This window comes from Perissodus microlepis, chromosome 18 (assembly GCF_051167445.1).
Source record: "Perissodus microlepis isolate ML-2025 ecotype Zambia chromosome 18, ASM5116744v1, whole genome shotgun sequence".
NCBI lineage: Eukaryota > Metazoa > Chordata > Actinopteri > Cichliformes > Cichlidae > Perissodus > Perissodus microlepis.
The window spans coordinates 32,138,235-32,194,148 of NC_140478.1; the positions used below are offsets into that span (position 1 = coordinate 32,138,235).

Sequence of the window (55,914 nt, forward strand, 5' to 3'; positions counted from 1 at the left end):
GAGTGTTTGTGCATCATGTGACCCAGATTTTTGGATCTGCTGTCAGATTGAAATGAAGACGATGAAACCACAGCAGCTTCAGCTGAGCTGTCAATCAGCAGCAGCAGTCTTATCTGTGGGCCGCAGGGGCTGATGGGAGCTTTGAGGACCTGTTAGAAACCACGTGGCCCTCGTCTGATCTCACAGCTCGTCCTTGTTTGGCCTCAGCTGCATCAGAGCGCCACTTCTCCCCAGGTTCACCAGAGGAAACACCACTGCACAAAATGCTTTTCCTCCCAGCTGCTGCTCTGTGCTGTCTGTGTTCAGGTGAGTGTTTCCAGCCAATCAGGAGCCAACAAAGTCAACCTGTAACAAACACTGTCACACTAACCTTCATCTATCTGTCTGTGTCTCTACAGCACTGGTTACCATGGCAGCAGAACAGCTGATTCAGCAGGATTTAACATTGACCAGGAGAGTTGGAGAAAGTGTCTCCTTCAGCTGTGGAGGGATGGAACAGTGTAGTAGTAGTTATATACGTTGGTACCAGAAAAAAGAAGGAGAAACATTTTTGATCATTCTTTATATTGACAGGAGTAATGGTCAAGTTTCACATTATAATCATCCTCAAAAAAATGATTTCTCAGCTTTGAGAACCGACAGTGGCTGTGAGTTGAAGATAGAGAAAGTTAAACTCGATCATTCAGCCACCTACTACTGCTCCTGTTGGTCCCCACAGTGAGAAATGATCCCTGCAGCCTGAACAAAAACCAACAGATGAACAGATGTCAAACAGTGTCTGTGACAGGAAGAGAGCAGTAAACCACAGCCCAGCTTCACATGTTTCACCTCCATCTCAGAGTCACAAACATACTGAGCTCAGGGACGATTTTTATTTACTGCTGTCAGAAATTCAATTCTATTTGTTTCTGTTTAAACAGATTTTTCATCCTGTTTTAAGACAGAAACAAGAGGAACAGATGACATCAAACTTCCAAATGTAAACAAATGTATCCTCAGTCCCACAAAAACATTTATTCAAAGTGAAAGAAAAACAGATTGTGTCAAATTGAATGTTACGACCCGGCTCTGCTAGGCGACAGCGGACGTAACATAAACGAGCCTAGAGACCAGGGGCTTAGATAAGAAGAAAAACATAAGGTTTATTAACACAACTGAAAACCGTTAGTGAAACAACTCACTAGGCAATAGAGTGATTTTAAACAAACAACTCAAGTAACACTATGGACACCAGTAGAACACTACTCCTCTAAACATCTCGCAAAAGGCAAAAGGCAAAAGGCAAAAGGCAAAAGGCACTCTACACAGTCTGTTCAAATCAACAAGTCCCTCCGACGAATGAAGACTCCTCAGCGTTTTATACTCTCGGGTAATTGCAGGCAGCTGTGTCATTGGTCTGTCGTACTCAAGGCTCCTGCAGCAGCCAATGGTGTGAGTGGTCTGACAGGCTCTGCTCTGCATGAAGTTGGGGCGGGCATAGGTCCGGGCCAGCCAATCCCCCGTGAGTCCTGGAGCACTTTGATTTCCATGGAGGAAGGCGGGGCCACCTGAGGCCAGAGGCCGTAACACCCCTCCCCTTAAAATACCAACCATGTTGGGCCGAAGCAGACATTACAGAGTGTGAACAACAACAAAGAACAAACACAGTAAAACATGTTTACAAGCGGGACAGACCATCAGCTAAAACATTTTCAGACCCCTTTTTATGATGAATACTTAAGTTGTATTCCTGCAACAACAGAGCCCAGCGCATAAGGCGCTGGTTATGATTAAACATGCGAGCGAGGAACACGAGTGGGTTGTGGTCGGTGTACACAACAAGAGGTAACATACTGGATCCCAGGTATACGCAAAAGTGCTGAAGAGCCAACAACAAAGCCAGGGTCTCCTTTTCAATGGTGGAGTAGTTTAACTGATTTTTATTGAACTTGCGGGAAAAGTAACAAACGGGGTGGTTTAATCCCTGCAAGTCTTCTTGCAACAGCACTGCCCCAGCCCCGACAGCACTGGCATCAACCTCAAGTTTGAATGGTAGCGTCAAATCAGGTGCAGCTAACACAGGAGTGTGGCAGAGGAGGGCTTTCGCACTCTCAAAAGCATCTTGACACTCACTTGACCAGTTAAACTCAACCTTTGGGCTGAGTAGGTCAGTCAATGGCTTGACTACAGAGGAGAAATTCTTACAAAAGTTTCTGTAGTAGCCCACCATCCCTAGAAACCTACGCAACTCACGCCTGGTGGTAGGTGTGGGAAACCCGTTAATCACTGCCACTTTGGCATCAATGGGCCGGACCTGTCCACGTCCCACCTCCCTGCCTAAGTACGTCACTGTAGCTTTGGCAAACTCACACTTAGCTAAGTTGAGAGTTAGAGTAGCTTGAGCCAAACGGTGAAATACTTGGTGTAACGTTTCCAAATGATCTTGCCATGTTTCATGAGCAAGCGCTTCTGGGGGCTGGCTCGATAAGGATGCTGCTCAATAGGTTTAGCTCCCTGGACATCAATATCATGCTCTAGCACCGTAGTGCAAGTTGGCACATCCCCGAATAAACAGGTGTATTCCCTAATCAAGGCAGTTATGTCTTCTTGCTGCTCCGAAGACAGATGCTCAAGCAAACTCGGCAATGCATTCAGCATTTCTGAGTTAGACAGACGGGGTCTAGAACAGGTGGGATAACTTAGTTTTAAACCATCAACCTTGTCCACCCCTCCTTCCTCTAGGTGGCTTGAGGCTACAATAGGAGCACAGAACCCAGCAGGCTCTGGTGTTGACCGAGGATGGTATAATTTCAACATGTTTATGTGACAGACGCGTGTTTTGCGCCTGTGGTCGGGAGTGCAAATTACATAATCCGTCTCCCCTCTCTTTTCACAAACTTTAAAGGGGCCGCTATACCGAGCAGACAAGGCTGAGCCTGGAACAGGCAAGAGCACAAGAACCTGGTCACCCACCTGCAAGGTTCTTTTAACAGAAGCCTTATCATAATGGCGTTTCATCTTTCCCTGTGAAACGGCAAGGTGCTGTTTAGCCAGAGCGTTGGCTTGGTTCAACCGCTCACAGAAGTGCTTTACATAACTGCTTACATTTACTTCGAAAACTCCATGCGGGCTCAAAAACGCCTCTTTCAGAGCTTTGAGGGGTCCCCGTGGCCTATGGCCAAATACCAGTTCAGAAGGACTAAAACCAAGTGACTCCTGCACAGCGTCACGGGCAGCAAATAACACAAATGGAACACCCTCATCCCAGCTCTTTTCAGACTTCAGGCAGTATTTGCGTAGCATCGTCTTTAAGGTCTGGTGCCACCGCTCTAATGCACCTTGCAATTCAGGATGATAAGCAGAGGACACGACATGCTTGACACCTAGAGTGCTAGCCACTTGTTTGAACAACTTAGATTGAAAGTTTGAGCCCTGGTCAGTCTGTATGACCTTTGGCAGGCCAAACACTGAAAAGAATGTTGTCAACGCCTTAACAACAGATTTTGCTGTAACCTTATGTAACGGGACAGCCTCGGGGAAACGGGTAGCTGCACACATGATCGTGAGAAGGTATTGCTTTCCTGATTTTGTTCTAGGTAGTGGACCCACACAGTCTACTATGACATGGTCAAATGGCTGATCCACTACAGGAATGGGACACAACGGAGCCGGGGGTATGACCTGATTAGGTTTACCTGCAATCTGACATACATGGCAACTGTTGCAAAATTTAGAAACATCACGCTTCATACCAGGCCAAAAGAAATGTTTTAACAGTAGCTGGTATGTTTTCGTGATGCCCAAGTGTCCCGACCACTGGCTTTCATGGGCAAGGGCCAGGATTTTCTGTCGGTACACAGAGGGCACGACAATCTGCTTGACCTTACTCCATTCTGCACCTTCTGCACCTGGTGGAGACCACTGACGCATCAGAACATCACGTTCTACAAAATAGGCTTGTTGCCATTTCTCGACTTGCTCAGCACTTACCGTACGTTTGAAACAGCTCTGTAGTGTTTCATCAGCTAATTGAGCTGCTGACAGCTGGTCTCTAGTCAAGGGCCACAAAGAGACCTTAGGAAATGGATCAGGCTCCTCAGATTTCACTGAGTCTGGGGGTGACAGAACATTGTTTCTTTTAGTGGGTACATCATTCTCCTCGGAAAATGAGGACATCAACACAGAATCAGAGAGGGCAATATCAGCATCTTTACGAGCTTGTGCTCGAGTAATTGCACAGGCTGGATACAGCCCAGGGTGCATAGAAACATCAGAGGTTTTCTGATTCAGGGGGTTGTCTAAAACCTCCAGACGAGGGAGCACTACCCCTCCTGCGATATCATTGCCCAACAACATGGCCACGCCCTCTATAGGCAAGGCCGGGCAAACAGCAACAGGGAAAAATCCTGTAGCAAGGTTTGATTTAATAAAAATTCTGTGAACTGGTCTGGGAGCGTAACCCATCTCTATCCCCCGTAGAACAGAATTAAAACCACATTCACTTTCAGCAGAAAACGGTAAAACGCTTGCGAGGATGACAGTTTGAGAACCTCCAGTGTCCCTCAAAATACGCACAGGTTTTAACTCAGATGGATTGTCTGTTAGCGATACTGAGCCATCAAAAATGAATGGTTTGAAACAGCGGTCTGGCACCCTACCACCACAACCATGGACCTCATGACGGGCCTCAGCTTTTACAAAACCCACCCCTTTGGGATGCTGAGCATTTGATGTTTTGCGTTTTAAGGCTAAACAATCAGCAATCACATGTCCAGTTTTATGACAGTAAAAACATTCACGGGTTTCCCTAGACCCAGACACTTTAGCTGTGTGGGGCTGTTGCACAGGGCTAACCCGTGGCTTCTCACTGCCAGTAAACGAGGCTTTATGAGTGAGCACGAACTCATCAGCAAGAACAGCAGCAGATGCGAGTGACGTCACTTTCTGTTCATTTAAATATAGCACGATACGCTCAGGAATGCATTTCTTAAAATCCTCTAACAAAACTAATTCGCTCAGAGCGTCATAGTCACTCGCTTTTGAAGCAACACACCACTTATCAAAGAGAATCCCCTTTTCTCTAGCAAACTCCACATAAGTTTGGGTTGGCATCTTCTTTTGCTGGCGAAACCTCTGCCTATAGGCCTCGGGGACTAGCTCATATGCCTGCAAAACAGCTGTTTTAACGCACGAGTAATCTAAACTGTCCTTTAAAGAAAGCGCAGCCACTACCTCATGGGCTTTGCCGGACAGTTTGCACTGTAGCAAAAGAGGCCAAATCTCACTAGGCCACTGCAGCGCGCCAGCGATACGTTCAAATGCTGCAAGGTATGTATCAACCTCAGTTTCTCTAAAAGTGGGCACTAGAGAAATGCACTTATTGATTTTAAAAGCAGAAGTGGACGAGGAGGCGGGACCGGAATTGTCAGCAGAGACAGATGAGGCTTGAGACTGAGACTCCAGCTCAAGCTTTCGAAGCCTAACGGCTTTGTCTGCCTCTATCTCCAGCCTTCTTATTTCGAGCTGAACCCGCCTGTTCTGAGCCTTCTCCTCAGCCTCCAATTGGAGACGTGCCAGCCGCACCTTCAGCCGAGCTCCTTCTCTGCCTTCTGAACTCCTAGAAGAGAGTGGATCATAGCGAGGAAGCGTGCGCGGCGTTTTTCCCCGCTCATCCCCCTCACCAGAACCATTTTGGCCCTCTTCAACTACGGCAGCTTGGCTTGGCACACCAGAGACCACAGGCGAAACAGGCGCTTGAAGCACACCAGCTCCCACCAATTTGTCCACCACTAAAGCTTTTATATCACACTTACGGAGGGTTTTTGAAACCTGCAGCTGAAAGTGATCCACAATTTGCAGCAAATCATTTTTGCGACAGCTATTGATAATCTCAAGAGATGGGGCAGCTATAAAGTGCTGTAAACAAAACGCAGCCGACATTTTATTTATTTATTTTTTTTCTTTGTATTTTAACCCCCCTCCCAGGAACAAAGACCCCCCCTATGAGGTATCCCGGACGAGCCGCCACTTATGTTACGACCCGGCTCTGCTAGGCGACAGCGGACGTAACATAAACGAGCCTAGAGACCAGGGGGTTAGATAAGAAGAAAAACATAAGGTTTATTAACACAACTGAAAACCGTTAGTAAAACAACTCACTAGGCAATAGAGTGATTTTAAACAAACAACTCAAGTAACACTATGGACACCAGTAGAACACTACTCCTCTAAACATCTCGCAAAAGGCAAAAGGCAAAAGGCAAAAGGCAAAAGGCAAAAGGCAAAAGGCAAAAGGCAAAAGGCAAAAGGCAAAAGGCAAAAGGCAAAAGGCAAAAGGCAAAAGGCAAAAGGCAAAAGGCAAAAGGCAAAAGGCAAAGTCTGTTCAAATCAACAAGTCCCTCCGACGAATGAAGACTCCTCAGCGTTTTATACTCTCAGGTAATTGCAGGCAGCTGTGTCATTGGTCTGTCGTACTCAAGGCTCCTGCAGCAGCCAATGGTGTGAGTGGTCTGACAGGCTCTGATCTGCATGAAGTTGGGGCGGGCATAGGTCCGGGCCAGCCAATCCCCCGTGAGTCCTGGAGCACTTTGATTTCCATAGAGGAAGGCGGGGCCACCTGAGGCCAGAGGCCGTAACACTGAATCAAAGTCCATCCCTCATTCACAGTGTTAATGTTCTCTTCATGAAAACTCTTCCAGCAGCACTTGTTGTTTAACACCTTTCAGTACATTTAACCAGACACTTGGACTGATGTCAGGTCAGGATTTTGTCCTTCTAGCAGCGGCTCATTAGGACGCTGATTTTGTTGGACAGATTTCCATCAGTTTCCTGTGGATGTTTATAGAGGATGAATCAGTCACGGTGCCTCATCTTTCTGTCACCTTCTTTTCTCTCTGATAGAAAAAAACAGATTTTATATCTGAATGTGTCAAATCTGGAATAAAAAGACAAGATTTCTGCTTTCTGTTTGTGTTTCCTGACCAATCACATTTGAGCAGCTTTGGCTGCTTATTTCATTTCCAGCATCGCTGCTGAAGAAGAATCAGAGTCTGACTGGATCAAACACACAGATTTAACAGCAGAAAAAGTGATTCCATGTAAAACACTCTCGTTCACCAGTTTTAACTCACATAAGTTCACATTTCCTCAAATTGAATCTTAGTCATTTAATCACAGGAAGTTTCTGGGATTTTGTTCCAGTCCTCCTGACAGAAATGCTCAAATATTCAAATATCAAATATTCAGGTTTAAAATCAGTCTGATTTATTCTTAATGAGTCTTGTTCACAAAGGTACATGTGCAGTACTCTGTACATCTTCCATCCTTAGAGATAAATAATATATGTTGACCAATACTCAGCAGACTGAACCAGGACTGGAAACTTGCTCATCATCTCATCTTTGAGGTCTCCATTTAAAAGCACCAATGACTCAAAGGTAAATATTATACTGGATAATGTGTTAGTATATAAGACTTTGTCTTTTTTAACAAACAGCTCATCTATCAGCTGTCAGCAGAACTGTAGAACGTCAGATCCTGAAGTGTGTGAGGACAGAGAAGAGTCAGCTTTATTTCAGGTTTGATGGATAAACTTTCACAGTTTGTGATGATTCTGTTCTCTTTGTGATTTTAGGAGCTGCCCTCAGCACCACCCAGTGACATCACACACATCATCCTACATGTTCACTCTTTGTCAGTGGAAGCTGCAGCTCTTTTATTGATAAAGTTAAAGACAAAAAGTCAAAGGGATTAATCATCCATTTAACTGTGTCACTATATAGGAGCATAAATATTAACTCAGTTTGGTGTTTCAGAAAGTTGCTGATCTCAGACCTGCACAGCTTCTGTTTTAAACACTGAATGTAGTCAGCTGCATAAAGTGAGATTTTCTCTGACACAAATAAGTAAAACCTGATGAAGGTCAAAGGTCACTTGTCACTTGTATGTTGAACTAAAAACTTTAATCTGGAATTCACTCACACTGTGTTTTGCCAATATTGTGTTCTTTACCATCAAGTCATTCAGAGTCCTTCATACCAGAGTAACCAGAAAGGATAATATATATTTTAAATATGTAACTTTCTACAGGACTGAATATAACATCATTAAGTAAAAGTCCAGAGTCTCTGTGCTTCATCTGAGGATGATGTGAAAACTTCTAACATCACACAAAGTAAAGGTCTCTATCACACTGCTCATGAAATGCAGATTTGTCCATCTTCTATTTTGGGCGTCTAGTGGAGGTCTGAAGATTTCCCTCTGAGGAAGCTGCTGGTGAAGATTGCGAGTTCTGCTTGATCCCTGCGGTGACCTTCAGTTCCTGATGTTTCTGAAATGACACATCAGGAGTCTTCTGGGTCAAGGCACCAAGTGTTAATTCCGGTTCTTTTGATTCTTAGGGCCAAGAAAACACGGCTCAAAAGTGGTCTTTTACTTTAAAAAATTATCTTTATTTAACATATCTGGATATGGAGACCTGAGCACACAGCACACAGCCCCAGGTCTGAAGCACAAACAGAAGCCTAGTTATTTATATACTTGCTGTCACGTCACACCACACTTTAAGTTTCGATGAAACAGCCTAGTTGGTTTCACTTTCACTTCATTCTAGCTGCAAAAGCATGCAGTTTCCTGACAGCACTTTTTGGCACAGAGTGTACTCAGAGTTAGGCCTTTCTCATATGAAACAATATAATCAGCATATAAACATTTGAGATGATAAAATTAAACCTCAACAGCTAACAGAAGCTGTGATAAATGAAAGGGAGGACATTTCTCAAACCTCTGGACCCAGGAAACCCAGCTTGGTCCTCATGGTCACCTTCACTTGTTGTTCCCCAGGGTGAATGTAGCTGTTGATAATAATGTGGACTTTGGACCCTGTTATTAAATGAAAAGAACAAATTACACTTCTATGAAACCTTTTGTCAGTGTGCTTTATTTCATTTAACTTTCCATGTTACCAGGCTGTAGAGCGCTCTGTGTGAACTGAATCTAAAACTGTTTAAATCCATATAATTCAGATACTAACAGTAACTCTGGGTCTCTGTGGAGTCTGCTGCTGACGTCATCTCTGTCTAAAATAGGATAAGAAAAAATGAGACCTGTGGAATCATTGAAGCATAAAGACTACGGGAGTAACAGGTGTGCAGCATCGCTAACTAGCAACAACCCTCTAATACAGTGTGGCTAATCTAGCTAATGATCGCTTACAGTTAGAATGACAGAGATGACATTTTGTATAAAAACTGGTAAAACTGTTTCACAGGTTGTTGATCCTGTCGTGTTCTTTGTGTGTTTGGCAGCCATCATGAAGCTGTACGTGTCCATCACTGCTGTCAGTGTGAGAGCAGGACTTCTGTGTATTCTGGCTATCAAACAGCTTCACTGTTTGTTCTTTAAAACATTTATTTAATCACAGCTCAGTGGCCGTGATATCACCACTCCTCTCTGTAGTTCCACTTTTACATCACAGAATTTTACCTTGGATGTCAGGTTGTGTTTTTGTGCCAGCAAGTGGGTGTGGATCTTATTCTCTGAACTTTCTCTAAACCTTTCTTATATTTTATGTGACAGTAACTTTGTATTTTCTGTTAACAACACCAGGGGTCACGTTGATGATGTTGTGTTGAGCTTCTTTCGCAGATCAAGTGTCCACATTATTCAGCTCATCAACACAGAGATTTTTAAGGAGAACATCCCACAGATGACCCAAAGGTTATGTTCCCACATGCTGTGATTGGCGTGTGTTACCCTGGTTGGACATCCACAGAGAAAGGTGAGTGTTATTATCTTTATTATCATACCACCACCAACATCTGGTTTTTGTGATCATTAAAATCTTCTAAAGTGTTTCAGGTACAGTGAGAACATTTGTACTAATACTGAACCATTCCTCAAAATCTTTTTTTTTTTTTTTTTTTGTGTCCCGTTTGGATCTTTAGCCGTCAGAATTGTTGTCTTAAGGCCAAGAAAGATGCCAAGCGGATTTATTTTACCAAGTGGATCATCATGGCCTTGCCATATTGGTCCATTTGATTGACCTTTATTATAATTATGTATTTATTTTATTTTCGGTTGCTACAAACGGGACAGACGTGACTGGGGGATAGGACAGGGAGAAAGAATGAAAGAAAGAGAGGGAGAGAAAGAAAACCAAAGGGGAGAAGAGATGGTGAGAAGGGGGGGAAGAAAGGAAAAAACAAACAAACAAACAAACAAAACGCCTGGATCACCTGTATGGAGAAAAAAAACAGAAGAGAAAGCAAACAACAAAGAGCAACATAATAAAAACAGCACTATCACAATAAACTAGCTAGCAGTAGATAACAGTAGATACTAAATAATAAACGATATTGTGCAGCACGCAAGATAGACAGCGCACAATGTGCTTTGAGGCAGCAGCCAAGAAAGGTGTAGTCCGCGTCTGTGAACACCCGTGTGTACACCTGTGTGTACACCTGTGTGTACACCTGTGTACCTCAAAATCTTTTACATACAAAACATTTTTACGGAGCAGGTCGCTATGATCGACCACCAAGACGCTAAGCTGACTGTGGAGACGAAGGTTGTCGTGACGTGACCAAGGGTCCATCCCCAGAGCCGATCGGCCGCCCCGCACTTTCCACAGACAGAGGAGGGGGGCTGGAGGCGTAGCCAGCTGGAAGATGGGGGCCAAGCTGGGAACACGACCCAATATCCAGAGCTGTGAATACCCTGTCCATCACCTCAGAAAACATGAGCTTGCTGGGGCTGCCTGCAGGACAGGAATAGAGGATGGACTCAGCCTCAAAGTCCTCCTGATAGCTGTCCTCCAGTAGCCCCTGGCTGGCGAGAGAGGGAGCTGACTACACAGCGTATTGAGGACACTCTGCCATTGTGTGTGAGGCATCCACCTTCCCTACATTAGCCTTAGGCATGTCGGGAAGTGGTTGGCTGGTAAAAAGTAAAAGAGTAAAAAAAGCGAGCACGAGCCTCTCTGGTATGGACTGTGGAGCTTCCCTGGTCTGCATGGCATGTTCCCAGAGGGAACACGGCTTACAACAGCGAGCATGGAGAGGGCACCGAGGACGAACTCATGAGACTGTGAGAACAGCTCGATGTCCACCAGAGAACTCCCACATGATGCGCAGGGGATCCACAGCAGGACCTACTGGATACGTGAACCTGCGAGGCCACGAGCAATATTCGTGGGGAATGCTGGCTGCAGGACTCTAGGCAAGCACCGAGTGTGCGACCTGCAGCTAGTCACCGCAGGAGAGCTTTTGCATTTTGGATCAGGGCAACAGAAACCTGGGAGGCTGCCAAGAAAGGCTCCCCACCACAAAGGTAACAAACACACACCAGCCACACATGGTACCACACACAAGCAAGTCCAGGTGTTGTCCCTCTGTCCACTGACAAGAAACAAAGAGCTGAGTAGCCTTGCTGGTCAAATCCTACCAGTCCCCTCAGTATGACAGCTCCCCCCTCCATCGTGGAACTTGTTAGTAACAGGGTTGATGTCAGAGGCCTGGACAGTCAGGCCCAAGGGGGAGTTATATTTAAAGGCCCAGAGTAACCTCTAAGAGCTGTTATAAATATAATAATTATATATTGTTATATTTACCTTTACTATTTCACAAAGGTTTAAAAAGAGTATGTCTCTTTTTATGAGGTTGGAGGAGAGAATGAGCAGATCTTGTGCTGAATTTGGTTTCATCTCAGTGTTTTGTGCTAATGGAAACAATCCAACAGGAAAGCAGGAATCCTTGAATATTCAATACTTCAGGAATACAGCGAGACCCCAGATCTTCTCAGTGTTGGGAGAAGCTGCAATCCACCAGGAAAATGATGGGAGTCCAAACCTTTAGAATTATAATCCAACACAGCAAAGATGATGATGATGAGAAGAGATGGAGCCAAATCCATGTTAAATTTGTAAGTCCATTGTTTGGGCAGCTGCTTGATCCCTCTGGTGTCTCTGCCAGAATGTCTAATGGTGAATTTCTGGTATCCGATCATCTGAACTGCTCACAGGACTGCTGGAAACAGAACCTGAACATCTCTGAGGCTCCAATTTATGCTCTGAAAAGTGCTCACTCACCCCACCTCTCCTCCCTCTGGTAGGTCGTCACCAATCTCTGTGTTTACAGAAGATCAGCAGTTATTTTATTTTATGAAACTAAATTCGTCATTTAACATATTCATCAGGATCATACTTTGATTAGAAATAAAGTTGATTTATTACGAGGACATAGGGAAAATAACTTTTTTACACTGATGCCAAAAATCTGGGTCTAACACATAAGTCTGGATGTTAATTTTACCCCCTCAAAGATGTGATGACAGGGGAAAGTGAAGGAGACTTCAGCCTCTCTCTGTCACATTTCTTCCATCAGAAACTTTTTGTTTTTTTAATGAACTGAGATCAGATTTGTGATGCTCACTCTGATAACTTGATGTTGTTTCCCTTAAACTATTTTGCCAAAGTTTCTGTACAACTGTGTGTTTATGTTAGGATGCCTGGGTCATTGACCCAGTGTTTTTGAGTTTATTATATTATTTATAATTTCTAGTCTTTGGGTTTTTGTTAGTCATGTCTTATGGTTTGTCTCTGTGTAATCCTTAGTTGCTGTCTCCCCTGTCCGCTATATCCCCGTGTCCAGTCAGTGTCTGTGTCTGCCCTGGTCCCACGTCTCTGTTCCCTCTGTTGTAGTGCCTGCATGTGAGTCTGTGTCTTTTGTTCAGTCTGTGTTATGTGTTTCCTCTTTTACTTTGAAGGTCTCTGTCTTATCTCAGTGTGTTCAGTTTACGCTTCCTTGTCTCGTCAGTTCTGATTTGCCCCAGCTGTGTTTCCCTCCTGTTGTCCATTCCCTGATTGCTCCCTCTGTGTATTTAAGCCCTGTGTTTCAGTTTGTCATTGTCGTGATCTACTCTTATCTGCCCTCACTTATGCTGTGTGTTTTGGGTTTTCCCTGCCTGTGTTAATGTTTGTACTTTGGAGGTTTGTTACTTTGAGTTCAGCATTAAAGCTGTTTTTTGAGTTCATGTCTGTCTCTGGAGTCTGCACTTTGGGTCCTTTTCCTGCCTGCACACAGCAGTTTCATAACAGTTTAACCCAAGTGTGTTTATAAACTCAAGTTGTGATGTGTGTCGGTGGGGTTTGGCAGTTCTGCTGGTTCCTGCTCCTCCTCGGCTGGAGCACCTGCAGTAACTGATAATCAGTCCAGCACATCAGTTTGGAAGAATTTGACTCCATTTTTGACACAGAGCAGCTTTAATTCTGACATGTTGGATTTTCTCACATGAACTGCTCGCTTCCAGCTCTTTCACACCATTTTTGTTGGACTCTGTTGGACTTGGTTGTTCCAAAGCTCTAATTTTAACAGCAGGCATGGACGCTTTGTGTTCTTACGAGGCTGCTGGAGCTGATTGAGGCCACTCAGTACAACACTGATGATTCCAGCAGACATGCCACAGCACATTTCAGAAGCATCCCTGAAGCATCTCTTTGCTCCGCACCACTAAAAATAACTCTGGCTCTATTTTATACAGAAGCTCCATCAAGCTGCACAAAACAGAGGAAAATGTGCAGGACAGAAGAAACAGCAAAGGAAATCCTGTCAGTGTTGAAAATAGAAGAGCCTGTGCAGACCAACATGTTTCTCTTCTAAAATACACCAGGTGTGGTTTGAAGGACGCAACAAAACCACATCAGAAAGACATCAGAGACTCATCACATCACTCGCTGGATTCACTGGATTATTTTTCTCTCAACATTATTTGGAACAAAGAAAACAAACGTGACTGGTTTGTGTCATTGTGGTGCTGCATGGCCCACTTTCTCCTGAGATTCAGTTCACAGACAGATGTTCTGATAGTTTTCTTTACAATTTGCTGCTATAATTCAAAATTGATTGTGTGATTAATGATGGTGAGCCAGATGGGCCAAACCATGATACTATCAGCAGCATGTTTCATTGTAGTGGTGCATCATTGATGGGATAAATGGACTGGTGCTTATATAGTGATTTTCTATTTTCATGAGGACTAAAGTAGTGGACTGACCAACAGACTGACATTAACATCAGAGCCGTGCTGCTAGTGTGGCTAAAAGAAAAGAGAAGAAGAGACAGTCATGTTGATATGAACATTAGAGAAACACATCATGGAGCTGAAATATGATCCTGCTTCCTCATTTGGACTCATTCACCTCAGCTGACACATTCAACAGCAGACAGGTTTTTGTAGCAGTCTGTCTCACTGTGGAGATTATAACGACTACTTCATCTTTGGCTCTGGAACTAAACTGTCTGTAACAGGTAAGAACAAACATTTATTTTCCTTCAGTTGTTTTATTGTAGAAGCTGAAAATGTGTTTAAAGTCAGTTTCTGCTGCTTCAGGCTTTACATGTTAGTTTTTCATCATTAGTAGAGAATTCATCTGCAGCCATTGTTACATAAGAAAAGCTCAATAATCTCTGAAAACATGTTGAAATCTCACTGAACAACTAAAGTTATTCTTTATTTCTGCAAATATTAGTGATGTTACAAATATTTAGGATTTGATCCTCTCAGTGATTCTGCACCAACTGCTGGTTTTTAACACAAGATCATATTTGATGTTAAAATTAATACAGTAGCAGATTTGTAAATTTGAATTTTGCTAAGAAGAAAATGTAGATATGTTTTTAATAGTGAACGATATAGCATGTTGGTCCAAAGAGTCATTTTTTCCAAAAACATTATTTTATTAATTGTCATAGATACTGATCAGTGAAATATTAAACGTCTAAAATGTGATGAAAAATACTGGATAAAATATGAAATTGTTACTCAGGTTTTATGAGTCAAAATGACAAATAATAATGAAAGTTCAAAAATGTTATCTGTAAATACTACTTTGAAAAATATGTACAAGTAAATACACAATCATTCACAACATGTAATTTTTTAATTAAAAATAATAATAAATTAAATCAAATGGCCGAAAAAAGGATTTAATTATCTCTCAAATTTAGCTAAATTGCATTTAATTTTATGTAATAATTCATTTACATATGGAAGAAAATAACAATCAAACCAAATAATACATTTAAAGCTGATCCAATTATTGCAGTAAAAGTATTTTGAAGTCTGTGAAAGAAGATTCTTATTTATTGTAACAAGTATAAAACGTCTTTAAAAGCGATTTAAAATTTACATCATGATTTGTTGGGAGAAGATCAACTCTGTTGAAATGTGTTTCAGATTGGAAATATATTTTAAAAATTATATGAAGGCAAATATCTATCTATCCATATATATATATATATATATATATATATATATATTTAAATTTGTTATGAATTTAATTTTAAAAGTCAAGAAAATAAAGGAGAAATACATTTTATTTCATGATGTAAAATCATGCTGAGTGTTCCTCATGTGAGCCATGATGACATGAGGTGATGACTGTGTTTGATATGAAGCTGAATCCAGTGTATGTAGTGAACTTTGTGCTGTATTGATGAGTAGTTTAGTGATCAGAGTCCATGTAGTTTCCAGGATCAGACTGAATGCAGTGCAGTGCTGGAAGCTGCTGCTGACTGTGTGAATGTGTGTCTGTGCTGCTTGTTGCTGCTGTCAAACTTCAGATGAGCAGGTAGTGAAGCCCGTGGTGAGCGTGTACCCAGCAGCATCCAGAGCCCACCTGGAGGGGAACAGCTCCCTGCTGTGTGTGGCCTCAGCCATGTTTCCTCCTCTGGTCCAGTTCTCCTGGAAAAGACAGAAGAAGAACGGCGGAGAACCGGAGGAGCTGCCCCCTGCTGAGGGAGAGCAGCTGGAGCTCAGAGAGGCGGGAAAGGTCGTAGCCATCAGGATGGTTGATCGTGATGATCTCTTCACATACATGTACAGATGTTACGTCAAACATGAGGGGGGCACAGTGGAGGCTCCAGCACAACAAGGTAATGAAGGCTTGATGACTGTGCTCAGTAAACAAGAATATCACTGATGTTTCCCGCTGCAGCTCAAAACGTTTAACTCTTTTCTGTTTCAGAAGTTTCTGCCTGGTATCAGAGGTTTCTACAACGTGTGAAGCTGCTCTGCCTGCTGTACACAGTGCTGATAGTGAAGAGTCTGGTGTACTGCTGTGGACTCTCTCTGCTGATGATGCTCACAAACAAGGGACCGTCCACCAACTGCACACATGCTGACTGACTGTTTCCTGCTCGCCTTTTCTCACCATCAGATCTCATCAATTCATCTCATCCATCACTTTGATCAGTGTTCACAAATGTTAGTTATGATGTGTTGTGCTTCTTTTGGCTTTTTCTTCAACAGTTAGAAGATCATCTGAAATAAATACATCTTTACATGTATTGTTGCTCTGAGTTAGAATTCTTTTTGTACTTATTGTGACTTTTATTGTAGTAACAAAAATCATCAGGAATATTTTTATCACAAGTTTTCAGTTTGATTTGTTTTTGTTTGATTTTCAAATGTCAAACAGTGTAGTTGTGTTTGTAAGTGTGAATAATAAAGATTTGAAGATGAAGAGTTTGATTCTACTTTCATTGTGTGATCAACAACAACCCGTGTGAGTGAAGCACAAACTGACTGTATCCAAACTTGCTCTCCTGCAGCAGACGGGCTGTGTGGGTTTCTGCTCTGCAGCCTCCACACCGTTAGCTGTGGCTTTTCACTTTAATAACACAATGACAGTTACAAGCATGAACTCTGCTTCAAGAATGATTCCAGGAAGGATCTGTGTTCTTCACCTGTGAGAGAAACAGCTCAAATCCTCAACTCAGAGCTGACAAATGAACTTTAATGGAATCAAAGGAGAGACCATGAAGCCCCTGCAGTCTGCTCAGCTCCCATTTTATTACCTGAGCTGAGTTTTTCATTCTGGATATCACACACGTAAGAACAGATCAAGTCTGAACAGCAAATGTTGGAGAATCATTTTGAAGTGTTGCTAAATGTCGTTATTATTACAAAAACTACTGAATGATTCAGAAAATCGTTTCCAACAAGCAGAAATATGCAAACAAAGTAGAAACAAGGCAACATGAGTCATTCAGATGCAGATAACATATTCTCCTTCTTTTGAAGAACACAGTCATGAAATCTTTCTGTGTGTCATTCATTGAGTTGAAGTGCCTAATAGAAGAGGAAAAGCAGAAATAATCAATGATAGCTGAGACATTGAGAACATGGCTGTATGCCTGCTATCATAACAGCAAACAAAGCACACAAACAGCAAACAGACAATAATGTGGTCGCAGCTTGTTGTGTGTTGTGTCATTTTTGACATTTAATGAAGTCACAAAAATGTGTGCGACTCATTAAAGGAGTCTGTACGTGTCAGTCAGTGCTCTGTATTCATGTGTTCACCTCATTAAACTCACTGAGACACTTTTCTCCTCCAAACTTACAGCACAGCTTCATATTTCACTGACTGATTCTTTGATTACATCCATTAAGGGTCACACAGTGAAATTAGTGCAAACTTACAAATGTGTTGCAACAATTTTGGCCTCCAAACTGAACTTTGAGACAAACAGTGAAGCTGTGAGCAAAAAGAGGCTCCAGTGTGTGTCATGGTGGAGGAAACTGTTGTATTCCCACATTAAAAACATGCTGATCTTATTGGATTTTTCCCTCAAAGTCTTTTTCCTCCTTTTTCTCTTCATCCAAATGTTCTAGCAGGCTGACTGTGAGTCCCTGTTTAACCTGTACAGCAGAAAGTAACAGCAGTCAGCGGCCTCCACTTGACTTCATGACTTCAACCCCTCGCACAGTCACTTTCACTTTCTTCCTTCTGTCTTTTAGTCCTAAAATGTAGAACAACACCAGATCCAAATATTTGTGTCCTTCACTCACATCTTCAAATGATCCCTTCGATATCAGAGATGATACAAAGGCAACATTTGTCTTATTTCTCTTTCATGAATCAAAAAGTACTTTTGTACTGTTGTGTAAATGTGTGTGTAAAGGTGGATGACTGCCTGCTGCAAATGAAATCTAACCATGGGTACAAATAAATGAAGCTGAAGCTGACGTGAAACACAGCCCTGTTTTTATTACTGTTTATAGATATTAGAATTGATGATCATCATTTTAATGATTCTTAAAAAGGCTTTAATGAATCCTTCAGTCTGAAACCAACTTGGAACAAAACACATTAGAAGATGTGGGAAAGAACCACAGTGTGCACATATTTAAACACACAACAGAACCACATGAGTTTGTGTAAAATATGATTTTCACTCTAAATGTTGTTATATATGATTTTGTTTTTTTAACTACTTTGTGTGCAATTTATGAACTTTTAAAATATTTAACCATATTATTATTTTTTAGATTTTTCTATTTATTTATAGTTTAGTTATATTTAGTGTTTTCATCACAGCTGTTAAACAACAGATAACAGTGTGTGTTACTAAATTCACAGCAACATGAATGTTTCTGAGTGTTTGTGCATCATGTGACCCAGATTTTTGGATCTGCTGTCAGATTGAAATGAAGACGATGAAACCACAGCAGCTTCAGCTGAGCTGTCAATCAGCAGCAGCAGTCTTATCTGTGGGCCGCAGGGGCTGATGGGAGCTTTGAGGACCTGTTAGAAACCACGTGGCCCTCGTCTGATCTCACAGCTCGTCCTTGTTTGGCCTCAGCTGCATCAGAGCGCCACTTCTCCCCAGGTTCACCAGAGGAAACACCACTGCACAAAATGCTTTTCCTCCCAGCTGCTGCTCTGTGCTGTCTGTGTTCAGGTGAGTGTTTCCAGCCAATCAGGAGCCAACAAAGTCAACCTGTAACAAACACTGTCACACTAACCTTCATCTATCTGTCTGTGTCTCTACAGCACTGGTTACCATGGCAGCAGAGCCGAATCAGGGTGGTTCAACACTGACCAAGAAAATTGGAGAAAAAGTCTCTTTCAGTTGTGGGAATCCACGATGTAGTGGCTCTGTATTCTGGTACCAGAAGAAAGAAAGAGAAACATTCAAATATCTGCAGAATACAGGTGTTCTGACACTAAACAACATCAGACGTGATCATTCAGCCACCTACTACTGCTCCTGTTGGTCCCCACAGTGAGAAATGATCCCTGCAGCCTGAACAAAAACCAACAGATGAACAGATGTCAAACAGTGTCTGTGACAGGAAGAGAGCAGTAAACCACAGCCCAGCTTCACATGTTTCACCTCCATCTCAGAGTCACAAACATACTGAGCTCAGGGACGATTTTTATTTACTGCTGTCAGAAATTCTATTTCCCTCAGATTCATCTTCATTAGATCAGCATGTCCAAATGAATAATGGAAAACTTTTCCACCTCAACTTTTGTAATTTAATTCTGAAAAGAAACCACAGCTGAGGGTGACAGTTTTTCACGATGAATGAAGTCCATCTCTTCTTTCTTATTTTGTTTCTTATTCTAAAACTCTAAACTTTTATTTCATCAACTTTCATCATCTTTGTCTTTAACTACATCCACAGATCAGCTCCTCAGTTTTTGAGCCACAAACTTCACTGCTTTCTTCACAGGCCTGAGAAAAGTGTCTGTCTTGCATTAAAGACTGTAGAAAACTAGAGCCAATCAAATGTCAAGAATTGTCTGAATTATTTAACTGGGATGAAGAATCACCAAAAAAAAAAAGGAAAGGAGGGAATGAGGTTCAGTCAAGCCACTGACGAGCAGCTGAAAGGGAGGCTCTGAAAACAGTTGATAACTTCATTATTAACTCCAACTTTCTGCTTCTAAATTCAGATAAAACTGAGGTTATTGTATTTGGCCCTGAAAATCTTAGAAATATGGTAATGTGGTAGATTTTTGTATGATATGTATAACTATGTAACTATATACACTATATATCTATGTGCACTGTGCATATTTTAACTTTCATGTAGAGTCTTAAGCACAAGACATTTTGCTTCACCACGGTTTATTAAGGTGGTACAGCAACAGGGCAGTCAATGTAAGGGGAGAGTTCCCCTGAATAATTTACTCTCCAGTAACCTCCAGTAACCTCCAGTAACCTCCAGTAACCTCCAGTAACTAACCTTCCCTAATACACACTCAACGTCTTTCATACAGCACAACCAAAACAGTAACATTGTAACAGAGATCCTGAACACATCACGATAAAATATCATACGATATAATCACACACACGCACACACACACACACACACACACACACACACACACACACACACACACACACACACACACACACACATACTTTGAACCTACACTGAAGTGCTTTTATATATGAGAAAGCATGTAACCTATGTAGTTATAAGATTATATATTATAAGATTGTGCCACTTGCTGTGTAAGATTTAGTCATTAGGATTAATGTGTGATGTTTGACCCTGTCATGACGAAGCAGCTTGGAAAGAAAAGCGTCTGGACTTCTTTAAGTTGCCTGAAGATGTTTCTAAAGGTCTTCTAAAGAGGGTGCTAAGCTTCTCGGAAGCTAAGCTTCTCGGAAGCTAAGAGAGGTGAAACGTCTTCAAGCAACTTAAAGAAGTCCAGACGCTTTTCTTTCCAAGCTCCTTACACTACGATGACCTGGATGACTGAGAACCTTCACAGACACCGTGTCATGACCTGTTGTGATAAGCCAAAGCCAAAGGGTAGCCGGAGTCCTGACCGGCCTCTGGCCAAGGCCTTGGCCGCTACCTGACCCCTGCAGCTGTGTTTGGCTGGAGGACGGGTGGGAAAGTTACCCAGCAGCAGGGGGCGGGGATACTGCTCCCTATATATTAGGGGACCAGAGGACACCCCAGCACTTTTTTCCCCTCTGCTGTTTCTCTCTGTCCGTCTCTGTGTTGCTCTGCTGTCTGGGCTTAAGGCTGTACACCCCGGGGTTTTGCTTTGCTTGCTTTCTGCTTTGTAATTTTCTTGCTAAATGTCTGTATGTATTTTTCCTGCTGTTCATATGATTCAGTGTATTAAACTCTGTTCCAAGAATTCTGCTCTTTTCCAGAGAATCTTTTTGAGTGTCTTGATTTTAATTGGATCTAAAAGGGTTGGATCTCCACATCGTTGGTGGGAGAAGGTTATCTGGATGTCTTCAAAATTTGCGACCACAGTATCTAACCAGATTCTTTCTCTGGATGGCATTACCTTGGCCTCCAGTAACACTGTGACGAACCTTGGAGTCATTTTTGACCAGGACATGTCCTTCAACGCACATATTAAACAAATATGTAAGACTGCTTTCTTCCATTTGTGCAACATCTCTAAAGTTAGAAATATCCTGTCTCAGAGTGACGCTGAAAAACTAGTTCATGCATTTATTACTTCCAGGCTGGACGACTGTAATTCATTATTATCAGGAAGTCCTAAAAACTCCCTGAAAAGCCTTCAGTTAATCCAAAATGCTGCAGCAAGAGTCCTGACAGGGACTAGAAAGAGAGAGCAGATTTCTCCTGTTTTGGCTTCCTGTTAAATCCAGGATTCAAAATCCTGCTCCTCACATACAAGGTCTTAAATAATCAGGCCCCATCTTATCTTAATGACCTTGTAGCACCATATCACCCTATTAGAGCACTTCGCTCTCACACTGAAGGCCTACTTGTTGTTCCTAGAGTATTTAAAAGTAGAATGGGAGGCAGAGCCTTCAGTTTTCAGGCCCCTCTTCTGTGGAACCAGCTTCCAGTTTGGATTCAGGAGACAGACACTATCTCTACTTTCAAGATTAGGCTTAAAACTTTCCTTTTTGCTAAAGCATATAGTTAGGTGGGGGGGGCATTTGTTTCACCGTGAGGTCCGGTATGTTATGTAAATATACATAATATCATGTGTGGTATCCATATAAACCTCTAAATCTCAGCTCAAAGAAAATATAAAGCTTTCCTACAGCCACCAAACACATCAAAAACAAAAAACTGCTGCAGGGGAGGAGTGGTGCAGTGAGCTCAACGGGGCGATGCTGGAGACGCAGGTGAGAACAGCTGATGGCGTTTGGACTGATGATGGTTTCCTTCCCCTTTTATAGTGAGACGGGAGAGGAGCGGAGGGGGAGCTGGAAATCAGCTGAGACCGGAGCTGTCAGACTGTGGACGGTCATAACAAATGAAAACTAGAAATAAACGTGGCATCTGGCGACAAACAACTGTGCGTGTGTGTACGTGTGTGAAGTGCATTTCACAAGACTCAGAGTGGTCTTGAACAAGAGTTCTACAGGCTTTCTGAAGGTGCTGCTTTTTTGGAGGTTGGACATTTGGACATGTAATTGTAACTTTCTTGTACAAAGACTGAGTGTGAAGATGAGAAACAACTGTAAGCTGTGTTCAATTTCATGACACACTATGTGTGTCTTCATTCAGAATCAGAAAGACTTTATTTATCCTCAAGGGGCAATTAACAATTTCATTATCAGGCTGGTGCCTACATGACTGTAGAAACTGAGCTCCCCACTGCTGAATATAAAAAGACTGTATCCACACGATGAGAGCCTGCAACAGACTCAGTGAGTTTGAGAGCGCTTACCTCCAAGCAAATTATTGAGGAGATGAGTGTTTGAAAACTGAGAGCAGACAGAATAACTGCTGCAATCTCAACTGATAAAGAACCCAGCTGAAGCCAATTTAGTTTAATAAAGACTTGAAAACAGAGTTCATGTTTTTGTTTTCATTTTTCCACATGAATGTTAAAGTCAGGTACTAATTATTTTATCTGAACTGATCACTAAATCGGACAAATCAAATAGCAGCTCAGAGTAAGAGCCAGACTGACAATAAACAACAAATAAAACAGGTTTTTTTTTCGGTTAGGGTGTGCAGGGCTAAGAATAAGACTTTCAAATAAATGATAACTTTGTCTATGTCTGTGGGTTATTAATAAATCAGAAGTAAAGATTCCTGCCACTGCTGCTCCTCAGTGCAGCTCGCTCTGTTCGCTGGAATGAATTTGACTCTGTTCCCCAGATGCTGCAGCTTCATGTTTCTAAGAATAGAGCCAACAATAGCTGTGTTGTAGCTGTGTGAAAAATAGACTTAAAACATGAATGGTTTAGTGGTAAACCTGGGGCTTCTGTTTCACACGACACCTCGTCCTCACAGTGGTACAGTCACCCCTGCTGCTCCGGGTCGGCTGACAGGAGCTGCGTTACTTTGTTCTGCAGTGGTTAAAGGAGCCTGGCTAGCTACAGGATTATTTTCAGAGGTTACATTTATTACAAGTACCATTAACACTAAATGATGCCCAGGAGTAAGTGAACATTTGACACTGAGCAGGAAGAACTGCTGGAGAACCACAAACCATGCTGAGCTAGGGAAGTTGGACCAGGAAACCCAGGTAACCACGAAAATCCAAAATCCAAACTGTCTGATTAAAAAGTCAGAATCGACAAAGTCATTTAATGAAGTCGATCCTCTAGAGACTAAGAATATCTGTACAAAGTTTAATGTCTTTAGTCCAGATCCAGTCCATGAGGACTAAAGTAGTGGACTGACCAACAGACTGACATTAACATCAGAGCCGTGCTGCTAGTGTGGCTAAAAGAAAAGAGAAGAAGAGACAGTCATGTTGATATGAACATTAGAGAAACACATCATGGAGCTGAAATATGATCCTGCTTCCTCATTTGGACTCATTCACCTCAGCTGACACATTCAACAGCAGACAGGTTTTTGTAGCAGTCTGTCTCACTGTGGGAGGATATAGCTACTTCATCTTTGGCTCTGGAACTAAACTGTCTGTAACAGGTAAGAACAAACATTTATTTTCCTTCAGTTGTTTTATTGTAGAAGCTGAAAATGTGTTTAAAGTCAGTTTCTGCTGCTTCAGGCTTTACATGTTAGTTTTTCATCATTAGTAGAGAATTCATCTGCAGCCATTGTTACATAAGAAAAGCTCAATAATCTCTGAAAACATGTTGAAATCTCACTGAACAACTAAAGTTATTCTTTATTTCTGCAAATATTAGTGATGTTACAAATATTTAGGATTTTTCATCTCAGTGATTCTGCACCATCTGCTGGTTTTTAACACAAGATCATATTTGATGTTAAAAATAATATGTTTGGTATTAAAATGTACAAAGAAATGTCAGCTTTGGTTAAATGTAAATAAAAACATTGAGAAATGTGTTTGTTCAGAAAGTCTTTTTTCTAAAGAATATATGAATATGTGAGTTAAAACTGATACTGTTAAAAAATAACAATAAAAAGAATCATGTTTATTTAGCAAGTAATGATTTAATAAACATATTTATGTGTGTTCAAGAGCAAAATAATAAATACTTTTAATGGTTAAATTAATGTATTATTTAAGAATATTTTTAAAATAAAATAAAAAATAAATAAAATTACAATTTTATAGAAAATAAAAAACATTCTAACTTTACATATAATGGTGCGAACTTAAGTGTTTCAATCCTGATGGACTGTTTTAATTTATTTAAATCATATTTGACAAAATTAAATACATTTAGTAAAAATATCATGAGGTAAATGTTAGTTCTCAAGAACAGCATCAGACGGCGAACATTTCAGTATAATTTAATCAATATTTTCAAGTCTGTTACATCAAGTCATATTTGCTTCACACTTTACACATTTGAAAAAAAAACATAATTATAAAAATATTTCATTTCATACATAAAAACTATGAAAATACTTGTGAAAAGAAAACACTGACATTCTATTTCGGTGTTAATTTTATTAAATTAAAGTGTGTAATATTAAATATTTAAGATGTTATCTCAACGCTGTGAGCTCTGAAATTTTTTATTAAAGTTTTAAATAATAAAAAAATATATGTTAAATGTCTTTGTTATTATTATGAAATTAACCATAAAAGTCCTAAAAGGAGAGAGCTTGTTCAAGCTGGCAGTGGATAACAGAGGGAACATCACTGACACACTGTGAGTCCAAACACAAACAGAACCAGTGGTTCACACAATTCAGAATCACCAGTTAACTGAAAAAACTTGTATTTGGATTGTAGATGGAAATCAGAGCACCCAGAAAAGAACGACACAGGCACCGAGAGTTCCTGCAAACACACAGCAGAGCCCCACCCGACCAGCAGGTCTGACCCCACAACCTTCTCCCTTTGAGGCTACAGCGCAAACCACCACATCACCATGTAACCATTTATGTTTTCAAATATTTCTTATGAAGCTAAAAAGAGGAAACAACAGAACATAATCTCTGTGTTTTTCAAACAGCAGGACCCAGAGTTCACGTGGAGGGGAACAGCTCCGTGCTGTGTGTGCCCCCAGCCATGTTTCCCCACCTGGTCCAGCTGTCGTGTAAAAGACAGAAGAAGAACGGCCGGCTGGAGGAGCTGCCCCCTGCTGATGGAGAGCAGCTGGAGCTCAGAGAGTCGGGACGCAACACCTCCATCTTACTGATCCATCAGCAGGAGAAAAGCACATATAAATGTACCTGCTACGTGAAGCACGAGGGGGGCACAGTGGAGGCCCAAACACAACAAGGTAATGAAGGCTTGGTGACTGTGTTCAGCAGTGATTCAGCTTCATGTGGAGATGCTGTCAAAGAGAGCAGAGCAGCAGAGGACTGACATTTCTCACTGCAGCTCCAAACATTTGACTCCTTTTCTGTTTCAGAGCTTCCAGCTCCAGCAGCCTCCTGTCCTCCAGAGAGAGAGCCAGCAGACCTGCCAGCTCTGCAGCCAGCTGACTGTAAGATCACTTGCTGCCTCTCTGCATGGACAGCTCCAATGTCCAATGAGGGAGCTGGAACAAGTTTAGGGACTCAGTCTTAAAGTTGCACTAATTGATCAAATCTTCATCCAACAAGCTCTGATAAAGCCACTGTACACTAGCTGCTCAGCACCAAACAGCAGACAGACCATAATATGTCAGAGATCAGTTTGTTAGCTGCTTGTGGAGTTCTTCTGCCCCCAAGTGGACACAAACACTACATCAATTCATCCACTTGAAGAAGAAGCTGTGACTGTTTCTATTTGGACTTTTTCTCCTTGATCTGAGAGGAATAACCCGACTGTCTGTCTGTCTCTTTGTGTCTGTCTGTCCTTCAGTGTCCTTCCAGTCTCAGTGCAGGGTGAAGCTGCTCTGCCTGCTGTACACAGTGCTGATAGTGAAGAGTCTGGTGTACTGCTGTGGACTCTCTCTGCTGATGATGCTCACAAACAAGGGACCGTCCACCAACTGCACACATGCTGACTGACTGTTTCCTGCTCGCCTTTTCTCACCATCAGATTTCCTCCAGTCAGCAGTCAGAAATGTAAATTAACTTCTGGTTGGTTCAATGTTTCATTACTGAGCATTTGACCTTTTCTCATTTAATCATCTTAAACTGTGTAATATAAATGTACAAATAAACATGTTTGATGTGTTTGTAAAAGTGTAGATTCTTTATGTGAAGATTTCTTTTGTACATCTCTGCAGAAAAACTCAACTGATGCATTCAGATCCCACCATAACAAAATAACAGTGTAGTTCTTTGTCTGAAGTAAAAATAAAGATTTGGATTTTAAGAATGTGTTTCTCATTTCTTCTGTGATACATAACCTGTGTGACTGCAGCATTCACAGATCATAAACTTGCTCTCCTGCAGCAGACGGGCTGTGTGGGTTTCTGCTCTGCAGCCTCCACACCGTTAGCTGTGGCTTTTCACTTTAATAACACAATGACAGTTACAAGCATGAACTCTGCTTCAAGTTATTCAGGAAGCATCTGTGTTCATGTGTGTGAGAGAAACAAAGTGTGAACTCAGAGCTGTTACAGAGTTGATGTTTAGTACGATCACAAAAGACAAATACAAGATGAAGTCTAAACATTAAATCCCACAGAACTCAAGTTGAACCGTTATGATTTAAAAACACTGAAAAAGTGAATAAATTAAGACATTTGTAAAAACAATTTCACAAAACACCATCAGTTCAGATGGATATTGAGCATCTTTCTCACTTTTTCTAATAATTATAAATACGTAAAATGTTTAATCAAAATGTGTCATTGATTAATCAGCTTAATTATTCAGACTAGTACAATTTATACAAATAATATAATTGAGTTAAAAATTGAAATAAAAACATAATTATTATAATTAAGACCAGCACAGAGAAACAAACTCAAACAAAGAACATTCATCAATTTGATGATTTAACCAGTGCTGAATATTTATTAAGTTCACCCACGCTGTGCTGTAAATTCTGTTGATATTAATATTAAGATTTAAATCAGTGATTTTTTTTGAATATTTAAAATATATATATAAATTGTAAATTCATTGAACTTTAGTGATGCTTTTAAGGAATTTGTTATTTTAAAATCTTAAATGTAAATATAAAATCTGATGAGATTTATTCCACACAGCTCTGTGTTTTATGTCAGGGTAAATAATCTATAACAAGTTAAGTGATTTCCTATGAAGTGAAAAAGACCAAATATGAAACAGATGTTGTCATGGAGGAGTGGACTCAGGCGCAGACAAAACTCAGACGCTCGATGGCGAAGAATGAAGTGAAGTTTATTACAGGAGGTTCGGTGTGACGACAACGAGTGATGAAAACAAACATGAACTAAAGGCGAGAGCCTAAAAATCGGCTCTGAGGTAAATGACTAATTTACAAGGTGTCACGTATCACACCACGCTGTGAGACGCTGTCAGCAGCACTGAAGGAAAACACTATGAACAGTGTTGAGACGACACCAGCCTCTCCGATCCTTTTGTCTTAGTAGAGATCACAGAGATGTTTCCAAATATTCCTACTTTTGTACTGTTGTGTAAATGTGTGTGTAAAGGTGGATGACTGCCTGCTGCAAATGAAATCTAACCATGGGTACAAATAAATGAAGCTGAAGCTGACGTGAAACACAGCCCTGTTTTTATTACTGTTTATAGATATTAGAATTGATGATCATCATTTTAATGATTCTTAAAACTGTCGTCAACAAAACAGAACAATTAAAAATGAGATGCTGTGAATATTATTTATTCATTTTGATTCACAAAAACAAAGAAAAAGTGAAGATATTCAAAAAGTTAGATAAAGAAGAAAACAACAGATAACAGTGTGTGTTACTAAATTCACAGCAACATGAATGTTTCTGAGTGTTTGTGCATCATGTGACCCAGATTTTTGGATCTGCTGTCAGATTGAAATGAAGACGATGAAACCACAGCAGCTTCAGCTGAGCTGTCAATCAGCAGCAGCAGTCTTATCTGTGGGCCGCAGGGGCTGATGGGAGCTTTGAGGACCTGTTAGAAACCACGTGGCCCTCGTCTGATCTCACAGCTCGTCCTTGTTTGGCCTCAGCTGCATCAGAGCGCCACTTCTCCCCAGGTTCACCAGAGGAAACACCACTGCACAAAATGCTTTTCCTCCCAGCTGCTGCTCTGTGCTGTCTGTGTTCAGGTGAGTGTTTCCAGCCAATCAGGAGCCAACAAAGTCAACCTGTAACAAACACTGTCACACTAACCTTCATCTATCTGTCTGTGTCTCTACAGCACTGGTTACCATGGCAGCAGAACAGCTGATTCAGGACGATTTAACATTGACCAGGAGAGTTGGAGAAAGTGTCTCCTTCAGCTGTGGAGGGACTGAACAGTGTTGGAGCAGTGTATTCTGGTACCAGAAGAAAGAAAGAGAAACATTCCAATATTTGGAGTATACAGACGTGTTGACAATAGAGAATGTTCAGTCTGATCATTCAGCCACCTACTACTGCTCCTGTTTGAAGGATGATCCCCACAGTGAGAAATGATCCCTGCAGCCTGAACAAAAACCAACAGATGAACAGATGTCAAACAGTGTCTGTGACAGGAAGAGAGCAGTAAACCACAGCCCAGCTTCACATGTTTCACCTCCATCTCAGAGTCACAAACATACTGAGCTCAGGGACGATTTTTATTTACTGCTGTCAGAAATTCAATTCTATTTATTTCTGTTTAAACAGATTTTCATCCTGTTTTAAGACAGAAACAAGAGGAACAGATGACATCAAACTTCCAAATGTAAACAAATGTATCCTCAGTCCCACAAAAACATTTATTCAAAGTGAAAGAAAAACAGATTGTGTCAAACTGAATCAAAGTCCATCCCTCATTCACAGTGTTAATGTTCTCTTCATGAAAACTCTTCCAGCAGCACTTGTTGTTTAACACCTTTCAGTACATTTAACCAGACACTTGGACTGATGTCAGGTCAGGATTTTGTCCTTCTAGCAGCGGCTCATTAGGACGCTGATTTTGTTGGACAGATTTCCATCTAGTTGCTTCCGAAATTGTCCAAACCCAGCAGGTCATGGCCGCCCTGACCTGGTTGTGTCAGAGGTTTGTTCCCTGAAAAACAGAGCTGCTCCTTCCCACTGTCTGCAAGTCCTGCTAGTAAGGAAATGTTGTACATTTAGTGTTTCTGTTCATGATGTTGAAAGGTTTTAATTCCCTCTTTGGTTTTAAGTCCTGTTAGTCGGGCTTTATCCTCACATAGAGAATTTAGGAAACATGTCGTCCTGAACAAGCAGCTTGTATTAAGATATGTGGTCTGAGCCTCCTTCAGCTTTCAGAATAAACATGAGTTTTACATGATTTAGTCTCTGACTGAAAGTAAACAGGAAGGAGATGAAAAGCCAACAGAAGTGTCCTGAAAGACAACCTGAGCAAACTGGTGGTTTTCCTGCAGACTAAGGAAAACTGCAGAGTCAGACCTGCTGATTCCACCTACAGAGCCTCTGTCAGTGCCCCAGGTCAGCTGTGGCTACGATGTAGCTGCTATCACCAGTGAGTGAATGTGTGGATGACTGAATGTAGTGTAAAACGCTTTGGGGTCCAAGGGACTAAGTAAAGCCCTAAACAAATACAGGCCATTTACCATTTAAGTTGTACTTGTTGTCCTCGTCCTGGCTGATGTCCTGGGATTTTCTGCACTACAACCACATTAGTGTTCTTCTTCATGCCACCTTGTGAAGTATACCTCAGCCTCATGTAGCAAAACACCACCACAGCATGATGCTGCTGGCAAAGTGTCATGTGACCTGGGGGTAGAAAGAGATTGAAGCCCCCCCGACCCCCCCGCTGCCACCTGTTATTACAGCTGAGAGGGTGTGGTGACAGGAGGCTAAAATACAGCAATTTTCATTTAATATTCTCCAAATATGTTAAAAGCAAATAATCTTGTCTGTAGGAATGCAGGGAGATAAGAAATGTCATCAACTCATCTTTCAAGTGATTCTGAATCAGGGAAACAGCATCAAGTGTTGTAAACTTTAAACACAGAACCATAATTTATATGTGATCTTACTGAAGATTAATTATGCATAATTGCACCATACAGATCAGAATATTAAATATAAATATGTTTAAGTTAACCAGTATTATGATCCTGAAAATAAAGCCTCTGAGAGTTTGTCCTGTGTGTGTGTGTGTTGTGCGACACACAGGCCACCGGTTTCTTCATCTCTGACTTTTATAATAGTGGAACCCCGGCTTATGAAGACCCCATTTAACGAAAAATTCAAGTTACGAAGGCACTTAACGGCAATATTTCTGCCCGTGGTACGGCAAAATGCCCAAAATGTAAGTCGGGGTTCCACTGTATATGATTTATTTAAAAGAAATTCATATTGAGTGAACTGTGATTGATAAACAGTAAAAGAATGTGTTTGTGTATAACTGGATTAAAAAAGGACAATGCCAAAATGAATGTTCTTGTGAAAATGTCCTGATGGAAGTGAGGTTGCATAAACTGCATAAAACAAGATGTGAAGCATATTTTCATGTGTATGTAATAGAATTTTCTGTGTTAAGAATATTACAGAAATGAAGAAAATGTAATGAAGGTGTCACAGGCTCGGTCTCTGACCCAGTGTTTTGAGTTTTATTTTGTAGGTTTGACGTTTTCATGTTAGTTTGGTGAATATAAGTTTGTGTGTTTGTTCTTATTTCGGGTTTAGTGGAGGTTTAGCTTAGTGATTATATATCATCTAACTCCACGGTTTCTGTTTTTGGTTCCTTGTCCAGTCTGTCATGTGTTTTAGGTCTGTTAAGCTTTTGTTGTCGTGTCTAAGTCTTCATGTTCTCTATTTTATTTTGAAAAGGGTCTTATGTTCTGTGTTCGTGTGGTTAGTTTTACTCTCCCCTGTGTCATTATGTTTCATTCCAGCTGTGTCCTCATGTGTCTCCACTTCCCCTGATCACCTCATGTGTGTATTTAAGTCCTCAGTCTTCCTGTGTTCAGTGTCGCGTTGTCTGTGTTTCCTTCTGTATGTACCCCTTGTCACAGTTTCCCAGTCAGGTCACAGTAAGTTATGAAGTCACAGTGAGAGTCCTAGTTTCCCAGTTTATGTTCAGGTTTTCCCTCAGTTTTGCATTTTTGTGAATTTTCAGCCCTAAATAAAGGTTTGCTTTTCGTTAAGTCCAGTTTTGTCTCCTTGCCTCTGTCTGCGCTTGGGTCCTCTACTCTCTCCACACGGTCTGCCCCCTGCAGCTCGTGACATAAGGTCTTTAAGCAAACTTTTTTTAAAAAGTTAGAAATAGATGATAACGGGGGGACCAGTGGCGGAGCGGGGGGTGGCTTACTGGGCTTAAGCCCGGGTTGTTTTTTCTTTTGGAGTGTAATTTTTTCATAGTTAGATGCCTGGCTGACAACTGTATAAAACAAAAACTACACACAATATTCGAAGCACATAGTGCACACTGTGGGAATTTACAACTGTGCGTAAATCCCCCCTAATATTGGTATGATCCGAGCTCAGACACTAAGCGGGGCGGGGCAGCTGCTGCCTGCGAGTGCGCTGTTGGAGAAACGGAGCCAGGCAGACAGGAGAACTGAAGTTTGACCAGGTACCAAAGCAAATCATTCGTACTGTACAAATAATGTAAATATGACGGTGTATCACGAAAAAAAGATATCAAATTGATCACTTGACCCATATTATGTTACTTGCTCTTTGAGTGAATCAACAAATGGCGAAATGAAAAGCCGAACAACAACAAAGCTGTTTCTTTAGAGAGTCTCAGCTTACCTGTGTTTATTTCATATTTTCAGTTGTTTCCCTCCACGGATAAATAAATCGGCTTCAGTAATGCACTGATATACAAGAATGGACATAAGGAGCTTCTTTCAAAGGAAAAACTCAGGTAGATGTTATTTTATATATTATGCTTTGTATGTTGTTCAGTATATTTCTATGCAAAACAAGAGGAACTTCAATACACAGCAGTATATTCACAGCTGAAACCAGATATTTACATACACTTTATGGAAAACACAAGAACATTTTTTACTGTACAACATCAATTTAGAGTAAACTTGTTTTGTTCTGGATAAATAAATATTGAAATATCTTTTGAATTAGTTAAATGTCAGAATAAAGAGAGACAGACCAGTGTATTTTTATCACTTTTAATCAAATGTAGGAGTACATATACACTAAGTTTATTGTTAATTAATAAGAAACTCCAGACGATTCCATTCTGAGCTGAAGAAGCTTCTGATTGGTTCGTAGAGTCCATGTGAGTAAATTGGTGGCACAGCTGTGGATGCATATAAGGCAAAACACAGAGCCTGTTTCTGTGACATGGGAAAATCAAGAGATGTCAACCAAAACACCAGGAAAAGAATTGTGGAGCTCCATAAGTGTGGCTCAATTTGAATACAATTTGGTGCCATTTACAATTAAGAAATACAGATAGTTTCTCTCTTTACTCTTAAAGTTAACAAATATGTTTTTATATTTATCAATCTAAAAAAATAAACATTTAGTCTGATTTGATGTTACAATTAAAAAAGTGTTTTGATCTGAAGAGTTTGTAAATATCTGGTTTCAACTGTATATTTGATGATGTTGGTGTTTGGCTTGATTGTCAGCACAAAGAGGGAGAGAGAGGAACAGAGAGGGAGAGAGAGGAACAGAGAGGGGGGAGCAGAGAGGGGGAGAGAGGAACAGAGAGGAGGGGGAGAGAGGAACAGAGAGGGAGAGAGAGGGAGATGGAGAATGAGGACAGAACAGAGATGAACAAGAGCAGGTGAGACACACATGTTAGTCAAATGGTCGTTTACCAAAAGTATCACCGTATCATAGGTCCTCATGTATCTCGTACCTAGTGTTTCTTTTTAGGTTTGTTATTTTTCAAATTCTACATTTATTAAGTTCTGCAGGCTTGTTTGCACAACAAGACTAAATAATTATATAAACTTTTCTCAATCTAAATAGTGGACTTTGGTAGAATTAAAAAATAAGTGTAGTGCAGGTCTATGATGATTTTTAGTGCTACTATCATCTAGTTCTGATTCTGGTTCTGTCTTGGTTAAGTCCTCAGTAGTCCTGATTTTGAACTGTTGTAGTCCTGTTTTAATTCCGGATCAGTTCTGGGTCTGGTTGAATTGGGGTTTAGTCCCTGTGTCTTGATACAGCCCCGACTTTGCTCTGCCTTGCTGCTTAATTAAAAAAATAATAATAGCCAATTAATCTTTCAGTCATTTCTACACCCCCCCCAAAAAAAAAATAAAAAATCCCACATGCATACTACCCTTTAGGGCTAAGCCCCGGGTGTTTCAAATGTCTGGCTCCGCCTCTGTTTTCAAGTGATCCCAAACATTGATGAAGAACTATAAATGTAGTTTCTCTCTAGATAGATAGATAGATAGATAGATAGATTCTCATCCATTTTCCACTCATGCCTTTTTGTTCTGAGCACAGGGGCCTACACCCTGTTACCCTTACTGCATGCATGTAATTCAATGTGAGGGTTTTTTTTTCTCCCACACGCTGTGAATGCATCATTAATCCCGTCCCTCCCAACCGGAAACATTTTCTATCTGGCGCACTGGCACCATAAGTGTTTTTATTCTACCAGATAGGGGAAAATATGGTGACAGCGGGAGTTGCAGGCAAGTTAGGGATTGAGACTCACTGTCGTTTGGATTTCACAAGGAGGAAGTCGAAAAAGTTTGGTAATTTGCAAATTTGACAACTATTGCTGCTAAAGGTAGCAGTACCACAGATTTATTCCACCAGCGGAAGAGTCATCTACTGCTAATTAAGACAATTGTAAACATTAACGTGTTTAACGTCTCCCCGCACACCAAAGGAAACATTAAATAAACGAGCTGTGATACCTGTAACTGTTCTACGTCAGTCGGTTTTATAGTCACTGTCTAGACTTTTATTTCTGTAATTTGAGGTCAGAAGAGGTTTTTTTCTTTTTTTTTCTTTTTCTTTTTTCTTTTTTTTTACAATTTTTACATGTTATAAGCACAAAAGAGCACCTTTGTAATTTCAGTTGTTTTCGTTTGTCTCGTCTACCTTGATGTCCACTTTTGTTGCTATCATTTTGTGTTTGTTAGTGTCGACCACAGAGAGAGTTTACTGTCAGGTGTTGACATTGGTGAAAAACCTCTGTGAGCAACTGATGGTTAAAATGGTTATAATAAAAATGTTCAATTCATTCAGATATTTCTGTATTCAAAGTAGCAAAAAATGGTTGATGTGAATGAGTGTACCAATTTTAGACACTATATGGTTGAAACTAAAACTTGTTATTGGAGCTTATTTAAACATACCGTGATATATATCATGTATTGTGATATAGCCAAAAAATATTGTGATATTAGATTTTCCTCATATCGCCCGGCCGTACACAGGAGCCCTCAAGCTCCCAGATTAAAGACCGCCCCCGGGGCAAGTGCAGACTGAAGGCCTTATTTTATTCTCTAAACTATATTTACATCTCTGTGGTGAAAACATGACACAAACACACGCTACAAACTTCAGTAACAACTCAAAAAACATATATAACAAAGAGCAAAGCACTGCCCCAGGTTCTGGGGTGTTTTTTACATATCTTTTACTGCAGGCACGCAGTAAAAGATCAAGTGCTCGGGGCCTTCAGGGGCTCTCACTTTTATTCATTTAAATTTCTAAAATGTTCCATCTTGGAAAAACAGAGTTTTCAGTCTTTGTTTATCAGCATCAGTGGGTCAGACTCACTTGTATTAACACATTATCTCGTGCTACTGTCTGAATGTCATAACCTATTAAAAAACCCACACAAAGCCAAAACATGTGGGCATGAAAAAAATCACTTTGTTGTCCCACACAAAATATCACAAACAGCCCACAAACAATGTTCGACTCATAATGTTGATGACTTGAAATATCCACAAGATGTTTTATATAAAGGGCAATAATGTGTCATACAGTGCAGGTCAAAATCATATTCTAGTGTCTATCATTTTTTCCCCTGAGCTCATATTTCTATTTAAATTCAAAACACCTTAATTCCAGCCGTTTTTCAGCTAGAAGTATGTCCACAAAACACCAAACAGTATCTGTACTTTTTGTTTATCCCTAAAGTGCTCTGAGGAAAAAGAGAAAAAAATGAATTAAAATTGAAAATTTTTTTTAAACTTTCATCCAAACAAAATCATTGAATCGCTGAAAATCGTCTCTTTTATTAGTGATTACAGGATATTTATGTTCTTAAATAGAATCTGTATCAAGATAAACACTAAAAATGATTTTGTAAAATCTATTGATTACATTTTCATTTGAATTTTCATTTGCATGATGCAGATAAAAAATGAACTATGACTGTAGTGAACTTTGTGCTGTATTGATGAGTAGTTTAGTGATCAGAGTCCATGTAGTTTCCAGGATCAGACTGAATGCAGTGCAGTGCTGGAAGCTGCTGCTGACTGTGTGAATGTGTGTCTGTGCTGCTTGTTGCTGCTGTCAAACTTCAGATGAGCAGGTAGTGAAGCCCGTGGTGAGCGTGTACCCAGCAGCATCCACAGCCGTGTCACAAACCTGTTTTCAGCCTTTACATGTCTGTGATAGGAATCTGAAGTAAAACTGTTAAGGTACAAAATCCAGAATCAACAGTCAAACATAATCCAAGCAAAGTTGTTTGTATTTAATGAGTTGCCGATATGAATGACTACATAGTCGAGCATTATTTTACACATTTATGTACCTGAATGTATTTGATAATTGTAATTAATTGTAATTGTAAAGCAAACGTAACCCAACAACATCTGGAGTTTTGTAAATCACAGTCAGAGTGCAGAAAATGTATTTTGATGAATCTTAAACTACACAGCGAAACCAGAGTGGCTGTAATTTAAGACTTAAGGTGAAGAATTTGTTTCTTGTTTCCTTCAGTGACACACGCTGACCTGTGTGAATCAAACTTCCTCTCTTACAGCAGACGGGCTGTGCGGGTTTCTGTTCAGCAGCCTCCACTGTCAGCTGTGGCTTTGCATTTCAACACAACAACAGCTGCAACCACCAATTCTAGATAAGAATGATTCCAGTAACGACCTGACATGTGAGAGAAACAGCTCAAATCCTGGACTCAGAGCTGAGAAATGAACTTTAGTGGAATCAGAGGAGAGACGATGCTCAGGCTCAACACTCGACCTTCGTTCTTACCCATAATTTTCCACTGAGAAGAGCATTTACAGAAGATATTATAAAGTGTGAACGTACAGTGTGTTTGTTGTCTTCCCTAAAATAACAAAACAAAAAATGTGAACATTTGTGCATAACAAAGTACAGTAGAGTCAAAATATTTATATTATATTTGTATTTATATTGGTTCTTGAAATAATAACAAACAACTGGTTCTTGAGTTTTTATTGTATATTTATTGTAAAGGTCTGTAAAAAATGTGTCAACTGATATGTCTTCATGCGTGCGCAATCATCCAGGTCAGTATGAGTTGATATTAAAAAGATAAAATGATCAGAGAAAAAAATGTTTTTATTGCTAATTTCATTCAGCTGTGTGAGACACTGAAAACATAACTGTGTTTTGACATGTGGTTACTAAAATGTTTCCAATTATTTATTGTGATGTTAAACTTAAATCAGTCAAATAGACACTTGTTTTCTCCAAATTCATCATGTTACTAAAGACTTAACACATTTATTTTAATGCATTTTAAGCACATAAGCACCACCAGTAAGCAGAGCAGTAAACCACAGCCCAGGTTCACATGTTTCACCTCCATCTCAGAGTCACAAACATACTGAGCTCACGGATTAATTACCACAATCAGAAGTTACTGCAGAAATTAAACTTTTTCAGATTAATATTTCAGCAGCTGTCAGCAAGAAATCACAAACACAACAAAAAAAATCATTTATTAACTTCTTCAATAAGTAACTCTTGTAAAATGATGCAATAATAAAAATGTCTTTTGATGACAAGTTTGGAAACACTTCCTGTGGCTCAATCGCAGGACAATAAAAACTGTTTTGACTGAATATAGTTGAGGTTCGGTTTTAGTAAATGTTAGTATATTAATAAATGAAGGTGTCTCTTTATAATACCAAACATCTGGATTGCAATAAACTTTGAAGCTAATGCAACACTACTGTTACTGGATAGTCAAAGAAATAGAAAGAAGAGTTACTGATCTTGGTTGGATCACATTTCTTATTTGGAGAGGAATCTCTACAGAAGTGTTTTAATATTGGAATAGAACATTGTTTAACCTGTAATGATTGTAAAGTAGAAATAAACAGCTCTGGGATGTGGTGGAACAGCAAATTCACATCATGTGTGTGCAGCTGACATGTGAAACTGTGTGACGCTGTCATTATCAATGTGGACATGAACCTCTGAGGAAAGTTTGCAACGCTGTGTTCAATCTATGCCCCAAAGAATGAAAGTAAAACAAGGTTCAACCTGGTAAAAGCAAAATGAACCTTAGAAAGCAAATGAGTGAAAGTTTGTTTTTTTCTTTTGCCTATAGCAGCACGGCGAACGGGGTTTAGTAACTGCTCAGATTAACTATCATTTAAATGTTGATTCAATATTAAACTCACATGTGCTGATCCAGTGCAGCAGCACATGTGATGTGACAGTAAAAGTGATTTGATTAAACATAACAATGAGCATTTAGACTGATTTCAGCCTCAGACATAAATGTTTGCAAAAGCTTCAATTATTATTGTTGTTATTGTTGTTATATTGTAACTAGTGCTGTGACGAGTTAACTGGGATCGCCCCATGCGTGGGGCTGGACGGTGCTAACGCGTTAATGAGCTAACCGTGCTAACGCGTTGACGCCGTGCAGCCCCACGCACGAGGCGATCCGCGTTAACACGTTACAGCAGATTTGCCGTCTTAATGCAGTTATGGTGGCCTCAGCCATGTTTCCTCCTCTGGTCCAGTTCTCCTGGAAAAGACAGAAGAAGAGCGGTGGAGAACCGGAGGAGCTGCCCCCTGCTGAGGGAGAGCAGCTGGAGCTCAGAGAGGCGGGACGGACAACTTCTATTTTAGTAGATTATACAGACGATCTCTACACGTACAGATACAGCTGCTATGTCAAGCATGAGGGGGAACATGGAGGGTCAACCAGAAAAAGGCCCTTAAGCCTTGGTGACTGTTCCACTGTGAATCCCCTTAAAGACACGGACAACACACGTCTTTTGTTTTTCAGTTCCAGGCTCCACAGGCCTCTCTTCCAGTCTCAGTGCAGGGTGAAGCTGCTCTGCCTGCTGTACACAGTGCTGATAGTGAAGAGTCTGGTGTACTGCTGTGGACTCTCTCTGCTGATGATGCTCACAAACAAGGGACCGTCCACCAACTGCACACATGCTGACTGACTGTTTTCTCACACTCTTAGTAGGTGAAAATAAAAGCGATGTGTTGTGGCTCAATGTGGGGGGTTTATGGGGAGGGGGGCGAGTTTGTTTTTGGTTTTTTGTACTTACCCTGACATTCATGTTCATTTAATTTTTTACTTGGACTCAACAGTTTTCTAGTAGATGGACTCCTTTTCATTTAATATTCTAAAAGTTTTTATAAATAATAAAAATCAGCATCTGCTTCATGTTTTGTCCGTTTTAATTCACTGCAGTTCATCAGAAAATCAATAAGTTTTAATCCAAATTTTATTCTGCATATTTTGTCTTAGAGCTTCGGTCTCTCACATGAACGTACAAGAAGAAACAGAAGTTTCTCAAATGTAGCATTTACATGTCAGCTGACAGAGGAGTTCAAATACATTTGTTTGAAATTTCATCAGTAAATAAACATTTTCATGTTTGGAGGAAACAGGTCTCTCTTGTAAATGAGACATGAGTTTCAATGGGACTAATTGTATAAATAAAGGTTAAATAAACTAAAAATTATGCTCAAAATATTGATATTCTTGTACGTTTCACATGCGCTATAATCTATTATGTCACCAGGGTCAGACTAAATAATTTAATAATTTTTACAATTAGCAGAGTCAGGCGCAGAAATGTTTAAATGTGATAACTGATTATTATATGTTCAGAGTGGCATTTAATACTTATCCCCAACTACAACAGACTTAATTTTTTCAGTTACTGTTTAATTTTTAAATTAATAAAAAGTCTGAATAATTAACCAGATCAAAGACACAATGTACTACTAACTGCTGGCTTCTGTAACTGTTTTTACAAGTGTCATTGTCTTGATTTATCCACTTCTTCAGTTAAAAGTCCAAAAATGATTCTGTGACACAATATTTAGACATTTTGTATTTTTCTTTTGTGATGAAACCAAATTAAAAGTGCATTTCATCACCCTGGATTTACACATGTATAATGATAAAGTTCAAATAAGTTCATTTGTCAGCTCTGAGTTGAGGATTTGAGCTGTTTCTCTCACAGGTGAAGAACACAGATCCTTCCTGGAATCATTCTTGAAGCAGAGTTCATGCTTGTAACTGTCATTGTGTTATTAAAGTGAAAAGCCACAGCTAACGGTGTGGAGGCTGCAGAGCAGAAACCCACACAGCCCGTCTGCTGCAGGAGAGGAAGTCTGATATGTGAATGCTACATTCATATACGTTGTTATGCATCAAAGACTGAAACGAGAAACACGTTCATCAGAATCAAGTCTTTATTTTTACATAAAATAACTACACTGTTACGGTAGGTTTCAAGCATCAACCCACACGAATGGCACAGCTGCATGATCCTGGAGTGAAGCCAAGAGGCACCATTACTTTTTCTGTAACATTTAAAGAGGAAAAGATTTTGAATGTTTGAAACCCGAAACTGAATAACTGGTTCAAACACAGATGTGCTGGACTGCTCTGCTCACTGAAAATGTCATTATTTTCTCCAAGCGCTAGATGATGTTTTTTTAAACCTGTGCTGAATCTGTACAAAACAAGTTTGTGATTGTAATAATAAATCTCACATATTGACTATACAAGGACCCAGAACTGAGAAAGAATACATCTTTGCATTTGGATTGGTGGAAAAGGGAACAAGCCACCTTCTTGTTATATACAAAGTGCAACAAATGTCATGTAAAGAAAAAAAAACTTTCCTCTTGTGTTATCAGTCAAGAAGAAAAATATACATTCCTTAAAAAAAAAAAAAACAAGCAGCTCTTTACTATAATGATCATAGCACATGTATGTTCCCCGTCTTTGTGCAGGGTTTTGATAGTTTGCATACCTGACTGAGAAAAAAAACAAAACCTTATACAACAGAAAGAAGACTCCATATGAAACATTTACACTTTAAAACAATGACTGTTTTAATATTTGCATATCTATTTTATAGTTTCAGGTGGTTATATTTGAGAAGGGTATAAATGATAAACATTTCTCCAAACCACCAGGCATGTCCCGGCGGGAGGTGGTCCCGGGGCAGACCCAGGATACGTTGGAGAGATTATCTCTTTCGGCTGGCCTGGGAACGCCTTGGTGTTCCTCCGGACAAGCTGGAGGAGGTGACTGGAGAGAGGGAGGTCTGGGCTTCTCTGCTTAAGCTGCTGCCCCTGCGACTCGGCCCCGAATAGGAGGAAGAAGATGGAAGGATTTTACCAGCCACAACTTAATTTATATGTCTGCCTGCTCACTTGGGGAAATCTGAGTGTGAAAAATGCCAATCAGAAAACAGTCAGCATGTGTGCAGTTGGTGGACGGTCCCTTGTTTGTGAGCATCATCAGCAGAGAGAGTCCACAGCAGTACACCAGACTCTTCACTATCAGCACTGTGTACAGCAGGCAGAGCAGCTTCACCCTGCACTGAGACTGGAGAACATAAGAGAGGAGCTCTGAAACAGAAAAGCAATAAAATGCTTTAAGAAATATCAGCCCTCAGATTTGAAAATGTCAAATTTACAAAGCTACATCAATGATGTCCTGTCGCCAAATCTTTTTTACCATGTCGTGTTTGGGCCTCCACTGTGCCCCCCTGATGTCTCACATGACAGCTGTACATGTATGTGAAGGGATCATCCCGATTAACCACTAAAATGGAGGCGCTGTGTCCCGCCTCTCTGAGCTCCAGCTGCTCTCCCTCAGCAGGGGGCAGCTCCTCCGGTTCTCCGCCGTTCTTCTTCTGTCTTTTCCAGGAGAACTGGACCAGAGGAGGAAACATGGCTGAGGCCACACACAGCAGGGAGCTGTTCCCCTCCAGGTGGGCTCTGGATGCTGCTGGGTACACGCTCACCACGGGCTTCACTACCTGCTCATCTGAAGTTTGACAGCAGCAACAAGCAGCACAGACACACATTCACACAGTCAGCAGCAGCTTCCAGCACTGCACTGCATTCAGTCTGATCCTGGAAACTACATGGACTCTGATCACTAAACTACTCATCAACACAAAGTTCACTACATACACTGGATTCAGTCTGATCTGGAAACTACATGGAAAAACATCACATGGAAACTGAAAAACACTTTTAAAAACAGAAATACAGTTAAATGGCAACTGTGTTTGCTCGCTTATTTTTTTTTTTTTGAGATTTCTATAAAGTACCAGTTTGGGGGAAAACATAATTAAAATTAAATTGAATGAATTCAATAAGATTGTTACATATTTAAATAACATATTTATCTTCACATAAAATTACAGGATTATGCCCGGCACCGTACTTATCTAAAGATATAAAGAAGAGAATGTCTTGTAATGCTTCAGCCTTCATTCAAGTTTCATTTTGCCTCTTACCTGTATTTAATTTTATTTAATTTTAATAACTGTACAGCACTCTGTTTTTGGTAACTATTGTCCATAATGTAAATATGTAAAAAAAAATGTGCTGTTTGTTTGTATTTGTGTTTTTCTTGCTGCTGTTACAACCAAATTTCCCCTTGTGGGACAATTAAAGGATTATTCTATTCTATTGATGTTATGCTATGTTAGTATATAGCCTTAACTTTATCCCCCGTTTATGTTTTGCTTTCAGAGGAAAAATAAACACAAAGAAAACATTTTCATAAAAGAACACAGCACACGTGCATCTGTATTATCTGCATCACGGGTTATATAAATGTTCTTTACAGCAATGTATCCTACTAGAAAATGTTTATTATAGTATACAACAGACATATTGATCAATATATATTTTAGTCTCATTCCAAGAAAAAAGTGTAAATAACTATTTTAAACATTTTGTTTCAACTTTAAAAGTTAAACACTTTATTCCATGTTTGGGAAATTCTTTGTTATAGCAGCCGACATGAAATAATCCACTATGGTCACATGATTAACAATAAACAATATGAAGAGGAAGTTTTAAATTGTGCACTATGTCACTCTCATTAAATCCTTCTGCATATTCTACAAAAGCTTTTCATTATTAGATTAACTTTTCTCATGTACTTTTCATTTACTATACATCCAACATGCGTGCCAATATGAATTACTTTGTGCCAATCCAATTTTCTATCAAATGTATAAAATTATAATAATTAGCATATGCAAATTACTTTTAACATTCTTTAAAATTTTGAGACTATATATACACAATTATATTTAACCTTTAAAAAATCCTCTTAAGAACAAAGACGCTGTGGAGATTCTGAGTAAATAAGCTGAATTTTATAGATCAGGATATTCACTGTGCAGCTAAGATTGGATTTTTAGGACTCAATTTCCTGCAAAACTGAATTAATTTTATTTTCTTCTCAATTCTCGATTACTTATAGAAAAACAGAAAGTATTTGAGGAAAATAAATGTTTGATCTTACCTGTTACATACAGTTTAGTTCCAGAGCCGAAGATGTCGTAATCATAGCCTCCTTCCACAGTGAGAAACACTCATACAAAAACCTGCCTGCTGTTCAATGATCAGCTGAGATGAAAGAGTTCAGATGATGCCAGAATGCCATTTTTCCATCCATCCACTTTCTTGTTTTTCATGACAGCTAGGATAGGTAAAATTTTTTAATCTAATATTTATATCAACACGTCTGTTCTCCTGTTTTTAGCCATAACCAGGGCATGTACTGGTTGTGAAGATCATTTATCCATTTGCCACTTTGTCTGTGTAGGTTCTCAGCCATGCAGGTCAGGGTAATCCCGTCTCACCTGAGAATGGTAGAGAGCCCCAGGTTTTTAAGCTCTAAGTAAGAGTCCTCCTACTAGGATTAAAAACCTGGCACTATTGAACATGTGCCTTATCACATGAGCCAAGGTTTCATGTGAAACCATTGTGAGACCTTGCCATGAGATCAAGTGATGCAAGATTTGAGTGGATGTTAAGGTGCCTGGGACAGGATCTCAAAACTGTACTGTAGATGGCAGACAGTTGGTGTTGTTGGCCACCGCCTCTGTTCAAGGATGGTCATTCACAATGGACATAGATGGTTTATTTCACTCCTCTTTCTGTCTTCTCTGTCCAAAATGTGAACATTGGTATCCTTGAAATGCGACCTTTGTCCTTTAGATGCAGATGGACCGCCAAGTCTTGTCCTGTAGAGGTGGCTCTTCTATCTTCGTCAAAGTAAACTTTATTGTCTCTCTGCTATATACACAGTACAGTATATAGAGAGACGAGACGATGAGGCTCCAGTTACAGCAGTGCAAAAGAACAACAATAAGTATAGGAATAGTAAGAATAAATATACACTTTACACTGAACACTGGTAGTGAGTTCAGGAGTCTGATGGCTGGCGGGAAAAAGCTGTCTCACAGTCTGGAGGATCTGGCCCCGATGCTGGGGTAGCATCTGCTGGACGGGAGGAGGGAGAAAAGCCCATGTGAGGGGTGTGAGGGGTCAAGCACGATGCTGAAGGCCTTGCTGATGCAGCGCTTGTGGAAGACGTCCTGTAGTCAAGAGAGAGATGTTCTGATGATCATAGCCGCTGCTTTGACGATCTGATGTAGCTGGCTGAGGTCGCCGACTTTGCTGTTCCTAAACCACACGGGGATGCAGGTGGTCAGAAATCTCTATGTTGCCCCTGGAAATAAATTACTATAAAGGCCCCCAAATAATGAATATTTCTGAAAATGTGATTTTTCAGCTTTGGCTAAAACAACATGTTCAGTACTATATTAAGGTTTGCCTTATATTTATTTGGGCGATCGTGGCTCAAGGGTTGGGAGTTCGCCTTGTAATCGGAAGGATGCCGGTTTGAGCCCCGGCTCGGACAGTCTCGGTCGTTGTGTCCTTGGGCAAGACACTTCGCCCGTTGCCTACTGGTGGTGGTAAGAGGGCCCGGTGGCGCCAGTGTCCAGCAGCCTCGCCTGTGTCAGCTGTTAGCCGCTGGGCTGTTTTTGGACAGCTGGCTTTCAGACATTATAACATCATGACTGTTACGGTCCTCCACCAGATCTCCAGACTTCAAACTCTTGCTCTACTTTTAAATCGTGTCTTAAAACCCATCTATTCAGAATTGCATACTCTTCATCATGACTCTGTCTATTTTTACCTTGTTTAGCCTTTATGCTTTTTTTTAAATTTTTTGTTTACCTTATGTTTTTATTTTGTTGCACTGATGTAAGGTGACCTTGAGGACCTTTAAAGATGCCGATAAATAAAATGGAAGCAATGAGCTCAATTCTGTCAGATCCAAAGAACATCTACCATCACTTCAATATGACAAGCAATCATGGGGAAGCAAAAGCTTCATTACCAAGTGCTGCCTGTGATGTGCTTTTAAACTTGTCTTTGATCTCCACTGAGTATCTCTTTTTATCCTACTTCAGACAATCTCGCTTTTAGTACTGCCGGACAGTAGCACAGGTCTATTCTCAGTCTTTTTTCTAGATCCTTCTCCACAGCTCACACATTCTCCATTTCTTGTCTACATCCTTGTTCTTTTCTTGCAGTTTATCCACAGACTGCATTGCAGTCAAGGAACCTAGTAGAAGAAAACAGAAGACCTGAAATTATTCATCGTATCAGCTTTGCTCATTAAAAGCAGAAGTCCATGCATGGGCCACTACTACTATCTCTAAACATTTCTGCCCTATCAGTAATCTCTACATCAGTTTTCAGGCTGAATTCAAACACACATTCATCCATCCGTTCATTTTCCTCTGCTTTATCCGGGGCCTGGTTGTGGGGGCAGCAGCCTAAGCAGAGAAGCCCAGACCTTCCTATCCCCAGCCACCTCCTCCAGCTTATCCAGGGGAACACCCAGGCGTTCCCAGTCCAGCCGAGACATATAATCTTTCCAACGTGTCCTGGGTCTGCCCCAGGACCTCCTCCCGGTGGGACATGCCCAGAACACCTCACCCAAGAGGAGCCCAGGGGGCATCCTTGTCAGATGCCCGAAACACCTCAGCTGGCTCCTTTCGATGTGGAAGAGCAGCGGCTCTACTCTGAGCCCCTCCCGGATGGCTGAACCTCTCGCCCTATCTCTAAGGGAGAGGCCATTCAACCTTCGGAGGAAGCTCATTTCCACCACTTGTATCCGCGATCTCGTTCCTTCAGCCAGTACCCACAGCTCGTAACCATAGGTGAGGTCAGGGATGTAGATCGACCAGTAAATTGAGAGCTTTGCTCTCAATCAATCAGTTTTGCCAACACACATTCCTTTCCCTATTTAGTAACACAACCAACTTGTAGCTCTAATTGAAAAAGATACGTAAGATTGTAATAGCTGCTTGAAACAACAGCAACAACAAAGAAACGGCTTTCCATTTCTGGAGCTGGACAGCCTCAGTATGGTTGTGATTGTGAAGAAATACATACACCTGGGCTGTGGTTTACTGCTCTCTTCCTGTCACAAACTCTGATTGACATCTCTGTATGCTTTGTTTTTGCTCAGGCTGCAGGCATCATTTCTCACTTGGGGTGCGTCCTTCCAACAGGCACAGTAATAAGTGGCCGAATGCTCAAGTTTAACTTTCTCTATCTTCAACTGGTATCTGTTCTGTTTAATCTCAACTGAAAAATCATCTTTCTGGGAATGATTAGAACTTGACTCAACTCTACCATCATCAGTATCCACGACAAGAACTAGCCTAAATGGTTCAGTGTCTTTCTTCTGGTAACAGATCAAACCAGTATAGTCACATTCATCATCTCCACAGCTGAAGGAGACACTTTCTCCAACTCTCCTGGTCAATGTTAAATCATCCTGAATCATCTGTGCTGCCATGGTAACCAGTGCTGTAGAGACACAGACAGATAGATGAAGGTTAGTGTGACAGTGTTTGTTACAGGTTGACTTTGTTGGCTCCTGATTGGCTGGAAACACTCACCTGAACACAGACAGCACAGAGCAGCAGCTGGGAGGAAAAGCATTTTGTGCAGTGGTGTTTCCTCTGGTGAACCTGGGGAGAAGTGGCGCTCTGATGCAGCTGAGGCCAAACAAGGACGAGCTGTGAGATCAGACGGGTCTTCCCCCTCCGCCGATTTGCAGCAGTTCTTCAAAGCTCCCATCAGCCCCTGCAGTCCACAGAGGAACGTACCGCTACTGACTGACAGCTCAGCCAAAGCTGCTGTGGTTTGACCATCTTGTGTTGAATACCACAGCATGTAAACACCATCTGGGTGGCATAATTTACAAACATTTAGGTATTTACTAAAACACAAACTTGATTTTTTTTTAAATTATTACAGACCTAAAATGCTCTACTGCATCATTTTTAATTGCGCTCAAAACTCTGTAACCAAATAAAATTCTGCTCCTCTCCACATTCCTCATTAAGCTCGATTTTTGTCTAACAACTCTCTGTAATTCCCGTGTTACACCACAGGATGATATTTCTTTGTGTTTGCTAATTTATTTAAACCACGGTTCAATTAGTTGTGAAAATACAACTCTACACTCATGACACCCAAAAAAGAAATCAAATCTGAATAAAGACACGATTTATCATCAAGAACTTCACATTTATGTTTATATCCACATTTACATGTTCACACATACATTCCTCACTCCTGCGCTCTGACTTTAAAAAATCTTATTAGAAAAAGACTTTTTTATTGTCCGCTGGTGCATCATCAGCCTTTAAAGGACACACAGCGTATAGTTGGGGATTTTAACATTCACATAGCCGATGACTCTGACCACTTTGGTTTTATCAATATCATAGATTGTTTTCATTTAACCAGCCATGTGTCACATACCAAAGGAGACACTGGCACCTGATTTTACATTGGGTTTAAGTGCAGTTAATGCCACTTGGCAACACAAGTGTTACAGAATTGTGAGTTAATATGATTGTCATTGTGCAAGATGATTAGATCTTTAACAAGACCTAACAACAAGAACCCACAAACATAGAATAAAAAATTTTTAAATAAATAAATAAAAAGCTCACTTACCTTTTGTAGATATAGAGCCCAAAACGGTGGTAGCTGTAGCTGTTGGTAGACCAAGAAATATACCAATTGGAAGGTTCATGGTTCAATCACTGGCTGTTCCAGGATATTTGTCATGCCCAGTATCCTCGGGTAAGATATCTGAGCTCTCAGATGCGTATATCTGAATATAATTATGTGTGATTTTAGACAGAAAGCTCTTAAGTAGAAAAAAAGTGCTTGGGTGAATGAAGCATGTTGTATAAAGAGCTTTGAGGGCTCAGGTCGAGTAGAACAGGGATATAAGGGAACCAGTCAATTTACCAAAATGTGTTTTTGCTCCAGAATTTACAACCGAACGAACCAGCAATCATATTTGAACGAAAGGTGGACAAACAAAAACAAATATGAACAGTAATGCTGAATAAAATAATCAAACTTTACAAGACAGCTACATTTTCAAAGAAACAGCAGTTGGCATGGCAACAAAATGAAGGCAGACTCACAGCTTGGCAGCCATCACAAACCACAACACAAAATTAGAGAAATTACATGGCATTTACCATTAACATAAGTTAGTGCATAATCAACAAAGACAGTTCATCATGCGTTGCACTTGCCTTTGTAAAGTAAAATGAAAAAAAAGAAAAAAAGCACAGACGGGTGTCCAAATTTGATGGACAGGAAACTGGTTTAGATTAAGCACAGTGGCCACACAAAAACATAAATATAATAATATAAAGCACACACCTTTTGTAGGTCTAGATGTTAAAATGCTCCAAATCAAAAAAGTACGCTGAGGGACAGACGAGCAGCTATCTTCAAAGTACAGGTGAACAAATATGCGCTGCAACATCTCACCCTATGTCCCCTGGGGTGACGTCAGAGGCTGGAGACATGGCTCAGAAAGCTCAATATTAAACAAATGAAACAAGCACTTTTTAAAGCTTAAATTACACCAAACAATTGACGGACAACACACATCTGCATTAATCATTTCCGAAACCCTGGAGAACAGCAAGAAGAATTTATATGCTCTCCAGGAATACAGTGACTGGTGTTTCAACACTAGTCATTAAGAAGGCCTGAGTTCCTCTTCCCCAGCCAAGAACAAGATGCTGTCTTCTAGGAGAAGTCACCCAGCATCTCCCCCAGAACAACACCACCACCGACTAAGGAATTTGCCAACATCCAGAGGCTCACTCACTAAGAGACTTTGTCAAGTCTCTAACTGAGAATGTGACCCAGCTCATTGAAGGGAGCCGAAAGAAACAGACTTTAGTGTACACGACCAGTTCCCCAAAGAGGTCCTGGAGCGATGGAACCTCCTGTTCCCAGTCCGACACAGCTTCATTCAAAAGGGCTCCTGTGCTGTTAACCCCATAGACCAGCTCTACAGACAAATTACTGCAGAAAACATGGACGACGCGACAGCTCCCCAAAAATGAAGCCAAAACGTCTCTATCGCCCCCTGGTGTCTGGCTGCAGTATAGGTCATAAACCCCGCCTCCTCCATGATAGCGGATGGGACTGAGGTCAGACTAAAATAGATTAATTCTCCTCAGATAAATTTTTCCAAAGTTTCTTTCTTTTGTTATCAATAGTTCTCATCACGCCGATTTATGTCCGAGGGGTCTCCTTTCCCATGAGTTTGATTCTAATTCCTACCGCGGTGATGTTAAATTGGGGTGAAACGTCATCATAGCAGCTTTGACTGGCAGCTGCAGTCACGGAGAAACTTGCGTATCTCTGTTCGGGAATAGCAGATAGAGCGTAGGCTCTGAGAGGAGGGCCAGCGTTTACGCTACGAAGACACGACCGAGTGTTTTAACCTGACAGCCTGAGGTGTTCTTCAGTAAACTGGACTACCCGACAGACGGACCCGAGGCCCCGCTGCACTTTTTCGGTAGTGATGTGCGATACCACTGATTTTCTTTCCGATCCGATACCAAGTAATATTCAGGGTGGTATCGACGATACTGATCCGATACCGATACTTTGTACAAAAACTTATTTTATTTATTGTATCTCAAATTATAGCATCATTATGATTACAGGACATCAGACTACTTATTCTTATCACTTAATAATGCAGAGTTCATCATATAGAAATAAACAAACTGAAGTTGTGCTATTTGAACACCTTGCCTGCCTGCAGCACTAAAGGACTCTGTGAGAGACGTCTGTCTCGCCCTAGCAGCACCTGTCCCTGTCCTCTTCTTCAGTTCGCCTCAACATACGCTCCTCATATTCTGTGATATGATTTACTCTGAGGTGTTTGACAAGGTTAGTGATGTTGCCACAACCATACATGCCAACCCTCCCGATTTTTCCAGGAGAATCCCGAATTTCTCCCGATTGTCCACCCGGACAACAAAATTGAAAAACCATATCGCAGAATTCATAGCACGGCCCAGACAATTCCAGTTTCCAAATATGGCGGCAGCGACTTAGTTTTAATATTACTCTTATTTCTCTTTCTGGGTCGCAAAAAAACTTTTAACATGTTTTCAGGTGAGAATGTAGCTGTGTAAACTTCAAATATCTGAGCCAACACATCGTCTTCAAACCCCCGCGCTCTTTCACTACTCAGGTTAAACATGATATATAAGTCACTCTTTTTTTTTTTTTTTTTTTTTTTTTTTTTTTTGGGGGGGATCGATTACTTTTTGTTTTCCAGGAGGACTCTCTGAGTTATAGTTACATTTAAATAGAGTTAAAGCACAGTAGACCCCTAACATTTAATTTATTTACATGAGTATATTTGGGATAGCAATAAATTCCTGGCAAAGCAATTATTATTTGTATGTAAAAGCTAACAATGGAGGGAGTGTTTAAGTTTAGGATAAGTCAATATCAATAATGGTGGATCATTCCTCAATAACTGTGGACTGGTCATTAGCATTACCGGAGTGTGTAGTAAGGAGAAGGGGAAACTGGCCCTTAGGTCAGAGGGGTTTTGTTCAATGGTTGATGCAGTTAGAAGCATCTGTGTTGTCTGCATTGTTTTGGTTGTTTAAAGGTACACTTCTATATACTAGCATGAGGAGATCATCTGAAAATTGCAGCTATGTCCAATGTTTTAGAAATTAAGATGACATCGTGGAACTGTAGAGGGCTGCAAAAACTTAAAAAAGTTAAACAAGTGATGAGAAGGTTAAAAGATATGCATTCCAAAATAATTTTTCTCCAAGAGACTCATCTTACTGGAAAAGAGGACTTAAAGATTAAGCGGAGATGGCAGGGAGAGGTATTTTCAGCACCATTTAACTCCCAAGCGAGAGGGGTTTTGACTCTAATACACAAGTCCGTCCCCTTTAATGTTTGTAAGGTAATTGCAGATAGGATGGGAAGGTATTTGATTGTTCAGGGTACTCTCTATACAGAACCTCTGATTTTAGTTAATATTTATGCCCCAAATAAGGATGAACCATCTTTTTTTAATAACCTGTTCTGCACGCTGTCAGCACTTAGTGGTCAATATATTTTAGCGGGAGACTTCAATTGCACTCTGAACCCAAGTATAGATAAATCATCACATTTAGACAAATCTCATAGCCAGAGTAGGGAAACCATTCTTCAGTTTGCTAAGGAATTAAATCTTATGGATATATGGAGAGACAGGAATCCTGGTGTATCGACATATTCATGTTATTCAAGCACACATAAATCATACTCACGAATAGACTACTTTTTAATCTCAGCAAGTCTGTCCTATAAAGTGAACGGTTGTGATTATGGCAGTGTCCTTATCTCAGACCATGCCCCAGCCAGTCTGGTCTATTTGGATCCAGGGCTAGTACGAGATCCCCCAAAATGGAAATTTCAGCAAAAATGGATGAAGGACAAAGACCTAATGGCGTACCTTGACAAACAAATTACTGATTACTTTGAGCTCAATATTTCTGAAACATCTCCGTGTATTAGATGGGAAGCATTCAAAGCCTTCATTAGGGGCCAAATAATTAGCTTCACAAGCTCAAAATCTAAGAAGGCCAGACAAAAGCTGAAATTATTGGAATCAAAAATTAAAGCTACTGAGGATATGTACTTTAAGAACCCCTGTCCCAAGCTGCACCAAAGTTTGCTGTTATTAAGAACCCAATATAATGAAATCTCAGCTTCAAAAGCTACAGCTAACTTATTAAAACTTAAGCAGTCCGTTTTTGATCAAGGGGAGAAATCAGGTAAAATTCTGGCTTGGCGTATAAAACAATTCCAATTAGAAAGATCAATTACTGCACTTAAAAATGATAAAGGGGAAACGATCTCTGACCCTGCTGCAATAAGTGACTCTTTCAAGGTCTATTATGAAAGGTTATACAGTTCTGACTTAAACCCAGGTGAACCAGACCCCAATTTTTTCTCTTTTCTTGACAATATGAATATCCCCAGAATAGAAGAAGAGGAATCCTTGAGACTGGGGGCTAAATTGACTCTGGACGAAATCTCAGAGGCAATAATGAGTATGAATTCTGGAAAGGCTGCAGGGCCAGACGGTCTGCCAATTGATATCTATAAAAAGTTTGTATCCAAATTAAAGGCACCCCTTTTGGAAATGTTTTCTGAATCTGCTCAAAAGGGGATACTCCCACCCACTCTGAGAGGGGCCTTAATTACACTTCTTCCCAAACCTGGAAAATCGAATGATAAATGTGAAAACCTGCGGCCAATTAGCCTCTTAAACTCAGATTTAAAGATACTCTGTAAAATTCTAGCAAAGAGACTGGAGGGCCTTTTGCCAGACATCATCAAGGAAGATCAAAATGGGTTCATGGTTGGGCGTCAGGGATTCCACAATGTTCGACGAGTGTTAAATATTTTACACGAGCAAGGGGGGTCTTCAGATACAGCTTTCTTGGCACTAGATGCCGAGAAGGCTTTCGATAGGGTGGAATGGCCCTATTTGCTTGAGATTCTTGGTCGCTTTGGTTTGGGAGTGGGATTCTGTAACTGGGTCAGGCTTCTATATAATAACCCATATGCAGAAATAATTACCAATAATGTTATCTCAAAACCAGTTGAGATTGGAAGAGGTTGTAGACAAGGTTGCCCCCTATCCCCCCTTTTATTTGTAATTGCAATTGAACCACTTGCTATTGCTGTAAGAGAACACAGTATGATCACGGGTATAGAGATCGGAGGGCTCGACCATCGAATAGCTCTTTATGCTGACGATGTGATCCTCTTTCTTAAAAATCTGGGAAAATCTATTCCAGCCATTTTAGACCTAATTGGAAAATTTGGACATATTTCTGGTTATAAAATCAATAAATCAAAATCTTCTATAATGCTTTTGAACTCAGAAGAAAGGATGAATCCACCTAAATACACCTGCCATTTTAGAAATGTGAATCAGTTTACTTATCTAGGTATTCAGATTGTCCCGAAATTGGGAGAGGTGGTGAACCATAATTATAGTCCAATTATGACTGACATATCCAAATCAGTGGAGAGATGGTCGAGTCTCCAAATTTCACTGATTGGTAGAATAAATATACTAAAGATGAACGTGCTCCCTAAGCTTCTGTATCTGTTTCAGAATATCCCCTTGCCACCCCCCTCAGACTTTTTCCTTAAAATAAGAAAACTGTTTAATCAGTTTTTATGGAATAACAAGCGTCCCAGACTTCGCTTATCACTTTTATACTTGCCCTTTGATGCAGGAGGGCTGCAATGTCCTAACATGGTTTGGTATTACTGGGCAGCCCAGTTAAGAACTATAATGTTCTATTATGCTGCCGAAAAGCCCCCCGCATGGAGAACTATTGAGTCTCTCTCTCTTAGGCTTCCACTTCCTACATATGTATACTCTGATAAATATAATAAACTCAAGGACATTACGCTTAATCCTATAGTTAAAAACATGATTTATATCTTACATGTCACTCAAAGATATTTAAACGTAAAATCTCCCCTCTCCGTTTTTAGCCCGATTTGGGGCAACAATTATTTTGCCCCGGGTAGGGCGGACGGTGGTTTTAAAATGTGGGCAGACTCGGGGCTGGGACTGGTGAAGGATGCTTTCGGGGGTGATGGAAGACTTTTAAGTTTTGAACAACTAATCTCTAAATTTAATATTCCCCGAAAGCACTTTTTCAAATACCTACAGTTTAGGAGTTTTATCAGGTCTTATCATAATGATTTTACACATATTCCCCCGCTGTCCACATTAGAGAAAATCCTAACCAAAAACCCCACTGGTAGAGGGATGATATCTGAATTATATAACTTGATGATGACATCCTCTCCTGATTCATCTGCTGCTAAGCTTGAAGCTTGGAGGTATGACTTACAGGAGGAATTGACAGTGGAACAATGGAGTAGAGCATGTAAGCTAGCCCAAACACAGACAGGGAACACACGTCTAAAATTGCTACAATTTAATTGGTTGATGAGAGTGTACATAACACCAGAAAAACTTAACAAATTTAATATGCAGATTCCTGATATCTGTAATAGATGTGAAGAAGATAAGGGCACATTGCTCCACTGTTTATGGTCATGTCCAAAAATAAAGGAGTTTTGGGAAGAGGTTAGAGCAATGATAAAGGAGATTTTGTCAATTAAACTTGTGATGGATCCCAAACTTTTCCTACTGGGATTATATCCTGTAGGGTGTAACATAAATCATTTTGAAAAAATCTTCATAAACATGGGAATACTACAAGCAAAGAGAGTGATAGCTCTAACGTGGAGGAGTCTTGGCAAACCAAGTATTTCACATTGGTTCAAAGAATTGTCTTTATGTTTACCATTAGAGAAAATTACATATACTCTAAAAGATAAACAAGAAATTTTCCAGAAAATTTGGGGGCGCTACATCCAGTATATTGGGAATAAAGATCTATCTGGTTTACTGTGTGAGACAGGGACAGCCTAGCTATTCCCTGTACAGGACCACAACCATATGCTGCAATCTGAAAATTATTCTTTAAAATCTGTCAGAGGTCTCATGGACTCAAGTGCTTTCATTGAATGTACCTTGTGTTTCGTTTATCGTGTAAATTTGTTTGTGTATGTACTTTATGTATGTATATATGTAAAACTTTAATAAACATAATGTTGAAAAAAAAGTCACTCTGATAACTTAAAAATGTTATTGTTTGGCTTTTTCAGTGTTTTATTTGTTGTGAGAATCGATTCTAGAACATAAATGATTGGTATCGGAGGAATCGATATTTCAGGATCGATCCGCACATTACTATTTTTCGGTAAGTTAAATGTGTTTGTAAACGAATCCGTAACTACCTAAGCTAAGTCCTGAGACCTAGCTAGCTAAGATGAGCACTCGGCTGTCGGGGAAACTTGTTTTGTAAAGTTAGTTTAGCTAATCTGTGCAGGCGAATGGATTTATCCAGACTAAAGAAAACAAGAGAAACGCCCCGAGCTGCTCAGTCACTAATTATCATTACTGTACTATTATTACAAGTGTTATACTGTAAATGCAACAGGCTGCACCCTGCTTCAGCTCCTGTGCAGAGCTGAATATTAAATATGTGCAAACAACAGCATGTTTTCAGTGTCCACATGATTTAAGAGATAAACTTTATATTTCAGTTTGTGATGGTTCTGTTGTCTTTGTGATTACAGGAGCTGCCCTCAGATTCAGACCTCAGCACCACCCAGTGACAGCACACAGATCATCCAACATGTTCACATGTTAACTGCAAAATGAACTGATGAAAACACAAAGGTTAAAGTACCACACGTGCTGTCAGTGAAAGCTGCAGCTTTATTGATAAAGTTAAAGACAAAAAAATCAAAAGGATTAATCACTCATGTAACTGTGTCACTGTATATCAGCATTAACAGGACCTCAGTTTGGTGTTTCACAAAGCTGCTGATCTCAGACCTGCACAGCTTCTGTTTTAAACGCTTGATGTACTCAGCTGCATGAAGAGCACGTTTGAGTTTCTCTGACACAATTAAATAAAACCTGGTGAAGGTCAAAGGTCGTCACTTGTATGTTGAACTACAAACTTGTCATCACAGTGTTTTGCAGATAGTGTGTTATTTACCATAAAGTGATTCAGAGTTATTCATACCAGAGTAACCAGAGAGGATCACGTGTTTTTAAATATATAACTTTCTTATAACAGCTTATTCTGCTGTTGACTTTGTCGTTTATTGGATTGGATGAAGTCTGACGAAACAAAACACGTTTGCCTTTGACAAATAAACAGCATTTTTGGCAAGTCAGCCAACAACTACATTGGCTACCATCCCATGACAGGTTTGACCAAGCTGGTGACCAGAATGATTACCCTGTGTTGATCTGTAACGAGCAATAACCACAGTATTGTCCCAAAGTGTTTGTTTTTTTAAGTTTTGCTCATGAGCTCACAGATTATAGCTCGAATAGCTTGAATCACAGTTAAATTCGTACTTAAACTGGTGCATAAAAAGATTAACTTTCCACGACATCACTGTTGTCAGGAAATCTAATATTTATCTTACTAATAAACAAAAATCTACACATAATCACAAAAAGTTGTTCTAGTAAGAATAACACTCACTGTATATTGAA

The 55,914-nt window shown here is 40.4% G+C and overlaps 3 protein-coding genes and 1 pseudogene across 6 annotated transcripts; 3 read left to right on the forward strand and 1 right to left on the reverse strand.

The window, feature by feature from the left end:
* Positions 1-13,120: 13,120 nt before the first annotated feature.
* Positions 13,121-16,498, forward strand: LOC146368602 (immunoglobulin lambda-1 light chain-like; annotated as a pseudogene). The gene is made up of 3 exons (XR_014797580.1): positions 13,121-14,282; positions 15,597-15,908; positions 16,001-16,498. The product of XR_014797580.1 is annotated as an immunoglobulin lambda-1 light chain-like (transcript).
* Positions 16,499-23,385: 6,887 nt separating this feature from the next.
* On the forward strand, positions 23,386-26,427 carry LOC146368603 (uncharacterized). 3 transcript variants are annotated; one of them, XM_084912306.1, is made up of 5 exons: positions 23,386-23,673; positions 24,917-25,057; positions 25,140-25,409; positions 25,542-25,616; positions 25,976-26,427. In XM_084912306.1, exons 1-5 carry the CDS (start codon positions 23,535-23,537, stop codon positions 26,122-26,124), a joined length of 774 nt encoding a protein of 257 aa, XP_084768432.1. In that variant the 5' UTR covers positions 23,386-23,534; the 3' UTR covers positions 26,125-26,427. The 3 variants fall into 3 exon arrangements, with proteins under 3 accessions (XP_084768432.1, XP_084768433.1, XP_084768435.1); XM_084912307.1 differs by having other exon boundaries at positions 24,917-25,000; XM_084912309.1 differs by having other exon boundaries at positions 24,917-25,000; positions 25,143-25,409.
* A 9,079-nt stretch (positions 26,428-35,506) lies between these two features.
* Positions 35,507-38,518, forward strand: LOC146368604 (uncharacterized). Its single transcript, XM_084913571.1, has 2 exons — positions 35,507-35,750; positions 37,987-38,518. Exons 1-2 carry the CDS (start codon positions 35,608-35,610, stop codon positions 38,516-38,518), a joined length of 675 nt encoding a protein of 224 aa, XP_084769697.1. The 5' UTR covers positions 35,507-35,607.
* Positions 38,519-39,778: 1,260 nt separating this feature from the next.
* LOC146368605 (uncharacterized) lies at positions 39,779-47,487 on the reverse strand. The gene is made up of 6 exons (XM_084913572.1): positions 47,409-47,487; positions 46,340-46,627; positions 45,929-46,247; positions 42,877-42,929; positions 41,065-41,376; positions 39,779-40,955 (listed from the first exon to the last, which is right to left on the reverse strand). Exons 1-6 carry the CDS (start codon positions 47,485-47,487, stop codon positions 40,738-40,740), a joined length of 1,269 nt encoding a protein of 422 aa, XP_084769698.1. The 3' UTR covers positions 39,779-40,737.
* Between the last annotated feature and the right edge of the window lie 8,427 nt (positions 47,488-55,914).

What these genes read in the sequence shown, in the direction of transcription:
- LOC146368603 (XM_084912306.1), top strand. Translation starts at nt 23,535, where the DNA reads ATGATCCTGCTTCCTCATTTGGACTCATTCACCTCAGCTGACACATTC. An exon ending in AACTAAACTGTCTGTAACAG is followed by an intron (nt 23,674 to 24,916) that starts GTAAGAACAAAC and finishes TTTGGATTGTAG; the next exon opens with ATGGAAATCAGAGCACCCAG. An exon ending in GCAAACCACCACATCACCAT is followed by an intron (nt 25,058 to 25,139) that starts GTAACCATTTAT and finishes TTTTTCAAACAG; the next exon opens with CAGGACCCAGAGTTCACGTG.
- LOC146368604 (XM_084913571.1), top strand. Translation starts at nt 35,608, where the DNA reads ATGTGTGTCTGTGCTGCTTGTTGCTGCTGTCAAACTTCAGATGAGCAG. An exon ending in GTCTGTGATAGGAATCTGAA is followed by an intron (nt 35,751 to 37,986) that starts GTAAAACTGTTA and finishes GACGCCGTGCAG; the next exon opens with CCCCACGCACGAGGCGATCC.
- LOC146368605 (XM_084913572.1), bottom strand. Translation starts at nt 47,487, where the DNA reads ATGAACCTTCCAATTGGTATATTTCTTGGTCTACCAACAGCTACAGCT. An exon ending in TCTGTGCTGTCTGTGTTCAG is followed by an intron (nt 46,248 to 46,339) that starts GTGAGTGTTTCC and finishes GTGTCTCTACAG; the next exon opens with CACTGGTTACCATGGCAGCA. An exon ending in GCCTGTTGGAAGGACGCACC is followed by an intron (nt 42,930 to 45,928) that starts CCAAGTGAGAAA and finishes TCTCACTGTGGA; the next exon opens with AGGAGGCTATGATTACGACA.